This window comes from Electrophorus electricus, unplaced genomic scaffold, assembly GCF_041902795.1.
Source record: "Electrophorus electricus isolate QZ-2024a unplaced genomic scaffold, ASM4190279v1 Scaffold27, whole genome shotgun sequence".
NCBI classification, from domain to species: Eukaryota; Metazoa; Chordata; class Actinopteri; order Gymnotiformes; family Gymnotidae; genus Electrophorus; species Electrophorus electricus.
In genome coordinates this window covers 1,543,711-1,615,799 of record NW_027658550.1, presented here as the reverse complement: position 1 = coordinate 1,615,799, position 72,089 = coordinate 1,543,711, and the positions used below count along the sequence as shown (strand labels likewise).

Sequence of the window (72,089 nt, the reverse complement as noted above, 5' to 3'; positions counted from 1 at the left end):
TGCCTCATGGCTGGTGCAATGACACAATATTCAACATTTCCTTCTGATTCTACTTTTAATTCTGTGACATTAGCTAAGCAACTATAAAGCTACTCGTCCAAAAATGCCAGTGTCGTTAGACGTATCAAAACGTATCAAACATAGCTTTAGCTAGGCTAGCTAATCAGACCTTCTATGAAACAATCACAACTTAGTAAATTCATAGTTGTTAATCACAGTAAAGTGTTTTTTCTTTTTGTTGTTTGAAAAGAGTTACCTTGTTACCTTGCTAGCTAACAGTTAGCTAGTAACAATGCCATCAAAAGTAGTTCTCCACTGATACAAGATAGCTAAGAGAAGTTTGGCTCGGAATGTGACTGATTGAAAAACAAAAATACATCACAAATAGCGTTATGCAATAATACCTAACGTGCATACATCAAATACAAACAGTCCCCAATGCAAACCTCTTTTACAAGGCAGCTATTTAGCGTCTGCTACTTCTGCAAAACAAACTCAGTCTTGCATGTTAGTGTTAGCTATCCAGCTAGCTAGGCATTGCTCCAGGACAGGTTTTAGTATAGCCAAAATAATTTGATTGCCTGTTAATTTTTTTAAAAGGTTGATGTAGTGATGTGACGTTTTACTAAGCGTGCCCTGATAAAAAGCTAATAAAATAGCTAAGGGCCAGATTCTGTTATATCATTAGTTAATGTCGTGTCCGTTGATGCAGGAAAGAAGAGACAGGAACCAATGCGTTACCCTGTGGCCTTTTATTAATGCAGAGCTCTGGAGATGTCACTTCACAACACAGTGCGAGTGAGATCTAAAGCATAACTTTGCAACAGACAGACTTATATTTCTCTCGCCTTGTGACACTTCTGCTTTTGTGTTTTTCCATCTCAGCCGTCACCTCTGTTTGACCGTCTCGTACACGTGTCTTCTTGCATAATCACACATATGCACGTCTAGGGCATTTCCTGTTATGTCTGGACATACAGTAATTATTTTATTTATTCAAGGATTAGTCCTATTCCATTCTGCGCATTATTCTCTACTAGTGTAAGCTTAGCATTCATTTAATTTCTGAAACCCCACAATTCCCCCTTTTGATCTCTACAAAGAGATCACCAATCACACTCCTTTATTCTGGCATCTCCTGTCTCTACGTCCCTTTCCCCCTGTATCAGTGGCATCATCGTGGTACCCTCATGCACATCTTTCCTTTCTATCATAGCTGAGATTAGTCTAACCATTAACGCCCTAATACATGGAATACAGCAGCACCCGCATGTCACAGCAATTCCCGTGAATGTGGCTAATGAAACCATCAATGACACAATTAAGTCTTTCGACTGACCGAACCGGCTCACCATCCAGGATTCCAACTGGTTGTTTATGCCTGAATTCTCATGCATTTCCTCTGATAGGGTCTTCAAACCATCCAATGCTCTACTAACTGACCCATCCGGAGCGGTATTATTAGGAATGAATGTACAACACATATCCTCAAGCATAGCGCAGACGCCCCCCTTTTCCACCAACAACATATCTAATGCCATACAATTTTGCACCGCTATCAGTGAGGTTGGTCCCAGCTGATCTCTAAGTCCTTGCACTGCATCCCTAGTCAGGTTGGCTAGCCTGAGGACATTATAATGTACATAGTTAATCCGATCCACATTTTTATTTGGAGTAATGGGGAATAATGCGGAAAGTATCGGAATATTCTCAAATCCCCCTGCTATCTGGTCTGCTAACTTATACCTGTCCGGAACTCCACGAGGTATTTCTATTGCATCTATGTATGTGGGGGTATTCCTTGTTAAATCAAAATGGTTTGCCTTTCGCTTCTGTCTTGCTGCATCAGTTACCGGGTCCCTGTGTAGTTTTTTGCCTATCAGTAATAAAGGAGCTGCTAACCTGACCATGGCGCATGTCCCCTCCGAGTTCTCTGGCATGTTAACAACCAAAGTCATCCTTCCACAATAATCATACAATCCTGCTCGTGCCCATGAACCCACAGACTCGTTCCCAGTGACTGTGCGGTTACACCGCCGGGATGTGCCCCAAGCGTACTTGAGGTGTGCTTGAACTTCTAACGAAGCAAGTGTAGTTCCCCTCCCCCTTTTTGGGTGAAAATAGTCCTGTTCTGGTTCTGTTACTGATGGGGGGGAAAATAACGCTCAAAGTGTCACAATTCTTAGGGTTTCTTTCCTTAGTCAGGCCAATCATGCACACATAACCCTTGGGGTCTTTTTGTGGGAATAGGGGTGCCGGGGTTGTTATAAGTCTGGGTCTTGTGGCTGCACATGCTACACATCCACCAATCTCTACCCCCATTCTGCTTCACCGTCTTGTTCTTAATGTTTTAATCCTTTCCTACTGCCATGCTATTATTTAACCCAAGCGTGACCAAACTGTAAATGGAAACACACAACACAATACACCAACAAATAATCAAACAACACAATTGTCCAGAAGTCATCACTGGTGTTCTGTTCTTCTTACTTCGGGGTCTAAGGGTGGACTACCTTCACCCTTTTGCTCCCGGGGATTATTCTGCCCCTTCTGTGTGGGAGTGAACACCTGACCCGTCCGGGTCAGGTGAGTTAGGTGATGTTTCAGAAAGGTCCCTTGCTGTCTCTTGCAGACTCCTCTGCCGTGACACTGTGGCGGCGCACTGGCTCAGATGAAACCATGTTTCCCCTTTACCCTTCAGGCCTACGGCGTGGCTGGTTCTTTCTGTCACCTGGAATGGACCTGTCCACCTCGGCTCACTCCATTTTCTCTGTCTGCTCCCCGTCCGGTCCCCCTCCTGCGTGGAGAAAGCTGAAACGATACTTTGCAATTCATTAAAGTATGATGTGTGTGTGAGATGTTTTTGTTTTCTCATTTATTGTTAAGGGTCCGTGGGGTCCTGGAAATCCTCGACCTGTCTGCAATTCAAAAGGGGTAAAACCAGTTGTTGCATTTACTGAACATCTCATTTGCATTAATGCCAAAGGGAAGGCGTCAACCCAATTTAATTTTGTCTGTGCACAGATTTTGGCCACTTTGTTTTTCACATTTAGATTCATCCTTTCCACCTTACCTTGAGACTGAGGATGATACACTGCCCCAAATGAATGTTTCAGACCCAGCATTTTCTCTAACTCCTGCAAATTGCGCGCTGTAAAATGAGTGCCATTATCTGATCTCACCTTTCTCGGAAACCCATGGTGAGGAATGTACTGGTTCACCAGGAACTTTACCACTGAAGCACTGTCTTCCCGTTTTGTTGGCCACGCTTCCGTCCACCCTGTGTAGTTGTCTACGCGCATCAATACGTACGTGTACCCCTGTGCTGAGTCCACCATGTCTGTGTAGTCATTTACTATCTCTTCCCCTGGTGTTAATGACAACGGATACTTACAGGGTGCCACCTTAATTGTAGGTTTGGGATTGTACTGTTGACATACTCTACATGTCCCCTGCACTTTATGATAGCTACTCTTTCTGGTCCCTGCAAGGCCTTTGCCAGCTCCCTCATTTCTGCCTCATGTTTAATTGGTTTGTTTCCCGCTGTCCTAAACCCTGCTCTCATCCATTGTCTTAGCTCCACATGTGCTGCCCCTACCGTGTAAGCAGAGTCAGTATAAATATTCACTTCCTTGCCCTTTGCTAACTTCAAGGCCTCCACTACTGCCATTACCTCAGCTCGCTGTGCTGATTGCTAACCTTTCAGCCTTTCTGCTTTCACCGTCCAAAATTCATCTACTTCTCCCTGTGTTTCTGCCACCACTGCACACCCTGCTTTTATATCCCCGTATGGTCCTCTAAATCCACATCCATCGGTGAACATGTTCCCTGCTCCTGGAATTGGTTCTCCTTCTAGGTCTGGTCTCACCTTCTCCTGCTTTTTGACTTCCTGTTCGCACTGATGAGGCTCTTCTCCTCCCATCATGTCTGCCATGTTGATTCGTTCATGCGTGTACGTGATGTGTGGTGCTTCCAAAATTTTGCTGATCCTCTGTTGCCTTAGTGCTGTCAAGGCGAAGGCTTGTGAGTTCACGTATGCTATTACACTGTGTGTGGTTAGTACCGTGATTGGATGTCCCATTACCAGATGCGCTGTTTTCTGTATGGCTTTAGCCACTCCTGCTGCATGTTGGGTGCATGTTGGGTGTCTTTTTTCCATGTTGTCTAGCTGTGTGCTCACATGCATGAGTACTTGTCTCTCTCTCCCTTTCTTAGCTCACAATCTGATTCCAGTTTTTTCAGTCCTATCAGGTAACATGGAAAGGATCCACTTCCAATCCATGTAGACTCTCCTCTGGTGTCCCCCAGGGCTCAGTATTAGGCCCTCTTCTCTTTGTATACCTGTTCTCTTGGTGATGTAATATCTTCTCATGGCTTTTCCTACCACTGCTATGCTGATGACACCCAATTATTTCTTTCTTTCCCACCCTCCGATACGCAGGTCTCCAGACTTATCTCAGCATGCTTGACTGACATTGTGTCATGGATGACAGCCACCACTTGAGGCTCAACCCCAGTAAAGCCGAGCTTATGTACATCGAGAACTCCCTGGTATCACTATCTGAAGCTGCTCGTAGCCTGGGCATAACTTTGGACAACCAGTTGTCATTCTCTACTCATATTTCAAATCTGACCTGGTCTTGCAGATTTCTCCTTTGTAGCATACGAAGGATTCGGCCCTTTCTTTCACAGGAAGCTGCCCAATGTGTAATAATATTTCTTGTTTTTGTTCAGGAGATGTGCAGACATTATCTGCTGTATTATTTTTGTGGCTGCCATTGTCACCTATATTCTTATTCGCTCCCTGGGTAAGAAACATTTCCAACTACACTTTCATTGGGGAAAAAAATCATTATTATTGTGGGCTCAAGCGGAAGGTGTTTTACCCATGTATGGCTTGTGAGATATCCTTCTAACGGAGGTTCTAACACAGCGTGGCTGCTTGGAGACTCTCGTCATGTCGTGTTGCCCCAGAACTCCACTGGGATGTTTTGTGGAGCTGGAGTCAATGTGTAAGTCCCTCACATACTGGATTGGTATTTATATCTTCACAGGAATACCAAAACAGCACACCCAGTATGTAAGGAACACCGTCAGTATTCTTTCGAATGGACTTTAGTGAGTCGGACTAGGGTTACAATGGAGCTGTGCAGGTGCAAATCATGTGGAAACATGAAACATCAACAAGACAAGATGGGTTAGACTTTAGCTTTAAGATTTTCATGATTGGCACTGCACAGCAACAAGTGGAACCAATCAAATCACTTGTGTTTAATGATTGTCTCTAAACCAAGGGGTCCAAACTCATGTCTAGGAGTGTCACAACACTGCAGAGTTTATTGGTTACCCCTGTCAAATTCACCCTCGAAGAAAGAACACTTAGCTGGGTAGTGTTGTGACTCTTCAGCACTGAATCCTGATACACATACTCAAAAAATTGAATAAAAATTGTTTATTTAATTGGCTAATATTCATGTGTCAAGCTGCATTTGTTTCCTGCATCCTCTCGTGTTTCAGTGACAAACCAAACGTCCTCTACTTTGACCTTCTGAAGTGTGCCAGAGCAACGACAGAAATGGACGCCACTCTAGAGGGTCTCCAGTGTCCAACCACTCAAGTGAGATTTCCATACAAATGTCCTGTTGACATTGTACAGAAACCAAACACGTATGTCAGTAGCCTTTTAGAAATATGCACATGAGACTCATTTATTACAAAACAGTTTAGCATGTAATATGTGAATGCCAGTTTGTAATTCTGGGGGCTTGGGTCTCTTTTCGCTGCTTGGTTTGGGAGCCTTTTGCTGTATCATGCAATGAACAATGTGTAAATAGTGTAGATAGAAATTAAAAAAAGCAACACTGTGTTTAGCTACTCAAATAAGATCTCCTTCACTCTGTGTGTTTGTGCGTTGGTTTGCAGGTCTGTGTTAAAAAATGCCCTTCAGAGTTCTGGAAGTTGCCCCCAGAGGCGTATGCCCCAAATGCCCTGCCTAAAGACTTCTTTCAGCAGCAGTATTGTGACCCTAGACTTGACCTCGCCCAAACCACATTGGTAAAACCTCACACTGCAAATAAGCAATGTAACCAGCTTCATCTCTGAGAAATAAACCTTCACCTCACTCTTGACAGAACAGAATTTGTCGTATCAAAAGTCTTTGCAATATGCAACTCTTTGTACATGTAATTCATGCATTGGCTTAGCCACTCACGCATACATAGCATTTGTGCATACATAGCATTCTGCATGTTAATGAGATTTTCACATGCATTTCCACTACAGAGTGTCCAAGACATCCTCAATCAAGAGCTTTGTCCATATTTCTACACCCCAAGTAAACCAGGTACAGACAGCAGGATTACACAACTACCTGTCTATTTGTCCATTCTGTTTTGTAACAGTTTGACTATGCTATGTACCAAAACATAACCAAACCACCAGGAAAGTACTTATACCTGCAGTGATAAGTCAGCAGGTTTAATTGTTAGTCATATTATTTTCTGTCTCTCCCTCCACCCAGAACTAGGGAGATGTCTGCCTAGCTTTGACTGGCAGGACGTTCCTCCAGACTTCTCTCTCCCTGGATTCGCTTCCGTTTATGAAACAGTCGAGCACATAAAGGGATCTATGGAGTAATCCTTCACACACACTCACACACACATTTCACTCTCAAGCTACTACACATATGCCAATCATCAGGACTATATTGTTTTTATTTCCACTGTGATGTTTCTGTCTCCTCTAGTGGAGGGTCTGGAGCGTAACGACGGCACCGTGCAGAGACCATACCACATGCCCAGGTCTCTGTGGCAAATCCTTCACAAGAGAGACAGCTTTCTCCCTTAATGAATAAACCATCCAGCATATATTTGAGTCTTTTTTCTGTTGTTGTAACTGTAAAACTGTTCTCAACAGCATTTCGACCACTGTTTTGTTCAAGAGAGATCTGACGGGGCGGCCTCTGGACTGATCCAGTTTTGACCGAACGGCAGACACACACTGGATGTTCTGGCAGACATTTACATATCTGGCTGGACCTTAACCATGTTGCTCTGTTTATTTGATACGCCTGCTCTTTTCATATACCGCACTGCTTATTGTGTAGGAGTAGGCTTGTTCCTAAATGTGGAGTATATGAGAGGCTTAAGGGGAAGTTGATATATTTAATTGAGTTTTAGTTCATTGCCAACTGCTCTCATTATGTGTGAAAGATCACATTTCATGGGATGCTACAATATATTTTTTTTAATTCCTGAGTGTAATAATGTCACGATTGGCCACCCTCCTGGACTCCCTGTTTCCGTGGTTTCACGTCTTGCGCTGCAGGCTGCTCCCCCCTGCAGCGTTGGTCAAGACGGGTAGACGCTTACCTGGGATCTCGTCGTTATCAAAATAAACGTGACCCTGCTTCTTCCGGGAACGACGAGATGCCCGTGTACAGGCAGCCACGACCAAGGCACACAGCAGGGTTTAAATACATGAACTAGAAACGAGGGACAGGTGTACGCAATCAGTGTGAGGACAAAATGAAACCGTGGAACGGAACAAAACACAAGACATGGAAAACACGGAACATGGAAGGGACTGATCGTGACAATCAGCATAGATTATTTAACACAAAGATTCAGAACTGCTGGTGCGGTGTATTTAATCATCTAATATAGACACCAGTACCTCCACTAAATCCTGCCATAATGATATCAACATCAAATGCAAAAAAAGTAATTTTGTTTACAATAGTGAATCTAACACCAAAAAAAAAGCCAAACAAATAAAACGTGATGATGGACATGCGCCTCTTTAAAGGATTTTCTCAATAAATATATGTAGAATTTATGACTATAACAGAAAACAGCAAAGAGAAAAATGCAAGAATGCATATGGCGAAGGACGTATGGCAAGTATGGCAAATTCCTCCTAAATGTCTATTTGGTTCCATCAATGCAATATTTGAAGCTCTATGAAATAAACAAACCAAATTGTTATCAGAACACTCCACTATATTCATGAAAAACACTTTCTCATGTACTCATGTTTTCTGTATGGCTTTAGCCACTCCTGCTGCATGTTGGGTGTCTTTTTTCCATGTTGTCTAGCTGTGTGCTCACATGCATGAGTACTTGTCTCTCTCCCCCTTTCTTAGCTCACAGGCGAAACTCTCTCTCCTGGGGGCTACGTGTTGACATTCAAGCCGACAGCAGGGCCCAAACTTCGGGAATTAAACCTTAACAAGCTTGCCTGTCTAGCTAACTCAACCAGCGAGTAGGCTTAGTTAAAATAACAGCTTTAGTGAGCAAGGCTCCGATGAAAAATGCAAGTTATGATGGCCATTCACACTCCAGACACATTTTTTTTTAACTCAACAACGACTCCTAAGTTCTTTCAAACTTCTCAGTAAGGAATTCAAATCTGAAAAAGTACGTTCAAGAATAGTTTTGAGATGTCATTCACCATCAGTTGGTTCTGAAAACTTGACTTGTAGAGTAACATACCATGCTGATGAGGTTACAGTGTCAAGTGTGAATGTGTGGAAGCTTGACTTGGAAAAAAGACAATGAATCGGCCATCAAGTCTACAACAAAAGCATGCCAGCTAACATTGGTACTCACCCCAACCTGCCTTTGCACTGTGCAATTCCAGCAGTCTTAAACATTGTTTTGCATTTCAAACTGTACAAGACGATGCATCTGAAACCTTGACCAAACTCCATGGCACAGTGCTCCATCGATAGTTGTTCTCAATATCGGACTACATGATACAGATTTTCTGGAAACTATCATGCTAGATCATTAAGATATTGTGCTTTTGTCACAAAAATGTGACATCAAAAAGGCATTCTATCTGCTGCCACAACTGCACAAAATATTTTTGTGTCCCACATACTTCATGCTCATTTTGCTATACCACTGTTATTTGTAGTTGGCATGTGAGCTATGGCAGGCTGTTCCCTATTGGTTGTTTTTATATGCGTGTTGCGTATATGTGTACTGCGAGATTTTAGAGCAAAATTTCTGACACTGCATGAGGAGACATGAGATGCCCAGTCCAACATTTCAGTAAAAAAAAAAAAAAAAGTCAATCATTCATATTTTGAAGCACTATAGACTTTTTATGGTCTGAAGCTATAGTGGAATGGTTTTCCAGGCTGGAGGAGGTATGAAGTGAAAACATGGACTCGATCATCTCCACGTGTGGACTCTGTGTCCAGCAGGGCCTCTCCAGGAGCCTGGATAGTGACCGATTTGTCCCCTCTGCTGTCCCTGCTCTTAGAGCGGTGCCTGTCTCTCCGATCCCTGAAACACCACCACACACGCATGCGCACACAGATGTATATAAACATTTATATACACAGTATACTCCAAGTTGGTACATAAAGCAACATAAAATGGATAATCGTTAAATAACGATACGGTGGTACCCTCAGTGTTTGCAGTAGTGTACATTCACATTTGTATGTTCTAGACAAAACATCAATGCCCACCCACATTTAGGCAAAAGGGAAGAATGTCGGGAAATGGCATACGCACCTGTGCTTGCGAGAGCTACGGGAATGGGAGGACTTGTAGGAGTAGCCCGAGTACTGTGACTCGTTGTCCATGTCTGGGGCCAGTGGGCGGGGTTTGTGGACCCCAGCTCCGCCTCCTGGAACATTTTGTTGCTATGCCCAGTTGAGTTTTGCGCTCTGAGATAGATTTAGAGGATAGAGCCAGCGGCAGCTGCAGCAGTTCAACCTTACTCCTGAGAGAATCTATTTTGAAGGCTGAAGAGGAGGAGGAGGACTAACCTGAGGGAGGAAGAGTAATAAGTATACCTTTAAAGCAAATACCATAATCCAGAGCAACACATCTCAGAGTGAACACGCTCCCTGTTAATCAAACCAAAGACTGGTGGTGTCAGCACAAAGCTCTATCTGCTCTTAAAGGTGAGCTACAAGTGCCCACAATTTCACTACAATCTGTTCTCATTCAGAATGAACAAGTGCATATAAAATCAGAGCAACACCATAATATGTAGAGATCTATAAAGATCTGTTTTTATATATTTCAATGAATCCATTAATGTCCCAGAACAGTGATAGTATAAAATTGAGTCACATTTTGAAAATGAACATCTTGAATACACACTGAAAATTGAAACAAAGGTTGTAGTCTTCATCTATTAATTGAACTGTGCAAGAATAATGAACAAACCAGAAAATAGCATTACACACCACTTCACCTTCAAGGTATTAAATGTTTTTCACCCTAAGGAAGCAATTTACAAAAACAGGCTCATCGTTCAACAACTTTGTGAATCGGTACTTTCACAATTCTCACACTCACCACAAGGTCTCATCACTCTCACACACACACACACACACACACACACACACACACACACACCAGCCATCTCCCATCATCTCCAGGGTTACCAAGCTTGGCTCTTACCAAAGGAATGAATAAGAGGGTACAGGAGCAGTGAACAGTGTGGGGGCTAGGTTTCTATGGTTACATGACCTTTAACCACACAACCCTATTTCTGGGGAGAGCAAAAATATGTCAGTGAGCTGTTCATATGTTTACCTGGGTCTGTGTGTGTGGTCAGCTCTAAAATAACAGCAGCAACTGTCATTGAAGAAGCTGCTGTGTGTGCCTGAGTAGGTACTAAACACATTCTTAAGAATAGTGACTCTTAATCCAATTCCTTTAATGAAGAACCACAACTTTCCTCACTTTCTATTTCTAAATGTCTGTCCCCTTCTCTCTGATTGGCTGTATATGAAGGGAACGCAAGCTTTCCTGATTAGGAAGCCAAAAACACAGACCTCCTCTTTCTGCTGTGTCTGTGTGCATGCACTTCTTACTCACCCACTTGTCAGGGATTGTTTACAAAACTGGTAATACAGTCAAGGATACCATTTGTCGAGGGCAGACTCCCAACACATGCCACGCATCAATCTCAAATAGGGGCTCTTGGATTCTCTCACACACACACGCTTCTCACAGGAATTGTAAAAACAGTAGGCCTACGTTTGAACAGAATAGAATGGGACCATAACCCCATGCATTTTATAATAAAGGTTAGAATAAAAACTCATATATAAAAACATAACTCTCGAAGAAAATTAAGAGATCAGTCCCAATCAGTATCTCTGCATTTGGCAATGATTTCAATTCCACAGTCTGTTGAATTCCACCACATGTACAGCTCTTTGTATTTAATGAGATTCTGATTAGGTAATCAAAGCTTATTTAACAAGCAGTGTGAAAGACTGGTGGAGAACACCTGAAGATGCATGAACAAGCTGCAATCAAAATCTGAGATATTCCACCAAATACTGATTTCTTAACTAATCCTAAGTTAAAACATTAGTACCATGAATGTGTTTTCTTTGCATTATTCTGTGGTTTGGAAACAATGCATTTTTTTTTTTGACCCATTGTCATTTTGTAGGTAGGTGTAAACCATCAACAGTGATCTCAAATTACTTGTCGCCAAGCGACGTAACCAGCTCAGCGGATCATTGTCTGCACAGGGTAAGGCCTAAATGCCTCAGAGTAACAGTGGACAAGAATTGCAGGGGAGGTACTCAGGGCGCCCCCAACACCCACGCAAAGACAGGCCGAGGCTTAGAGGCCTTCATTGAAAAGCTCGAATGCTGGGACTGGACCAAGTTTGGTACAGTAATCAAAATATCCATGAATCTAAGGCAGTTTACGCCGCACCTACATTTAAGAAAAGTTTAAGTTGGTGTTCGATTGTAAATACATAACCAGGACTATCTACATCCCAGCTTTTGCAACAACTTAAGTCGCTGCTTGACACACAGTATCGGTTCTCTCTCGCGTTTACTGGAGTTAGGCGAGCTAAGGATTAAATCGTAGCCAAACCCATTTTCCAATGAAGACTGCAATAAGGTATGGTGGAAACAGTTTGCGTCTACTGATACAAAGATTACTGCTGTAAGCATACATTAAAACATGCACTTCAAGCCACCAAAACAATAAACAAGTGAAATGAGTGGAAACATTAAGAATTATTTTATTGAAATCAAGTATTTGGGTTTAAGAAACAATTTGACGAGACTCCACACAAAGGAAATGAAAGAATACCCAGCAGGGTTCATCAATCCGGTTCCATTTTGTTTGCATGTCAGCACCGAGTTCACCGTATTCCAATAACCCTATCCACCAATACGCCAAGAACTATTAAATTACTGCAGGCTTAGAGCACAGCGACGCGGACAGGACAATGCGACGCTTAAAATGAGTTTTACTTGGCTCCAAAAGTTAAAAGGTGAAAAACACAAAGCGAAGACAGGCGTCGTTCCCTCAATTCGCTGTGAGGGGAAAAAAGACTACAAAAATTAGGCGACTTGCCTTTCTTTGCGAGGGGCTACATCCGAATGCTAAGGACCTTGCGGCACAAAGAAAATCCAAGCGCAGGGGTTTTCCAGACTGGAATAAAATGCACTTTTCAACATCCACGTCGTGAAATTTTGCAAAACACTGCCCAGTTCTATGGAAATAAAGAAAGTAATCCTTAAAGGCAATACGTTACATCTTAAGATCAGTGCAATGTAAAATCCATGATCCGTTCCCAACTCTTCCACTATGCGTTGGTTCAATTCCTTGAGCCCCGCTGCGTGTGTGAATACTATCATTCATCACCCAGACACTTGCGAATCAGAGCTATTCGGCTGGAAAACCATCCAAATGAAGAGCGTTAAGGATCATGGAGAGAGCATAAAACGTATGCTTTACTTTCCATTACGGCATGCATAATATTGTTTCACCTAAGCATATAATTTATCCTCACTCTTATACGCTTGAGCAGTTTTAACGCCACGTTTCTTTACACTCACTATTAGACAACAGGCGTACTCGTCGCACTTTCTTGTCTGTTCCTTTGGCCGTGCACCTTCCCTAAACCAAACAATTCCACTCCGTTTTCCCCTGTTTTGCCTGCGGGAACAGCTACTCATCTGTTATTCACAGAAACACATATTTCCGTCTCCTTCATTCAAACCGTGGCTACTACACCGACTACGCCCCATGCCAACACTTCTCCTCCCCCATGTTCCTTGTGTCGCCCCGCCGTCCCAAACTCCCGATCCCTTTCCTCAATATTCTACAGGTTATCACTCACCGAATATACAGCTTTCAATCGTTGTTCACCCTATTCTACCATACTACTTCAGATCATAGTTTAGGTCATTATTTAACCGCCTGCTTCAGCTTCATTTTTTTTTTTTTTTTTGTAGATTTGATTCTTTATTGATCGTTGACCGACTGTTATCTGGGTTGCGGGCCACCTTCAATACAGCAGCGTTGTATTTAGAAAGCGATCCTAGAGAATTAGGACAGCTAACGTAAACTGCATGGCGCAAAAGATGGCCTGTAGTCCTTTGGGTTTTTCTCCGGGATCATTCTCTGATTGGGTATGGTAGGCTCTGAGTTTAATTATTTTTGCCTTAGATTCTGTTAATTCAAGGCTTCTTGTCTGAACCTTGTCTGATCCTCTTCTTTGAGGAGAAGGTTGCAGCAATCCGCCGGTCCTTTTCCTCTGTTCCCATTCTTTCAGCCAGTGTTCATTCCTGTACATCCAACTCTCTGGCTTCTTTTTCCCCTCTCTGCTCAGAAAAACTCTTCAACTCCTGACTTCCAGCAATCCGACATGTCCGCTGGATCCCATTGCCTCCACTCTGTTCTAGACGATCTCAAGAGATCTGCATTCTGCATTCAGAACCACCAGGGTGGTACCAATCCTCAAGAATGCCACACTCAACAGCACCAACATAACCAGTTACAGACCAGTATCACTTCTCTCTTTCCTCTCAAAAGCCCTTGAACGAGAAGTTTACAATTCATTATCTGGTTTCCTCACACAGAAGTAGCTGCATGATCCCCATCAGTCTGGCTACAATCCAGCACATTCAACAGCCCTCATAGCAGTGACTGCGAATCTTTATGCTGCTAAAGCTGCCAAACTGTCTTCTGTCCTGATTCTTCTGGACCTTTCAGCAGCCTTTGACACAGTAAACCACAACATTCTCCTCTCTGTTCTCTCCAGCCTTGGTGTGACTGGCTCTGCATGGAAATGTTTTCAGTCCATTTAGGTAACATGGAAAGGATCCACTTCCAATCCATGTAGACTCTCCTCTGGTGTCCCCCAGGGCTCAGTATTAGGCCCTCTTCTCTTTGTATACCTGTTCTCTTGGTGATGTAATATCTTCTCATGGCTTTTCCTACCACTGCTATGCTGATGACACCCAATTATTTCTTTCTTTCCCACCCTCCGATACGCAGGTCTCCAGACTTATCTCAGCATGCTTGACTGACATTGTGTCATGGATGACAGCCACCACTTGAGGCTCAACCCCAGTAAAGCCGAGCTTATGTACATCGAGAACTCCCTGGTATCACTATCTGAAGCTGCTCGTAGCCTGGGCATAACTTTGGACAACCAGTTGTCATTCTCTACTCATATTTCAAATCTGACCTGGTCTTGCAGATTTCTCCTTTGTAGCATACGAAGGATTCGGCCCTTTCTTTCACAGGAAGCTGCCCAGGTAATTGTGCAGTCTTTTGTAATCTCAAAGCTAAACTACTGCAACTCGCTACTTGCTGGTCTTCCTCTAAGAGCCATCAGCCCTCTACAGCTTGTCCATAATGCAGCTGCATCACTGGTCTTCAATCTTCCTAAATTCATATGTCACTCCACTGCTGCGCTCACTTCATTGGCAGTATGAAGTAACTGACCACATCAGATTTGAAATCTTGATGCTTGCATACAAAGCCAAAAATGGACCAGCCGCTCTATACATTTTGTCAATTGTCAAAGCCCGGTCCACATTCACCCCAAAATCCAATTACACCAACGACCCTCAAAACAGTCCCAACACATGGGAGTGGGAAAGCCACACAGGATAGAGGGCCATTCTTCCTTCTCCCTTTCACAGGTTAGTTTATAAAAGGGAAATGTGATGGCATAATCTAGCATTAGGCTATTAGCATCCAGATGCAGCTAGATTAAGGTAGAACCTGGTCCTTAACACTGATCTTGGACAGTTTCATTCTTTTTTGAACCATAACATTAGCCATTATACAACAAAGGCCAAACTGGAGTCAGTGTAAAGGAGCCACTTCTACCAACATCTTAACAGATCAAAGTATAAATCCTTTCATATGTGTCAAAAACCAACCCTGGCATCACTGAGCCATTTCAAGAGGTGAGGGACGAGCTTCACAGTATTTACACTACACAGAAGGTGCCCCTTCATAGGTAATGACATGATATCAGACAACAAATATGTTCCTTTTTGTTCCCTGCAATGTTGACAGGAGTCAGTCCAGAACAGGGCTGCACAAATAAGTATACAGTAATGAGCAGTGAAGATGATGTCTTGCCACAACACAATGGCAATCCCAGTACGCCCTGCCTTATCCATTGTGCGTAAAGAGAGGCCAAACCTTTATTTTCTATTCTGTAGAACGCTTAAAGAAATAAAATAAACTCCTTCCACACTCTTTATTCTTTGCTCTCGCATAGTGTTAATTTATAAAATAAAGGATACAACATAGACATATGATGATATTAATGCAAAATACTCTCTTGGAGCCCATGTGTCTTGCAGGGGTCCCAGTGAAAAAGAACCTGAATTTGTTTAAGTCACCCATCCACACATTCCATAAGGCGAAGAGAGCCACAATCTTGGGTCAAGTTGACATGGGCTGATTATGGGTCCTCGAGCAAAATGGCACCTGTTGGGTTGCCAGTTTGTCACTGATGACGTGAGTGAGTATTAACATACATGTATTGGGTAAAGTGCTTGGGGGGGGGTCCCTTTAATGGGCAGATTCATTTCCTCAGCCATACATTTTCAGTCTCATTTTAGTTCCATTTCTTCATCTTCATTGACTAATTTTTTTTTAAACTGTCACCTCAGTTCCCTTGTTCCAACTTTAGCTTTACCTAATAAAAAAAAAAACACCTCACATATCTGGACTTTCATTTGAATGCTTTTTATTCCAACTCGGTGCATGAGCTGAAGGTTCGTCTGTCCTGTCTCTCTTCTCAGTTGCAGACAATACAATATTTGCAGGTTTCTCCCAGGAGAAAGGCATGCTGGGATTCTAGTAAAGAGCTACACAGGATGTATGAAATGGCAGGAATGCCACACCCTTAGTATGTGTGTGTTCATGTTTCAAATGTGTAAGTAAAACTCTTTACAATGTCTCGTGTAATAAATCAAAATCCTGTAGAATGGATCTTGGGCTGAACTGGTTCTGTTGGCCCTTCTTCGTTACCTAAACAGGTTGGAAAGATGACCATACAATTGCCACAGTCTGCAGGGGTAGTACACCATAAGCAACATAATTACATCAACTCCAAAATCAATACTAAACATTATTCAAATAAATACATAAAATTCTTAAAGTTAAAATTGGGAATTGCTACAGGTTTGAAGGCCAGTTTTCAGTCTGGCAATAGCAAGACCCAAGATCTGCGGTGATGTTTTAATATTCAACTGTGTGCTCCATTTAAACTCAACCCCAAATTATTCTAGTGATTCCAGACTAGATCTTTTTGTTTGGTACAATCAAAAAGAATTGTGGTACAGCATTAAACAGGTTTAGCCCCAGTATTTATAAATGGCTTCTTTGACACACTTACCATCGCTCGACCCAAGATAAATAGATGGTGTCCTGATAATGGAGGAAGACCCATGGATGGTGTCATCTGAACTGACTGACAGGTGACTTTTTTCTCACCATTGTGAGCAGTCTACAGTGGTCTGCTTCAATCTCCTATGAAAATGAAAACAAGGAGTTAACCAGGATCTCACAAGTGCACAAAGCCATTCTTTTAAAACATAACATGAAAGTGCTAGCTAGCTGCAATGATAGTGTGTGTGTGTGTGTGTGTGTGTGTGTGTGTGTGTGTGTGTGTGTGTGTGTGTGTGTGTGTGTGTGTGTGTGTTTGAGAGAGCGTGAGTAATATATCCACTTTACCCTAAGCTGATGCAGGTTTTTCATCAGCCCCTTCATTGATTGAAAGATTCCATCCACATTTTTTATCATGCGCTGCCGTATGCTTGCTCGTGATTGGCAGGGCCTCGTTTCATGCCTCAGCATCTCCAGGTGTGAACGGCCTTTTGGTGACTGGCAAGGCATCTCCTGCCCTTCTTGCTGTGAGGACAATGATGTCACTTTCTGCTTCTGACTGGCAGCCTCTAAAGGATCCAAGGATCCAAGGATCAACAGTCTTAGTGTCCTGACTGGCAGAACACAAAGGGTGCAAAAAAGTTGGTAAATATCTGAGCCTGCTAAAATTCTATTTATAAAAACACCACCACCACCACCACCAGAAATATACTGTTTAACTATCATAGTGCAACAATGACTGTGTAACGGAGTGTAACAAATTCTTACCATCTTGAAGAGCAGCATCAGCCATTTTAGCTCGTCCTCCCACATAACCCTGCCCACCAGTATGCATGTAGGCTTCTGATTGGTCAGTTGGGATAGCTGTTGATCCTTGCTTGGTGGCTTCACTGCCTCCAGAGGCCGAGGAGATGGTCTTTTCTAACAGGTTCTTCCATCTGTGGAAACATCGCTAAAGCCATCAGGTCCCAATTTCTACAACAGCACAATGTTGTTAAAATCATCTGAACATAAATGGCCTGACACCATAAATGTTATCACAAAACAGACACAGCAGTGCTGACTGGTTGACCTTGATGAGAAGATGGTGGGTCAGAGAGAGACAAAAAAACAAACTCACGTGTTTTTCTCAGAGGAAGTCCCAGCCACCAGCTCGTATATCTGTCTCTCTGATGTACTGATCACATACAAGGCCTTGTTATCTGATAGAGAAGAGCAGGTTGTCAAACAATGTATTCAAACTAACCCACATGCAATTTCTAACTGGCTTCTTAATTTTTTAAAAATAAAATAAAGACATAGTTATTCCAGACCCATTCATCTATTCTGGCTATTCATAGCTGTAAGAATAACTACAAATATACCTGTAGCCACAGATCTGACAAGAGATGAATCCAAGCGAACAACGGGGCAAAAGGGGGTTTTGAGGTCCGTGTTCCTACCCCAAACCCCACCCAGTGAGCGCACTGGACATCGCAAGATCAAACGGTCACCTGAACCCCTTTGGAGTAGCACCAACATGTCTGAGAGAAGCAGAGCATGAATGTCTGGAACACACACACACACACACACACACACACACACACACACACACACACACACACACACACACACACACACACACACACACACACACACACACACACAGAGTGAGAATGGACCTGTCAAGTAATCATTTGCAAGAGGAAAAACAAAAATGTATGCAAGCTTGCACACAGATCACTGAAAGCATCCATTCACATTAAAAGTCCTTGAAACATGTGTATACACACGTATGAACATACAGGCAGATGCAGGTGTACACACACACACACACACACACACACACACACACACACACACACACACACACACAGTTATTCGGACCATGTCATGTGTGAGGTAGCAGGGAACCAAATAACTCCAAGTCAGCATAGCACCATGCTCTCAATAGCTGCATTCCCCAGAGTTAACAGTGATTTGTTCAGCTGTGATGATCTCTTACCGATAGCTTTATCTTTACTAACTTTCCAAGTCAACGGTCCTTCGTGGATCATTTTCTTAGTGGTCAGGTCCAGATTCTACATAGAAAAAGAATATAGTTAATAATTCATACTCTGGATCAGGTGCTCCAAGACCAGAGAAGCTGTTTGGAAGGCAGATGGTGGATACATAGTAAGGCCGTACCTTGAACTGAGCAGCGACAGGACTGGCCTGCCTCTCCAGAGGGGACAAGTCTAGCCTGCGCTGATAACGGCTGAGCAGTCGCCGGTGCTCCGTCTCCCTGACGACCTCATTGACAGCTCGTAGTATCCCACGGCAGCACGCCTGTGCCCTCAGCAATGGCTGCAGGTCTGGAGAACCAGCTGTTGTGGGGGCACATACTAGTGTTAATCCAGGAGAAAGGGTGTGTGTGCTTGCCTCCTTGGTAAGCTGGTATGTGTGTGTATACTGAAGTGTTTTCATGGTTCAATACATTGTATGTGAGGGTTTCTATACATGCCTTCTGTGTCTGATGATGTTATCCAGCAGCAAGGGGTATTTGGTGAGTCTCTGCATCTCAGACACTAGAAGGTCCTTTAATTGTAGTCGGCGGCAGTGAGGGCTGGCTTCACATTCCTAACACACACACACACACACACACACACGAATGAGCCAAGGACATCTAAGTCCAAATGTGGATTCTGTTGACTGCAACACCAATTTATACCTAAAACAGCATCACTAGAAGTTATGTGCTGCAATAAAAGTCAAATATAAAAGACTGGATAGTCTCCAATTCAAAATATGGGTCAACCAATTCACAACCCAGCCCACTAACAAATATGGCAGAAGCTCTAGTGTTTGTAGGTTTGTCCAAAGGCTTTATACCTCTAAAAAGTGTTACCTGTATAAGGTGCGTGAAACGTGGGTCTTTGCGTTTATTTTTAATGAGCTCCAGTGCCTGACTCTGCTGACTGCACAGGTGAGACACCTGCTCCTGGAACTCCTCTCCTGCAGCGTCTTCAAACTAACACGCACACACACAAACACATGAGCTACTGACATATCAAGTAAAGCAACAAGTATATCCCACACTACACAGAACAACCCCTTCATTTTAGACAGCACCAAAAGATGATGTGAACTAGAAAGGGAGTAACACTAGCCAGCTCACTCTAGACACCATGATGTCTCCGATGCCTTGAACTATAGAAGAGTCCCTCAGCCTCTTCATGGACTCACATAGATTCACTGAAACACAAATGCAACGCCACAAAACAGAATCTGTTTAAGCGAGCCAGTGTATATGTGGTTTGTTAGAAAGTTGTGTCAGTGGGCAACAGAACTCTACTTGTGTCATGAAGGCCACCGCAGAAACAACATGTACAGCCTCCAGTCCATACCTGCTCACAGTAATGGCATGGTGCCGATAGCTGATATTGTTCTGTCATTAAATTCCCAGTTTGGGTGGGTTTTACACTTCTTTAATCTTGATTATGATTTAGACACCAAGTAGGCTTCAGAAATGTATGTTTGAAAACACACTAAGACAAATGGAGCGGATTTGCACGCACACACATACGCTCGCACACAGAGAGACTGACCATGAAGACTGTAGACCTGGGGCAGGTTGGGGAAGATACCGGAAAGTTCTTCTACGGTCAAAAGGTTCCTCCTCTTCTGGAAGAACACCTGATCGAGAACCCCGAGAGTCCGCAGGTGAGATGCTTCCGTTGTGAACAGCTCTGAGGAAGAGGATATAGCAAAGTCACTACAATTTCTTACAAACGTTACACAATTCAGAATTCCACATTTTCATGAGTCAGGATAGAATTACCATATGTGCATAATAAATAGAATACTGTATGTTCAAAAGATTTAGTTGCTATTTAGCTTAAGTTAGATCAGTAAATAACTTTTCATTTTACATGTTAACTGTGTACTGGGAGTTGTCTTTTATAGTCAGTTGCAGACTAAACCATTCATATAGGATTATATGATGGAAAGGATTAACATGATTATATATGAATCATTACATATGAATCACATGATAATACATGATCAAATAATATTTTCCATCACACAAGCAACTGAACAAGAAGGTCGGTGTGGGCCATGGCGACCCCAGCAAGTACTACAACAAGGAGCTGAAGCTAGCCAAGTCGCTTGCGCTTGTGCTTGTGTTGTTTGCCGCCAGCTGGCTCCCACTGCACATCCTGAACTGCATCACACTCTTCAGCCCTGGTTGCGAGAAGCCCATGTTCCTTCTCTACATCGCCATCCTGCTCACCCACGGCAACTCCGCCGTCAACCCCATCGTGTATGCATTCCGCATCAAGAAGTTCCGCACGGCGTTCCAGCGGCTCTGGAAGCAATACTTCTGCTGTAAGGAGGCTCCTCCGATCGACACACAGATGAGTGAGAGACTAGACAAAGATCACTTCTGTCCTGGTACTCCGCTGGAGCACAACATTTGACTGGATCCAGGGGACTTTCTGAGCAAACTGAAATGCTTGCTTCTATAAATCATGTCTATTTTGAATGTAATTCAGTGCTTTACTGCAAATGCCACTGAGTGCATTTACCCCTGCAAAGGGAAATAAGACTCCTATGTAAAATGTCACGTAAACGTTTATCAGTGTTCGGCTCTACATCGCACAAAGCAAAACCCAGATTAATTAATTAATTAATCTGGGCAAATGAACAGCTTTATCAGATTTCTATTTTTTTTTTTTTATGTCAGTGTAAGTGGAATATGGGCTCTCTTGTTCTGCAGCCGGGCAAAGAGGACAAGGTTTTAAGATCAGGTCCATTGTAGAGAATTCCCCCGATTTCACTGATCCCATATAGCAATTTGTTTGTTTGTTTGTTTTTCATATGCTTTTTTGTCCTTTTTTACATAATCACATTATTATTATTGTGCATGTGAACACTTCAGTTCACTTATTGACAAACTGATTTTTACCAGTAATCAGGATCTTGTAGATGTATACATGCTCAGAGTGTGCTGTTGTCAGAGTCTGCTCCCATTGTAACTTATTATGAAACATTATAACTCCACTGGGACAAGAGGGGGAGGCTAGAATATGGAATTAAATCATTTATAGTGGCAAACAGATATGTGGTGTACAAGACATTTTTAAATAATTCTTTACTCAGTGATCAAAGTAGTTCTTTCTAACTAGTCCACAGGTATCATACAAATATGAAAAACAGTATTCTTTGCACCACTCTGCTATCCAAAGTGTGCAATCATGATGGTGCATCATCTCATTATAAAATATTATTTATAGTCATCATGATTTTTTATTTATCAGAACACACTTAAATGAGTAACTTTGAATGTGTACAATATACATTAATAGTAGTTAATTTCAAGCATTTATTTGATACTAACTTCAAAATGCAGTTTTAATGAGGATATGTTAGGAATGTTAAAGACAATGCACACTATACAATTATATATATATATATATATATATAAAAATAAAAGGGCTGCTCATTAATCACATAAAAATACAAATTTGGTTTCCACAATAACTACTCACCAATGATGTACTTCATTTATTCATTTGCCTACTACATACAATGAAGTATTTATAGTTATGACATTGCTTAAGAATTGCACTAATGGAACAATACATTTATATAGTCTGACATTGATTAATAGCATTATAGGCCATTATAGTGTAGCATTTCTAATAGGCAAAATTAAGGCCATGCAAACGCACACAGACATTTCCCAAACATTTTATACAGGCACCAGAAACAGGTTTTTACATCCAGATTTTGCCTTTCAGCTCTGTGTTTGTAAGGGAGGAGCAATGCATGCAAGTAAGTAGTGCTGGATGACTTCAGGAAATGATCACTTAATTCATGTTTATTCAGCTCTTGTCTCCACAGGACATCAACTAGCCCATTTGACTTTTTTTGTAACTGCTGTATAATTTATGTTGTATTCAGGGTTCAAACGTTAAATAATTATATAATCCAAAACAGTAATATTCAGTTATACATTTTCTCTAATTTAATATCCCCTTTGCTATAACATTCAAATGAATACTGGAGCCATGTATTCTGGAGGCATTGTAAGCTTTTTCAGTATAGTAGCCAACATGTAGCCATGTTGAAAACAAAGCTTTCTCTATGAAACACACCAAGACTTGGACAAAGTCACCAAGATATTTATGTCCTCTCTGACTAAAGCTTGTCAGTAATGCACTTATGAAGATGCATCAACCATAAAAAAATAAAGTGAAATCATAACTAGGAATTTTTTTTAACATACCATTTTTTTTTTATACTTGACTCAGTGTTTGCTAGTGTTCCTCACTTTATTATGTTTCATTAGCTCTCTGCCCAAATACAGTGTGAATGAAGGAATCACACCAGTATAAAGTACAGTATGTACATAATTGTTGGTAAACAACTGTGGGATTGCAATCAGTACAATTGTACATTATTTCTTATTTCATTATTTCTGAGTAAATGGAAATAATGAACTAAGTCTGTTTCTGGTTTTCACTTTATTTGTGCCTTTTATCCTTATTCCTCTGCATGCGTTTAAGCATCTCTGCTTTCTTGAGACACTGCTAAGACATAAGGTAATGCTCCAATGGTGATGGTAATGATGATGATGTTAAAATAATAATAATAATAATAATAATAATAATAATAATAATAATAATAATGCCTGATCAACAAAGCTATGAAGGTTGGGTGTAGAACAGTAAGGAGCCCGGCAGAAGAAGATCTGATAGAGCGATTGGGTTTGTAGTCAAAAAGATCAGATAGTTTAGGTGTTGGACGATGGAGAGCTTTGTATTTGAAAAGGAAGATTTGAAATGAATGTGGTACTTAACAGGAAGCCAGTGAAAATCCTGGAGGATGGGTGTAATGTGCTGGTGTACCTGGGATTGAATGAGAAGACAGGCAGCAGATTTCTGACCCATCTGAAGCTTGTGAAGGAGAGAAGGGCTAATGCCTGCAAGGACAGTGTTTCAGTAGTCTGAGAGGCTAGAGATGAAAGCATGAATGAGAGATTTATTAGCAGACGGATTTTGGATTTTAGTAATATTACAGGTGAAAGAAGTACATCTTAACAGTAGCATGAACATGGGTGCCAAGTTCAAGTTCAAGTTCGGTTTATTCGTCACATACATAGTCATACACAGTATAACACGCAGTGAAATGGTGGAGAGTGCTCTGTCCAAACTGAGGAAGAGAACCAGGGGTGCATAGAGAAAAAAAATATATATACAGATAAATATATATTTTCTATGTATGTACAAAATATATTAACAATGTATGTACAATATATGTATATTATGATTATATACACAATGTACAATGTACAAATGAAAGAATTGCACTGAGGATAACACCCAGGTTTCTAACCAGGGGAAGGGGACATAGCTATATCATCAGTGGTTAGAGTGAAAGAACCAGTTTTACTCAGGATTGATTTTGAGCCTATGATAAGCTCGGTCTTGTTGCTATTTAACATAAGAAAGTTGTGTTTCATCCAGAGTTTAATTTCTGAAAGATATGCTTCTAAGTGATTGAGTGGTAGATGTAACTGATTTGGTCCTGAGAAAGATCTGGGCTTAGCGATGGAAGTCCAGTTTGAAATGATGTTTGATATGTCTGAGAGAGAGTATGTAAACTGATAGAAATTCAACTGAGGTATAGGTGGTTCTTGTACAATGCTTGATTTTATAGTTTCAGAAAGGCCCAAATAAACTGCTTCTCACAAACTTCCACAGGGCATAATTATTAATTAACTCTTTAACTCTAAAACCAAGCATTTGACAAAAGCACCTAAAAAATTCTAACTACTCTGATTGCTAAATAAAACAGGCTTTTGGGGTTTGGCACTGGTCTATTCCTTTTTTCTCTTATTTAGGTTTTATTTTACCAATATCCTCTATTTACTGAAATCTTCTATCTGCTGCATGCTCTTAATAACTTATTAAATACTAGTTGCGGAGGAAGTCTATTGTGTTTGACAGTCATTTCAGAAACGCCCAGTGTAAAGTCAAGAAAGGCAGACGTGCGAAATTTGCATGACCCACATTTCATTTAGTTGACGAATTGGTCAAGTGTGGCTCATTCAGAATAAATGCGTTTTATTGCCCTCTAGTGGATAAGCAGAGAATAGCACCCTACAACAAAAACGTCAAGTAATTCCTAATGGAAACAACAGGCCAATAGAGCACAAAGGAGTAAACCCGAGTTACCTGGTTGCATATATAACTCTTGGTGTCAATACCAAAGTCAACTTTGCATCATGCTTCTACCTAGCTATATTTTTTTTTTCACGAAAGGCTCCAACACACGTTTCTTGATTTCCTACTACAGTGATCCCTGTATTTCTACAGTAGTCTAGATCATTGGTATATTGGACTCTAACCTACTGTACTGGGAATACTAGGACGTATTCTATGAGAAAATGACAAAGCACTTTTGTAAGTCGCTCTGGATAAGAGCGTCTGCTAAATGCCGTAAATGTAAATTTACTGGAAGAAAACATGTTTATTTTTATTAGGCGTTATTAACCGTCAAATGTCTACCATAGGTGGTGGCACGTATTTAATATATCCCTGAAGTGATTTTTCACAGCAATGTTTGGATTTGCTTAAGGTAGACTAATTGTAGGATTCTGTGTAACTTTGTTGCATGGACTATATAAAACAGGTCTACATTTATTGCATTACATTACATAACTAGCTCCGTTGTGAATGTAGTTTCATAGGTAGCATCTTCGTCAAAAATATAATCGATAGTTGTTGTTTTTTTTCCACCAAGGCTGTACGTTTCCGAATTTGATGTAAAACATACTTATAGAAAAGAAGAGAACTGGTAATTTAAGATAATTTCAAAAGCATCGAAAACAAAAGAAAAGCATCGGACGTAGTCTAAAGATCCTATCAGAAACTAATAAAAAAATAGCAGCTAAATAGACACTGACATGAGATGGAGTACTGTAGCTTTAACGAAAGCATCAGCGGACTATTTTGTTGTCTTGGCAGCCCAACCAAATCAACGAAACGGGGATCCTGGCTGTGTTTTGTAGCAAAGATATAATTTTAAATATTACATTGTAAATGCTACTGTGTTACTTACAAACACTACAGCCAGCAAATGACTTTTGCCGCTGTGTAGTTAGCTCGCTAGCTAAGGCAAATACACTCAGCACTGATGGCGTGTTTGGCTTTACACCGTCTAACGTTAGCTAACCTATCTATCCTGGTTCATTAGGTTAACGCTAGCTAACTAGCTACTTACAGTTGCACTGGATCTGACTGTCTAGGTTTTATTATTGTAGCTACTCCGTAACAAAAAGTAATCTCAGAATTGTATACGTAGACCTAATATACCTTCAAATACTTTATTACTTTGACGGTAATAGCATGGAACAGTCACACAAGAGAGTAGTTAGCGCTGGGAAGGCGAAAAACAAGCTACCCTGGGAGAGGTCTTGCCTCCCATGTTTAGTAAACAAGCAGCCTTGCAGTGCATCAAATGCAAAGGTATCTGATAATGTGAATGATTGCCTCATGAAGTTAATTTTACATGCACACACAGAATTACAAAAAAGGAAAAATAAGGTTAAAAATTAGAGAACGTACTATTTTGAATGCAGCTCCAAACTCAACAAGCTACTTTACCTTTTTTTTCTTTATGTAGCTGTGAATCTTATTTATTTGTGTTAGGCTACAAGTTGTTTTCTATTCCATATTCCAATTTCCATCAATATATTGTAGTATTTGTGTGAAACCACCAAATTGATAAATCTTGGAATAGCCTACTGTCTTCTCCCATAGCTGTATTGGAAGGATTTAAAAATGAAAGAACCTGAAATACTAAATTGCAGTTGAATAAAATAACCTAACCTAAACTTTGTATTCTTTTAGACAGGATTAATGTACTGTCAGGTGTTTTATCTTCAAACTCAAGTCTTCACCATATCCAGATTCCCCCCTGATTTAACAGACTGGTCAGAGAGTAGGACCTAACAAATAGAAAGGATTCACTAGAGAGGGTCGGTTGTCAGAGAAAAGAGAGACAGTGTGCTGTTCTGGTTACAACCTCCCACGAAGCAGAAAGGGACCAGTGGGTTAAAAGGGTATGACATATCTTGTTCACCTGAAAGTAATTCATGACATGTGCTGACCCCAAAACTCTTTGGTAAACTGCACAACATGGGGCATTATAGTAGATATAACAGGGAAGATAAAAACACTTTCAAAATCGCAGACACAGATGTAATCAAACGCCTAATGTTCCAAGCATTAGTGCAAGATGTTTAAAATATATTTTACATACAGCTGAATTGGTAAAGCTAGGTATCTATCTTAGATTAATTTTCTTGCATGGTGTAGCTAACATTATAACATTGACTCACACTAAAATGATCTTTAAAATATCTACAAAGTGTTTGTAACACTACATGTTTCTTGGCAACATATCTACAACATTTAGTTTCCATTGTTAGAAAGGTTGTCTGTTGTTTGGCGTTAAGAGATAATTTATCATATTCCCAAAGCAGATATTGTGATAAAGGTCTCACTGTTCCCTGTGCCTGCATGTGAAGTTTGTCTTAATTAAGCTGTTGAAACCTTAGGGAACTGTTTCTTCCTTGCCACTGAAAATCACCTTGCGTGTTTACTTCAAGCTCAGCGAGGCAATGGCATCCTGTTGATTTATTTCTCCTTTGTAAGCACGCAAACAGTAAAAAGGTAGGGTTTTGTGCAAAACATATGTAACTGTTTTTAATAATCTGGGGTCAGTGTGTGCTTTTCTAGAGTTGTTTCACAAGCATTTTAGTGAAAAATATATTCAAACTGAATTCTATCCAAACTATCTCTCTAATGTCTCTAATAATAGGGCCGTGTGGTTTTGCTTATGGAAACCAGGCAGTTAGACAGTGTGTTGAATGTTTAATGAAGGGAGAAGATTATGAAGTCTTGGGTAATGTTATCACTGTGGAATTAGACACCCGTCTTGTTTTTATACCTCTTGGTGAAAAAAAATGACCCCTGAGAAGTTCTGATCAAAGGAATCTAGAAATTTTATAGACAAAATTTAAGATATAACCAAAGATGAAAGTTACAGCCTTACATTTCTTACATTACTGCCCTTCTGCAGACCTGAACTGTTTTGCCTAATGTGTAAGTTTTGAGTCACTTCATTTTTATAACATGACCCCCCCCATTATTTTTCATGTTGAACTGTTTCAGTACTATTTTCATTGTAATTTAGTTGCATAAAATTGCACAATGTCCTGTACATTTTTGTTAAGAAAGCATTGTGTACTGAGCTACAACAGAACAGATGTCCATTTAAAATAAAGGAATATCATGGTTAGCTACATGCTTACTTATAAATGTTCAATAATAAGGGACTGTTTTTTGTTGTTGCTGCTTTAGTTTAGTGTGGAAGATCTCACTACCTCCTTGAGGCTGAATCAGTTAGTTAGCCAACAACTTTAAAAACGACTAATACGTTAAAGTTAAATACAAGCGGAAATATCGTACCTACTCGGTTAGAACGCATTGGCTTCTGATGAAACGTTAACACATTGAGTGAGCTGGCTAAAATAGCTAAGTAGCTAGCTAACAGTAATGTTTATTACCGCCGTAGCTAGGTTAGCTAGATAGAACCAAGTTAACGCGATTATACAGCAAGGAGACCATAAATAATTGTTAAGCTACCAGCACTTTAAGAAAACCATAAACATTCTAAGTATCTTGCTAAAAACGTTTACTTCTTAGTTCTTTGCTCAACCTAGCTATTGACCTTCACAAAGCTATCTAATAATACTTAAGTCAAATGTTAAAAATCAGAAGGTCATTCACAGTAGCTGCTCATGGCCGAGATCAAATCACCTGTCTGAATCCTGATGATGCTAGCTAGGTAGCTAGCTAGACGGGTACCATTAGCTTGATGACATGCTAACGGCTCGCTATTGTGGTTAATGTTCGCAAGCTCGCTAGCTAACTACAGTTGCTGCTAAAAATAAACTTTGCCAGGATGTGCCGACTGTCTATGTAACGTTAGCAACAAACTAGTCCAGCGCGCTCTACTACAATCAAGCAGTGTGAAAATATTACGAAACTGATGTTAATTACCTGTATTCAACCTTTTGGATGTGCCAACGAGGTCTAATGTATCGCAGTAGCGGAGATCAACACGCTAGTGACAGAAGCCTTGAGCGTTTGTCAGGAAAAACAAACACAAAAGAGGTTCTGTCTGCGTAACTTCCGGGAGAAGGGTGCACTAAATAGCACTCCAGAAAAAAACAACAAACCAATCACATTACCATTTCAAAATGTGCATGTCACAAATGTCATTTTCCCTATATAGTATGTGTTTATAATTCAATTTGCTTTATACCACGCGCCTCTTTCTCTTTAATCTCTGTTCCACTACACAATAAGGTAGTGGTGTGATTAGTTGTGGTAGGCTGTAAGAGCTTCTTTGTGGATGTTGAGACAAGATTTGTTTTTGTTATTGATCTTTTTCATGTATATACAGTCTTTGGCATATGATAACTGCTGCTGGAAACTAGAAATGTAATATATTTCAATCGCCTAGCATATTTACATAACTGTTCTGTTAACTGAGTGGTACAATTTTTATCCTATACTGATCGCACATCAGACTGGAGCATATTTATGCTAGATTCCAGTTTGGCATGGCATGAATGAGAAAGCATGATTAGTCTATCCAACATGCTGTTTCATAAATTGTAGTGTGACGAAATGTGTGCATTTGTTAGTGAGGGCAGAAGTTAAACACACAGCCATGTTGCATGAGTTACACGTCATTGTCACTAATTACTTGGGAATGGGCCACCAAAAAATCCAGCTAGAAGCAGCCCTGTTATCAAAAGCGTATTGATGAAAGACTAGAAAATAGCTAACCCAAATACAACATGCACACTACAGTATAAATGGCAGTATATACATTTCACTGGGGATAAATATCAAGATGTAGACGTATACAACATGTAGAAGTAAATGAAACATTTTACAGTATACAATTCTATTTGCAAAATGAATTAAAATTTGTGACATGTAAGGTACAGTTTTGTAAACATGACAGTTCACTAGGCTGTGTGAATTGCTTCAGCAGTAATTACATTTCTAAGTTTTTCCTAATTCCTAATCACTATTTGCTCCTAAATGACTCCTTTCTTACTGATATTTTGATCTCATTGCTTATTTTGTTGTTGTGCTGTCTGGTGTTGACCATTTAAGGACAGATACCTCCTTCAAGTCTTGATTCCTCTTGAGGATTCTTTGTTACACCCATAGTTTTACCTTGCCAATGTCACCTTTGGCTTGCTCAGTGGGGGGTCCAGACTCTGACATCAGTAAAGCTGTTTTGTTACAATGAATGTAGTAAAAGGTGCTACAGAAATAAATTTGAATTCAATTGAACTGGTTTTCATCAGGACTGCAGAGGATTGTGGTTCAGCAAAGATATGCCATTGGGAAAGAAACAGGTCAGATGCTGGTTAGTATTGGTTTTGAATGCTTTAAAGTGTTTTCCATTGGGGAGTTTCTGAAATAAGTGACATCCAGGTGAAGGGATTTGCAGAACTTTTGGAGTTTCTAGAGTGATGAAGCTCAGCAAGGAATGAGAAAGAGAAAAGAGAGAAAGAGAAAGATGACTTTCTGAGCGCACTCAATGATATGCTGCAGCTGGTTTCTGGACTGTGCATTAGTGGAGCCTAAAATGTAATTAAGCTTTTGATTAAGACATACCTGCGCTTCTGTACTTTCTTTGTAATAGTAGAATCCTGCATCTGAAATGAATTTGCAGGATTCCACTGCATTGACCAGTTTCTTAATGACTAATGAGGAGGGTGCAAGAGGATGCTTCCTGAAGTACATTATAATTTCCACATCTTGGTGGTGTTGAGATCCAGGTTGTTTAAGACACAGACACACTAAATTAGGTATATCTGGGAAAGTTCACTATTGGCTCACTCTAGGCTTAATTCTAAAACTAAAATATATATTTCTTTAACTTCACTTGGGATTCTCTGAACCTATGTAGACCCAGAACTAATGTATGCATCTGGTGTCTACAAAAAAGCTACAGTTCAGAATTACAAAATAACTCTATTTAATACCAAACATAGTTTGGAATCTGGAGGGTTCCATACACCCTGGAACATAACATTGTTTTAGTGTGGATGCAAAAGATGCAAAAGATTTGAAATTACCCACAAACCACGGACATACGAGTGAAATTTAGAAAACCTGCTGAGCTTTTTTTTTAGAGTACAGACATCCATTGGGATTTTATACCATGTAAATGTCCTTAAACAGAGATATGGACGCAGAATAACGTTATTGTGAACAGCTACACATAAGAAGAGTTGTTGTATCGTTATAGGCCATTTGAATGAACATAATTTATGGTCCAATACGGTCAAGCATATTTGGTCACAATTCCCATATTTTCACGCGCGAGGTCGAATCTTCGCGGTTACGAGAACTCGCGTCACCATGGAAGCAGTTGTTTTTTGACATAGTGTTTTTTTGATTCCAGACGATGAACTGTGATGAACGATGGTCTGAGAAGAAAATTCCGAGCAAGTCTATGTGTTTACATATACCCAACTTTCAAGATCGTACTGGAATTCAAAAGAGGAAAGTGCTTTTTATTCTTGTTGGAGAACACAGTCTTTGTAAATATCCTAATTGTCAACAATACTGGACAGTGTTGCTTGAACTGTAGCGTTACTGCGATTGCGATTGCTAACCTAGGTTAACTAGCTTAGCTAGTTAGCTAACGGATTCTTTCCAAGTTGAGCTCCTGACAAACTGACTTGGTGATATAGCACCTATCCAACACGCTGCTGAAGTGCGCTAGCTAGCCAACTGGCTATATTGCTTTTCCAAATCAGTGATTGGATCAATGAGTCTGATCAATGATGATTTATGCGCTAATATCGCCGGAGTTACACGAACAACTCCTTGATCACGAGAACTACCAGAGCCGAACAAATGGGGTAGAAGAGCTGAAGAACATTATTTCAGAGCTGGACTTGAAAACCGTTTCCTCTGACAGTATTGTGGAATTCATCAATTTTTTACGTAGACTTCTGGATGATACAAACTTCAAAGTCTTGTATGGCACTTTACAGGTTATCAGCCTCCTGGTTCAAAACCTGGACTACGCCGTGGACAGACATTATAAACAGATTGTATGTGTGGCCCTCAAAACTTTGGGGGACGCACGGACTGTTCCCCGGAATGAGTACATGAATATTTTTCGTCACCTCATGAGGATTGTAGGTCCACAGAAAGTTTTGGAACTTGTAATAGGACAGCTAAGGCACAAAAATTCCAGAGTCAGAGAAGATGTCATCAACATCATCACAGCTGCTATGCTCACACACCCCAGAAAAGACTTCAATATCCCTAATCTGTGTTCTGTAGTGGCTCCTTATCTTGCAGACAATAAAAAGAGGGTCCGACATGCTGCTCTGGAGCTCTTTGCTGTTTTTGACTGCTGTCTTGACACAGGAAAAAAACAGCTACTCATGAAGGCCATTGACAGGTTGGACTTCACTGGAGATGTGGAGGGACTTATGGCTGCAGTACAGGCACGAAGAGCCAGACATATTCTCCCCCGATTGTCTGCAGATGGTATGGTGGAATACGCACTGGTCATCCCCAAGCCTGGTCAACGGCGAATACCTCAGTTTGGCTCTGGAGCTGACCTGAACTGGGTTATTAATGGAGGGAAAGTTAACAGTGCACAGAGCCACCACACAGAACCAGATTCGGATCGACTGAGTGGCTACGGCAGCTTTGGTTCTCTTACAGATGGCCTCCAGTCACACAAGAGAGTAGTTAGCGCTAGGAAGGCGAAAAACAAGCTACCCTGGGAGAGGTCTTTCCTCCCATGTTTAGTAAACAAGCAGCCTTGCAGTGCATCAAATGCAAAGTTATCTGATAAGGTGGGTGATTACCTCATGAAGTTAATTTTACATGCACACACAGAATTACAAAAAAGGAAAAATAAGGTTAAAAATGAGAGAATGTACTATTTTGAATGCAGCTCCAAACTCAACAAGCTACTTTACCTTTTTTTTCCTTTATGTAGCTGTGAATCTTATTTATTTGTGTTAGGCTACAAGTTGTTTTCTATTCCATATTCCAATTTCCATCAACATTACTTCTTACATTACTGCCCTTCTGCAGACCTGAACTGTTTTGCCTAATGTGTAAGTTTTGAGTCACTTCATTTTTATAACATGACCCCCATTATTTTTCATGTTGAACTGTTTCAGTACTATTTTCATTGTAATTTAGTTGCATAAAATTGCACAATGTCCTGTACATTTTTGTTAAGAAAGCATTGTGTACTGAGCTACAACAGAACAGATGTCTATTTAAAAAAAGGAATATCATGGTTTGCTACATGCTTACTTATAAATGTTCAATAATAAGGGACTGTTTTTTGTTGTTGCTGCTTTAGTTTAGTGTGGAAGATCTCACTACCTCCTTGAGGCTGAATCAGAAAAACTGTGGCACAAACTCTGGTAAGTAAATGTCTCTTTGTTTTCTCTTTGTGTCCTCTATTTTAGATTTGTCCTATTTTCTTACTAGGTTTTCAACATACAACCTATAAATACATGTTGATTTGTATTCCCATGTCTCTTGTGTCTTTTACTGTTTCTGCCTTTACTCATGCTTTCATTTTCACACCTTAAATTAGCAGCTAATTATCTAGCTAATTAGTGTGTGTGTGTGTGTGCGTGCGTGCGTGTGTGTGTGTTAATTTATCTGGACATTTGTCCTTGAACATGCCACCCAGACTTGTAACATGTAGGTCAAGACATGAAATGAAAATGTTAACTCATTGTTTAGTTTTAAATGTGTATGAGTACATGGAATACATTGAAGTGGGTTTCTATCAGTATTCGGACTGCTGCTATTAATATGGGCGTTCTTCAGTACTTTTCAATATTCCTGTACTTTATGGAAAAAAAATTTGGCATCATGAAAAATATCCTAAAATCCACACCGAAGCATTAACACAATGTAGCAGTGTGTGGATTATGAAACATGGGAGTAGTATTTATTAGAAACACTAGAGGAAGTCTGAATTTGAGTGTATTTCATGCTCCAGTACTAATTTTAGCAGTGATATGTTTGTAGATGACTGAGTAGAGCACACTAGAGTGGGCACCATGACCACCCACATGCAGGGTGGGTTTACGGTGAAACACATTATTTGTTGGGCAGTTTTGTTTAGCCTAGGATGATAATGCTTCCTACCATTGATATAGAAGCTTAGTATAATACTGGCTATACATGTATATTGATTATAGTTGTCACTTTGTCATTATTTTAACCCGCCCCAACAAACAAACAAAACATTGTCATGTTGCTTTGCTGGCTTCTGATACCACATCTAGATGGCTGCAAACGCAATCATCTATATAACATGGCTTCTTTAATATGCTGGGTGAAACAAGGCCAGTGTTGAGCTCTGGTGTGCTGCAGCGGTCTGTGTGATGTAAGGAATTTGTGATTTTTACCAAGTCCTATTTTAGTTGGCATTGACAATATAAGACTGCAGGCAAGACTAGACTTGAATCTTTTATTGCAGTCTGTTGATAAAAGATCCCACCTGCACTGTTCAAATCCAAGAAGAGCCTACAGAGGTCTCCTGTAAACAATGTAACCATATGATTAAGTTTTCTTAAAATTATGTTAAAGTCTTTAGTTATAAAATCTAAATTGCTATTGCTCACTTTTTGTTTACCGCTTAGTTGTTTTTTGGTATGCATTTGTAGTCTGATGTGTGCCTATTAGTTACATATGCTGAGCTGATGCTTCAAATTGTCCTCAAGTTTCCTGTTTCTGTTTCATTCTCCAGATTCAGTAGAGCCTTTCCAGCCCGATGCTCCAGGATGGAAAAGAGAGACAGTGGGTAGACTTTGTCGAAGCGGTAGCCTTGGTGCGGACCCAGATATTTTAAAAGCAGCTAATCTCAGTGATTCTGACAGAGGTGACTTGTTGATGTTGATTTTACTTTATTTATATATACAAAATGTAGAAAATAGCACATTTGCATAATTTTTGCAATAGATTTGTTTTGTTGTAAAATATTGCTAAATAGAATAATTGGAATCAAGGCATCACTTGACCATAAACTTCACTCACTGAGTGTCAAATGAAAGGAGCTACTGAACATTATTTGCTGCCAAATGAATAGTCATGGAAGATTCTCTTGAGAATAGATGCTCTTTTCCATACAGGTTTGCCCAAAGCCAACCGCTTGCTGTCTGGTAACCCCAGTGTAGAGCGCACCTTTTCAGTTCCTTCCAATCCACCCCCCCCCGGGTCTTTTCTGCTGCCCTCCTACCCTCTGGCCACTCTTCCGGGAGTGCAGCTGACTCCCACCCTGCCTCGTAGATGCCATGCAAACTCCTCACTGTCCATGTCCAATACATGGCCCAACAAGCGAGATACGATCCCTCGTCACAGGGACCCCAGCTCATGGGGGGATAAAACAGGTGAGGGCATAGCTACATTGCTTAGAAAATGTGTCTTTGTTCAGTGGGAAACTGCCAAAGCATTTTTGGCTCTTCAGTATTTAGCAGTGTCAGAATTAAAAATGAATCATACTGAAATATCAAATTGTATTGAAATGTAAGATTTCAGGATTCAATTAAAAAAAAAAAAGAAACTGAATCATTGTTGGGTCACACATTTACATGAGCTCTACTTAATCTGGAATGGATGTCTTGCTTTCAGTTATTCTTTGTTATATCTTTGTGATATCTAATCACATTTTGAGTAAGAACTTGATAGTTGGTAACAAGGATGCCAATTACAGGATGAAAATGTAAACTGTTTACTGTGATTGTAATGCAGCTGCCTTCACTTTTGACTGGTGTGTTTCTCCATATGTGAAGTACACAGAGGTTGATGTGGCTTTGCCTTAAACTGACACTTTTTTACCACCATGACAGGAGTTTTTGGCTTCACTGGTGCTCCCTGCTACCCTGGAGTGACTCTGTCCCCAGAACAGGAGGAGTTGGTAAGAAAACCCCCCAGGGAGCCACTGATTGGGGTGTATGGCCATGCTGTTTCAGCTGGCCATATGGATTCGGAAGAAAGCACTGAGCCAGAAAAAGCAGCGGTGAGACAATGTTTATTTTGTTTTATTGAACAATCTGCTAATATTTATTGATTCCCTTTACTTTAATCTTTCCTAACTTCAGCAGTGGTTTTTGAATGTGCTGTTGATATGGAATGACTTTGTTGCCAGTTTGACAGTAAAATTTTGATAAAATAACGATTTGATAAGATTTTAATGCAAATTGACTCCTACGTTGCATAATTTCAGTCCGGTCCTCCAGGTTCTGATTGACAGTCTTGAATAGAGATGCTATGTGGTTATTCATGTATGTGTATTTGTTGGAGAGGGTAAAGCCGTTTAGGTTTGCAAGGGTTAAGATGCATCAACATCGTCTGGAGCAGCAAGAAGTTCCGCCTATACAGGGGGAGTGGCAGAACATGCAACGATTGAAGCAGAACTTTAGACACATGGCATTTGACGTGGGCTCAGACGACACGGCATCTCTGAAAGGTAACGGTTGACCTCAATGAATGCTCCTCCTCGTGCTTACTGAGACTCATGGAAGCTCTGTAGTCACCATAGCCTGTTAATCTCCTTCCCATCAGATTTGCAGCGCAACGGTAGTGTTCTAGCATCCACGAAGGCTGAACTCCTGGATGATTTGCCCTCGAGCCCCAACAGCACACACGCACCCAGAAGCCTGGTCAAAAGTTTCATTCGTCCCAGCCCTCCCACGGCTCCTTCCAGACGCATGCTGCCACGACGCCAACAAGCCCCCAGTCTGAACAGAGCATGTCCACCCCTTTCAAACTGCTCTGGTGAGTGTCACCTGTTATTCTGCGCTTCATGCATGGTCACTGCTCTTGAGTAAATAGATTTGCTCTAAACGCTGTATCACACAATTGTGTTTTAAAGGCCCTGCACAGTTGTTTGTTTAAAAATGCAAAAAAACAAAAAAAAAACCAACCATATATATTCCAAAGAATGTTAAATATTCCAGTCACCTTCCTACTATCATTTTTTTAAACCATAAAACGACATTAAAAAGAGTGTTGTCCTTTTACCATTCTGCTGTTTGGGCGTGGACCTCAGAGGATTCATTGACAGCCTCTGTGTGAAAAGCTATTAGGGATTTTGGTCAACAGCAGAATCCTTGCTGTGTTTAAATAGACTAATCAATTAGAGGACACCACAGTTCGTATTTTAAGAATACATTTATAGCAATATCATCTGTGCATTTATTACATATTGATCATGTTTACATTAAAGCTATTAAGGAACGTTAGCTAACTAGCGTATATTCGGCTGGTTAATCAGGTCTAGCTAACAGGCTTTGACTACGCACGGAGAGAGCTAAACATGGGACAGGCAGAGACTGGTGGCAATTTCAAATAGTGTTGGTGTATCATAACGTTATAAAAAATACATTTGTTGACCCAAATTGCACAAAATTAGCAAACGTTTGCATGTACTAACGTTTTGTTATATTTTCCATTACTTGCTACGGTATTGAATAAAGTGTCGAATGAAAACAATGGCTGTTAATTAATATCAAAGACTTACTAACTTATCAATATTACCTCCAGTAAGTGTGGGGAAAGGTGTTGTGTTTCAGTTATAGTCGGCAGGCAAATCTAGAGCTGTATTGAGCTCAGTTTGCAAATTATTTCACAGTAAAATGCTTGCTACAAACTCTTGTATTGGGTGTCACTTAGACCCCAGAAAGAAATTTGAGCAACCTTGATTTGGTCTTGTTTTCTGGAATAAAATGTAGAGTAACCCTTTTCCCGTTTGTATACAAAAACTGAGCATTTGTATGTACATGTCATCTCTGTTCCTTGAAAAGAGCTATGTGCAGTGATTGAAGTGTAGTAGGGTCAGTTGATTTCACAGTTCATGTATATGCAATATTACATAGCTTATGATTCCCTATAGTCAATTAGTGTTATCTGTGACATCAAAGATAACACCACATAAAGTGTAAGTCCTAAATAGAAGTTAGGCGGTATAGAAAAAATAAAACAATTAGAGGTTGTTTTATGCACTCTACAATGCCCAATAACTACTGAACTGAAGCAGAAGTATGAAGATAATCACATACTTCCAGCTAATACAACATTTTGAGTAAGGAGAAAAAATACTGTGCAAGGCCATTAAATGTAGTTGGCCATCTTGAATAATGTTATGTTTTGCAGTCAAGTTGATTTGAAACAAAGTTGAACTGGTAGCCCTAAAATAAGTAGTCAGTTTGTTTGTGGTGCGGTATTCCTCTTTAGATGAACTCACACCAGGAACCCCCAGGAAGAATCCCCATGAGCAGCTGGCTTTGCGGCCGTTCTCTAAACCGGACCTTGCTGTCACTCAGAGCTTCAGACTGCTTAGCTCTGATGACTGGTAAATCTCATACCTGTAAAATTATGACGCATTTGGCTAGGGTCAAGTAAAACAGTTTAGTAATTTATGATTTTCTGCATATATGATACATATGCTTAGAAATTAGTAAAGTGATTTTATCACTATCACTTTTTTCCTTTTGTCCCCTCTTTCATAATCTTTTTTCAGTTATGATAACCTACTTTTACAGTTTGTGTTTGTCCAATATTTTCATACAGGGAGAAGAAGATTGATGGCCTGATACTCATGCGTAGTTTAGCACGGTATCACTCTGATGTGCTTAGTAGTAGGCTTCATGATGTCTGCCTTGTTCTTAATCAAGAGGTAAGTGACTATATCTGCTCACTATTGCGTCTGACTCCTTGTAACTTCCTGTGAATCTGTCTGATTCCTAAAATTAACCTATAATACCATTAAATTTTTTGTCATACACCATCAGCCTATGTTATTGAGACATTGCTGCCAAAAACTACACAGATCTTTCAGTAAAGTTAGTATAATGCTTGAAATTATTATAAAAATAATTTTAATCTAAGGGCATTTTAGATGCCATATTTAACTGTAATAATGAGTGATGAAGCCATTTCTTGGCATAACACAAGCTGGAATGTCTTCCTTCCCCCAGGTTCAGAACCTACGCTCTGGAGTGTCACGCGTGGCGGTGGTGACCTTGGGAGAGTTGTACTCTGGCCTGCAGAAAAGTATGGACCAGGAGGTGGAAGCTACAGCCAAGGTCCTCCTCCACAAAGCAGGAGAGTCCAATGCTTTTATTAGGCAGGATGTGGACACAGCCCTGGACTGCATGGTGCAGAACTGCACCCCCACCCGAAGCATGAACGCTCTTCTCGCTGGAGGACTCGGGTCAGTTAACTTGCAGTTAGCTTTCAGCTATAGCTTTCATCTAGCTGCAGCAGTCAAGAGGCCAACAAATGAGAGCGCTTTGGCTGCTGTTTGCTATTATTTTCACTTATCCTTTGGTGTTTCGAAATGTTTTTTGGCATTGGACAGTATTTTTGTTGATTTATCCTCTTAAAGATTTTTTTTAAAGCCATCAAATAGAATAGGATAATTTGATTATGCCTTTAGTTCATAGATAAGTGTATTAAGTTACTTTAAAGATGAAAGAGTTAAACATTGCACTGTATACATTGACTAGATTACTACATATTTGTTATTATGTCATTAAATATTTCCTTCTCTTTTCTCGTTTGTGTTCTCCTCAAAAGTCATTTGAATGCTGCAGTAAGAAAGTGCACTTCTCAGCATTTGGCTACTTTGATAGAAAAGATTGGCGCTGACCGCTTATTGTCTGGGACAAAAGGTGTGACTAATCGAATTCTACCTGCAGTCTCCAAATTGGCGCAAGACTCTTCCCAAGAAACCAGGTTGGTACCAGGATCAGATGGAAAACTATCAAAGCTTTTCACATGCCCAGATAGTAATCTTTTGGTTTATTCTTTTAGTCTCCCAACTATGACACTCTGAAGTCAGCAAATGCAGCTAAATTGTAGAGTAATAGAAGTTTTTTAGACACAGAGTGTCTTGGCAACTGGAATTGTGTCCTGGTAAAATAAATATACTAATAAATATTGGACTCTGCTTAATTGTAGTAAATGTAGTAGACTGGTACAATTTGTTGGTGTGCTGTGAGTCACCCTTAAGTTCCTCCCTCATGGTTCTCTCATGGGAACGGGGCTGTTATTTGTCTCAGGTACTTTGGTCGCCGCATGCTACTGTTCCTTTCGTCTCATCACGACTTTGATAAGATGGTGGAAAAGTACATCCCTACCAAAGACCTGCCCACCATCAGGGCCACTGTCCTCACTCTGAAATCCAAGGTGACAATTCAGCACATATATTTGTATATATGATTAGGATTTTTAATTCCATTCAGCCACTATGCTGTAAGCTTACTGACTAAACAAAGCTTATTCACTAAACTTATTCACAGTATTAGTGAAACCCACCTCAGAGCTGACAAGGTAGACAAATGTTTTAAACAAATACTAAAGTACAGAGCAGTGCAAGGCACCACACATTGTACACAGCAGTATGTATATACAGCAAATATATTAAGCCAAAATCATATATTAAAGATGTCATTGTACAAAAAGATGAGGCAATACAGTTGTCTCCTAGTAAATAGTTTGTGATCTCCCATTATAATAGTTCAAATATTGTATTTACAGTAAGGTATAGATATTGCACAGTGCAGTCCCAGACCCAGTAGTTAGAAACAAAGTATGAAAGAACATTTGGTCTTCATTATCTGGAGAGTCATCACCCAGTGATGCTGATGTGGATTTAGGTCCCGGGTGAGAAGCCTCAGGATACCCCTTCAGCTCGAGGCAGGCGCTATATCCCTTGCGGTGGAATGAGGTATGCCTCCTCTATAAACCGTCAACCTCAGATTGTCAGCAGGTGAATTTTTAAACAATCAAAGCAAAAAACATGAGTTCCTATTGAAACTGCTTTAATCTTTCTACTTTTTGATGGTGATTATGTTGTTGTTATTGTTGTTGTTGTTGTTGTTTTAAATTTATTGTAACCACATTAAATTTCTTTTTATTACAATAAACCAATCCTTACATTTTCTCTCTTGTTGTGTGTGTTCAGCAAAGATGCCAGCAAAGCACAGGTCCACAGCATTGCAGACAAGACCAAGTACATCAAACAGCTTAAATACACAGACAGGACAAGGTCCAGGTGTGGGATCCTCCCAACTGTACGTGGCGGGCCAAACCACATGACTCGCGGGAGATGAGCGTTCTGTGACACTTATTGCCAAGGTGCTATTTAAACAGACTGTGAGCACACAAGGGGTCACTGACTTATGGCATGAAGCTGAACTCAGAATCAGAACAGAATGACCTCAGCAGCACTCTAGGAAGCCAATCTGATATATTCAACACTTGCTGTCTGCAGAGATGCTGAGAAGTGCTTTGCCAATTCTGTTTGATGTGTTATGAGTTATGCTTAGAGTTATGATGCCCACAAGCTGCTGTCATTTGAGGTGCATTAGTGCTGGAGGACAGGTGGAGTTTAGCAAGTAAATATGGTTGTAGCCATATTATCAACAAGGATAATGGAGTTGAGCCTGTGCAGACTTTGCTAAGATGTTGTGTATACATTTGGCTGTCAGCTGGGCCATGCACTGAACTGACCAAGTATTTTTTCTTTAACTGGAATAAAAAAATGTAAATGTTTTCAAGAATAACACGCTTCATGTGATGTTTTATGGTTTATTGTTTAAAAAATTAATGATATAGAAGTCTATTTTGGTCATGACATCAGTAAGGTAAAAAATTAAATACTGGAATTAATTAAAAAAATTAAATACATGGAACAGGATAATCACAACATGATTATACAACAAATTTAATTTATATATCCAAAATGTATTAATTTTATGAGATACAATCTAGTAGTTCCTTTCTGTGATATGAAAAATATTTTGTAAAAGGGTGCTATCTGTTGTAGTTACTGATTCTTATTTTCACTTCTTATATATATATTCCTGTTAGATCATATAGAAAATTGGTCATTGTTAGTATGGCATACTCCCTTGTGTAACCCTTTTCTTTGACACGCCACCCAGCACAATATCCTTAGATTCAGCCTTAACCTTTAGGTCCTTATATGTATTGACACCCACAGTATAAGCTGTGCAATGACTGATAAATTATTTTGCTTTATACACACTACTCCAGTGTGACATTTATTTCTGTGTTCCTTTCAATAAAAAATAATCACATCATTGTGGTACAAAATTTCTTCAACAAAATTCCCTTGCTAAACAAGAGAATTCATTCTAAAAATGTGGATGATGGCAGCTGTCCCTAAACATTGTCAATTCACATCAGAGTGTAACTGGCAAACTGTCAAGACTACTGCAGCTACACATTCTTCTGTTTGAAAATGTGTGAAGATGATCACTGTAGATCATTGAGGCACCTCTATCACTGCAGATCAAACTGCCACTGATTTTACCCCTGATTTCCACTACCTGAATGCACAGACTTTCATTCTTAAAAGGAATGAACTGAAACAAAATGCTATTTGAAAAGAATTATTGCTCATACTCTGGGGAGCTCAGATTAGATTTTAGGACATTCTCATTTACAAACAGTCTATCTATTTTTCTATTTTTATTTTTCACTATCTCAGGAAATTGCCTATGTTTATAAATGCTTACAGCTGATATCTGTCATGAACTGAAACAAAAAAGGGGTCAATCTGACATTTTAGAACTTGAAAGTTGTACAATGGATAAGATAATGTTGTCTTGACATCATGCTCAGAACAAAGAAACAGTAACCTCCCCAAGAAGCAAGAAACCTCCAGCATACACTTCCAAAAGGGCTCAGTAACTGGCAAAAGTGGCACAGTGACTTCTGTTGAGCTGTAACTCACAACCGCAAGGGCCTCTGTGAATTATGACTGCAATCTGAAGCATTAGTGCCTTTAATCTCATGAAAAAGCCTTAGCAGCACGCAGCCCATTGGCTGAAATAAGATAACCCAGCGCAACCTGGTTTTATGTGATAAAGGAGCCCTGACAAACAGAAACACAAGGTGTTACCTTTTTGGGCACATGTATGAAAAGCATGTGCAACGCACAATTATAAGTCAAGTTGAATCCCTGTGTAAAAGGACTGGGAAAAGTGAAATATATACTGGAGAGTGTGATGAATAATTAGGATCTTCTGAGTCTACCATATGGCACTTCTATTAACACTTATAATCATATCCATATTCTGCTATACAGTATCCATACGATGAGGGGTGGTGCCTGTGGTAGATTATGTTATATAGTTGTGCCTATAGTATTTGATTTGCTCCCCTGATAAGCCTTGTAATCCTGGAAATCCCTGCATTGTCATTTTAGTCACTCACTGGGAAGAGGCTGAGTTTTGTTAGAAGTTACAAGAGGTGGGTGTGGATTGTTTTACTTAGCCTTTATTGTTCTGCCAGTTCTGCCAGAGATTAAATCAAACAATATCACATGTGATATTGCTTTTATACAACAGTTCCACAAGTGCCATTTATTAGTTAACACTAATAATCTACAATATGTTATGATTTGTTTGTTTATTTACTAATTTATTTGGTTCTGTCAACACAAATAGCTCCGCAAATGGACTGGTACTGAACTGTCACCAAACAACACAAACATTTTCCCATAGGTTGCTACTTTGTGGAGGTTTATGTTACCACAGGCCGGCTACTTTTATAATGTACATTTATCTGCATGTTCCCATTTATTGTGCAAACAGAAAAATATGAGTCTGTTGACAAATCATTTGATGACGTGACTCTGATGAGATAACAGCAAATGTTACAATCTAAGATAGATAACAATTGTAATTAAGGGTTAATAAAATGCACTTGTAAAGCAGAGTACCATTATACTCTATATCAGCACTCATGAAATCTCTATCGTCTAATCAAAGAACTAACTGTTCTATAATAAACAATATCATTGGATTTTAATGTTGAGCTGAGTTTTGGTCTGTCTTGTTCTTGTTACTTTTACTTAATTTTCACAATAATACACACAACCATTTACATGGAACTCCAATTTCATTGTGCCAACCCTTCCGTTTTTGCACAATAAAAGATGTCTAAAAATGACCGCAACACACATTCCAAAGTCATAAAAAATATGTGATTGCGCTGGAAGTGACAGAGTGTACCTGGAGTCTCATTCAACCTCTTTCTTGATATTCTGCTGGAGATGCTTCCGAATTGACCTGTAAGAGGATAGAAACTGTCTGGGGGTTTATGAAACAGCCAGTGATAGAATGCATGTGTACATGTGTTTTGTATGAGAGAGAGATCGCAAGAGAGAGATGTAGAGAGATCTGGCTGCTTGCCCAGATTTTGGATATATAGCCTTAATGTTTAGCAGACACATTTAGGCCAAGATTTGCCACAACATGACAACAAATATGCCATGACAAGATTGGTTCATTTAGGCCAAGGCTAAATCTGATCCTGGCATTTCATCAGCATTTCTCCTGTGATATTTTATAGTGACACTTAATAAGGCTTGTAGAAATACAACCACCCAGAACCTTCAACTTCCCAAGAATCATTTTATATAATGTGAATGGTTAGTGGCTTTCATGGCTATGCAGAGACAATGGAAAGACCGTAGGTCCACCAAAAGCTTTAATCAGCTACTTTGGGTGGACCCACTTGCACATGAAAGCAGTAATTTAAATATTCAATCCATTAACTGCTTTATAGTTATGCAATTGTCTCCCCTCTATGATCACCACATCTGTCAGAGCATTTTCCCCTAGTCCTGTCTGAAGCAGAGCAGAGCCCTGATCGATGCTATTGTTTTTTGGGCAGGCTTTAGCAAGTGATTGCTGTCTCTTTACACGCTTCTCAGAAAAGACACGTTCTTTGTCTTGTGTTACTCAAAGGTGGTTCTGTGTGCTAAAACAACATCTTGACCTTTCAGCGATGCTGCCACACTGAAAAACAGAAGGCCAAGAAAAAAACAGCTTCTATTCTTAGACTCTCTGGCACTCTAAGTGCTTGCTGATACCTTGCTGACTGCAGTATTTCCTACACCTTTCCAACTGAGAGGCTCCTGAACTTGCAGCACCTCTGTCAATTAATCAATTGCATAACAAGAGTTCATCCACTCTATAATTGAGGGAGATACCCCCTCTAATCATTAACGCTCATCATTACAAAGACCATTAGTGTAAGCTGATGAAAAATTACTATTGGTCCTGATCAAACAAGGTTTCATAGACTTTAATGAGCACAGCAGACGCAAGGCTACACTGGGGGTCTGCAGCCTTTTGTAGTGCTTTTATTTTTAGGACTCATGTAAGGTGGTGCATGACCACCATGTGCATTGTAAGCTGTTGCCTTGGAAACAGGAGAAGCCATAGCACTGGCTGTGCAATGTTGCATCATTCATTGTTATAGCTTTCAAGAAAGCCCAGGTTGAGGAAATCATACATTCAAGCTTTAATGCATGCTTTCATACTAGTGCATAGTCCCAAAAAGCATTTGGAAATGGATGACAAACAGTGGCCACTGCATCCTCCTTAAGCCCAGAAAGCAAGAAGAAATTCTGAATATTGCAGCTAAGAAACCAATTTGTCAGTAGATCCAAATTTGGAAGACATTTCATGCCATGTCTGGTGTTCTTTGCAGTGATGACCAGTCTTACCTAAGCATTTCATTATTCACTGCTGATTTCCAGATATTTGTCACCTGGGATGCCCTACAGTGCTCCTTGCAGTCATAAGCACAGTTGCCCAATGAAATTCATTCAAACCAAGCTTCATTCAGCTAACTGACCTCTGGAAAGAAAAGGTGATCACAGCAGAGTACAGCTAGAACAGAGATAACCATTCTCAGGTCAGTTCAACTTCACAATCTCTTACCCTCTTTTGTACCAGGCCACATTTAAAGTGAATAAAAGTAAGAGGTAACTTGGCATCATTTGGTAGCAAGATTTGTTAACCACTAGACTGATTAAACTGTGCTTTATGTGCAATTATTTCTGAGGATACAAAGCACTCAAATAATCAGAATTTTTTGATGTTCATATTGTCTTCTATATTAAAGCAATTAAAATGTTGGTGGACTGATTCCATTTTCCAGCACAGTAATTTAGCCTTTATGTACTTATTCATGTGGAGCCAGACTATGATAAATCTCTCTCTCACACACTCACTCACTCACACACTCACTCACACACACACACACACACACACACACACACACACACACACCCCACATAGCAAGTCATATGATACAGGACAAAAAAAGGTGCAGTAATTTTCTAATATGCAGTGTGAAGCACACTCTACGTTACCATGAACATCACAATTCCTCCTACAATTTTTTGCAATTTAAAAAAATATGCTGGGTGAAGTGATGTGTAACTCTGGACACGATTCAAAGTAAACAATGCTTCGTCATGCTTCTCCACACCAGCCACTCCCCCACAGCAAGGGATGTTGGTGGCAGGGGACAAAAAAACCAGAGTGGTTTAACTAAATCCTTCTAATTGAACAGAATATACCACAGCAAAATTCGATGAAAGATGCAGTTCTTTTATTACAGCTCTTTTACACATGTCCATATTGAGAAACATGTCATTTTAAGTCTGCTGGCCTTAATATTTTATACATGGATGCAGCAGCTGGGAAGAGAATGTTTTTGTCAGTTGCTCTTCAGTTGTCCAGAGAGTACAGACAGCACATACCCTGGAACAAATGCAATTTCCCTCTTCATTAAAATGATTGTTTTTTTTTATTATTATTATGCCAGAAATGGTTTCCAGCAACATGCTTTCCTTTCTCAAAACTGTGTTTGGACCACTCAAGGACCTATATTCACCCATTCCTCAGGCTATTTAAGTCTTTTTTTTTTTCATAATCTTAATGCATATTCCATATGCAGGTTGTCAAGGTTCAGATGGCTTCCTGGACAGCAAAATGAAGGTTAAATGCACATTTATAATCAGTATGGAATAATGCATTCCATTTTGTGATTAGCGATAGACGTGGTTATTTTTACTCCATCCAGATTAATGAGGTCCATATTCTTATTGGTCCAGTTTCCCTAGAATGTTTGCATTTCTCCAGATTATTTGTCTTTGTATTGCTAATCCTAGCAAGCATTGTTATTATTACAAACTCAGCCTGTATTTAATCATTTTTTATTCATTTAGTCTTTTAATCATCTTTTCTTATACAGACACATACATAATAAGAGATATGCAAAATGTATGATGTATAGTCCATGTATCATATCCAAGAGCCTTTTATCCCTTTTAATGCCTTTTAAAAATCTTTTTTCCAGTGGCATATCAGAGTGTGATTCCTGCTATGCCAAAAGTATTATTACATATTTTTTCCTTTGGCTAGTTTCTGTTCCCATCTCTCCAGACTGCAAGCGTCCTGTGCTGTCCCATTTCTCTTTCACATTCTCTCTCTCTCTCCTGCCCTCTCTCTCCCTCCAATAATAGCATACTTCCTGTGGCTCCTGTAGTTCCATTACTAACTGTAACGCTCTCTGAGATCCTAATCATGCTGTATCAAGTGTAGGTAGACACGAAAGCAAAGGGACCCAGTAAATTTTCATATGGTAGTTTACACCAAGATTTGTTGGGAGATCTGTTTTCTGTTGTGATATGTGGAACTGATATTAGCTTTTGATGAATTGCTATAAAGAAATATTATGAACCCATAGAGGGGTGTCATCATTTTTATTTGAAATATGAATGGATGCTGAGGAACACAAAGGTGGGAATACATGTGTAGGTTAAGTCAGGTTACAGTGTGATAAATCACTCCCACCGTCATTTAAACATGCTTTTCTAACCATAGTTTACTATACCATGTAATGGACACCTGAGTCTTAAGGTGGACCCCTAAAGCTACCAGTAAAATGACACTCATGAGTTAGGTGATGTTTCAGCAAGGTCCCTCGCTGTCTCTTGCAGACTCCTCTGCGGTGACTCTGCGGCGGCGCACTGGCTCAGATGAAACCACGTTTCCCCTTTACCCTTCAGGCGTACGGCGTGGCTGGTTCTTTCTGTCACCTGGAATGGACCTGTCCACCTCGGCTCACTCCATTTTCTCTTGATGACTCTCAGCAGCACCCAGTCCCTAACGGGTATCGTCTGGGTTTGTCTGCTCCCTGTCCGGTCCCCCTCCTGCGTGGAGAAAGCTGAAACGATACTTTGCAATTCATTAAAGTATGATGTGTGTGTGAGATGTCTTTGTTTTCTCATTTATTGTTAAGGGTCCCTGGGGTCCTGGAAGTCCTCGACCTGTCTGCAATTCAAAAGGGGTAAAACCAGTTGTTGCATTTACTGAACATCTCATTTGCATTAATGCCAAAGGGAAGGCGTCAACCAAATTTAATTTTGTCTGTGCACAGATTTTGGCCACGTACGTGTACCCCTGTGCTGAGTCCACCATGTCTGTGTAGTCAATTACTATCTCTTCCCCTGGTGTTAATGACAACGGATACTTACCGGGTGCCACCTTAATTGCAGGTTTGGGATTGTACTGTTGACATACTCTACATGTCCCCTGCACTTTTGAGGAGAGACCACAGGTTCTCAATGGGACTAAGATCTGGGGAGTTTCCTGGCCATGGACCAAAAATGTCAATGTTTTGTTCACCGAGCCACTTGGTTATCATCATTTTGGCCTTGTGACATGGTGCTCTGGAAAAAGCAACCCACTAGCAAGTCTGGGTTTGACATCCTAAGACGGCGGCTTCGTAGCTAGCAAGCTATAGCGCCAACTAGCTACTGAAACTCTGCATTTCCATACAATTATGTCGCTATTAACAAGATAGCGAAGATTAATTAGCTACTTTGTTTCATTCTTTGGAAAGGTGCCATTTATAGTGATATAGATGGCTACTTATGTGGTGTTGCTTAAACGTACAGGTTTGATGGTATAGATTGACTTTTGCTAGCCAATATAGAGCTAACTAGCGAGCTAATAGAAATAGCTAGCTAGCAGAAAACGTTCGCCATTAGCGATCACAAAACCAGGTACAACTAGGAAACTCATTGCGCTCCATTGGTTGCCCGAACAGTTACATTTCTAACAGTGATTTAATATCGGTACTTACTTAATACTTTTGTTGTTTTTATTAATTTAACTGGTGGAGTTTCTGTCAGCCACGACCCTCATGTTTCTCCAGTGGTGGTGTTCATCTCTGCCCATCTGAATTATTGCATTTAACTACTTGTTGTTTCACGTTGACATTTTTTTTTTTTATCGGGGACACTGCGTGTATATAAGCAGATATGATTTCTTTTCCGCCATCTGTTTCCATCTTCTTGTTGTCCATGATTTTTCTTCAAAAGAGTGGACATATTCCAGTTAGCTAGACTCTCTCTCCAGATACCGTTTTAGACAGATAAACGTCGGCTGGCCCTAAATGATGGCTTTGGCTCAACGTCCACGATAAAGCGTCAAACTATTGGCTGTGGAAAAACAACCAGTTTAAGACAAGACATGCGGTGCGTAAAGATACGAAAGAGCTTAAACGTACCGCTTGTCTAAACAGACTTTTGGGGGATATGAATAAGCATAAAACGGACAAGTAAGACACATGAAAATGACCATTGCCAGAGTGAAGGACAACTGATATTCAAGTCAATTATATTTAAAGGTATTTCAACGCAGACGTCGCCCCTGTGTGGCGAACTGTGTTAACCCTGAGTGACCGTGTTAATAGAGTTATGGTTACTGCACAATATTTTATCTTTTTAACCTATCGTCCTTCTTTTTTAAACAAAGTAAAAGCGCATATGAAAAATCTACATATGCTTTCTACTTTATATATATAAATTATATTGGCTGTGGAACCAAAGTATTAATCAATCTTTTTTCTGGAAAGCCCAGTAATATGAAGGCAACCTAGCTTTAGGAGGCTCAGTGAATGTTTACTTTGCATTTCTTGACTGACAGGAGAGCATAATCTCTCCTGTCTTGGACAATAAAGCATTCGTGTGAGTATTACTGAAAAACACTAACCATAAGAGAAAAAAGCATATTTTTTTCAATTGTTGTGTCCTGTGTTCGTTTGGTGTGTGTGTGTGTGTGTGTATCCATAAGACAAGCTTCCACTGTTGACAGCATTTGACCTCACCCTCAACCACTCTCCTCCGACCCACAAAGCGGCCAATGTTCTGGACCTGATCTTCACCTGTACCACCACAACATCGGACATCAGTCACCCCCCTCCACCTCTCGGACCATCACTTTCTATCCTTCTCTCTCTCCCTTCCTTCTCTTTCCATCCTGTCCTCTCCAACATGTTCCTCCTTCCTCCATCACAATCTGCACTCCATAACTCCCTCTTCCCTTACTTCTACTGTTTTGTCCACCCTTCCTCACCCTGACTCTCTGTCTTCTCTCTCTTTGGATACAGTTACAAATTCTTTCATTTCTACACTCTCCTCGTTAATGAATCTTCTGTGCCCTCTCTCCTCTAGACTTGCTAAGTCCTCCCCACCTGCCCGCTGGCTAACAGAAAAACTTCGCTGCCACAGGAGAGAACGAAGGACTGCAGAGAGGCGGTGGAGGAAATCTCACGTAGATTCAGACCTCAGCTCATACAAGTCTCTCCTTTCCAAGTTCTCACTGGAAGTAACATCTGCAAAGTCATCCTACTACAGAGAGAATTTCAAATCATCAGCATCTGATCCACGCAAGCTCTTCACTATTTTTTCTTCTCTCCTTAATCCTCCCCCTCCCCCTCCTTCCTCTTACTCTTACTCTGGAGGATTTTATCACCTTCTTTGAGGAGAAGGTTGCAGCAATCCGCCAGTCCTTTTCCTCTGTGCCCACTCTTCCAACCAACATATATTCCCCAACATCCAACTCTCTGACCTATTTTTCTCCTCTTTCCTCAGATTAAATTCTTCAACTCCTCACTTCCTGCAATCTGACTACATGTCTGCTGGATCCTCTGTTCCAGACAATCGCAAGAGATCTGCTTCCTTTCATCTCTTTCATCATCAACAACTCCTTATCTTCTGGATGCGTGCCTACTGCATTCAAAACCGCCAGGGTGGTACCAATCCTCAAGAAGGCCACACTTGACAGCTTCAGTGTTACCAACTACAGACTGGTATCACTTCTCTCTTTTCTCTCAAAAGCCCTTTAAAGCAGTTTATAATCAATTCTTTTTTTCACCCAGAACCAGCTGCATGATCCCAACCAGTCTGGCTACAAACCGGCACAGGTGACATGGAGAGGATCCACATCCAAACCATGTAGACTCTCCACTGGTGTTCCACAAGGCTCAGTATTAGGCCCCCTTCTCTTCTCTTTGTATACTCATTATCTTGGTGATGTAACATCTTCTCATGGTTTCTCCTACCACTGCTATGCTGATAACACTCAATTATTTCTTTCTTTTCCACCCTCTGACATGCAGGTCTCCAGATGTATCTCAGCATGTTTGACTGACATTGCGTCATGGATGATAGCCCACCACTTGAAGCTCAACCCCAGTAAAACCGAGCTTCTGTTCATCCCAGGTACTCCCAACCCTTACCATGACCTCACTGTTTTCTTTGAGAACTCCCTAGTATCACCATTCGAAGCTGCCTGTAGCCTGGGCGTAACTTTGGACAACCAGTTGTCGTTTTGAACTCGTTTCTAATCTAACCCGGTCTTGGAGATTCCTCCTTTGTAACATATGATGGATTCGACCCTTTCTCTCACAGGAAGCTACCCAGGTGCTTGTGCAGTCTCTTGTGATCTCAAAGCCAGACTACTGCAACTTGCTACTTGCTGGTCTTCCTCTAAGAGCCATCAAAGCTCTACAAGTTGTCCAGAATGCAGCAGCACGACTGGTCTTCAATCTTCCGAAGTTCACACATTACGCCACTGCTGCGCTTTCTTCACTGGCTTCCTGTAGCTGCACGCATCAGATTTAAAACCTTGATGCTTGCCTACAAAGCCAAAAATCGACCAGCCCCTTCATACATGAGGTCAATGGTCAAAGCCCAATCTATACCTTGAGTAATTCGAACCTCAAGTACGGCTCGGCTTGAAATACCTTGCTTCAGGTCTCATGGATGACAAGCATCGAGACTATTTTCTGTCTTGGCTCCAAGATGGTGGCATGAACTCCCACTTCCTGTCCGGACAGCAGAGTCCCTTGCAGTCTTCAAATGCAGACTGAAGACCCATCTATTTGCAGAATATTTAAAGGACAACTGACACTGCTCCCATATTGACTGACTAAATTAATACTTTTTGTAGGGTATTGTTTATGTTGTTTAACAAACTCTAGCACTTATTGTTTATAGCACTTATCATTGTTTAAGATAGACCTTATGTATTTTGTACTTCTAGTTATTAGCATTCATCCCTGTATTCTACAGTATTCTAGTTCATTGGTATGTCTGATTCTAAACTACTGTACTGTACTTGGATATATTCTATGAGTAAATGACAAAGCACTTTTGTAAGTTGCTCTGGATAAGAGCGTCTGCTAAATGCCGTAAATGTAAATGTGTGTGTGTGTGTGTGTGTGTGTGTGTGTGTGTGTGTGTGTGTGTGTGTGTGTTCCATTCTAGATCCACTTCTAGATTCCATTACAGAGTTTCATGTTTGCAGAAAATCAGGAGACAAGACTCTGCCCACCCTGAGGAGAAATAAAAGAGGGAAGAAGCTAGAGGAAGAGAGAGATGTTCTCTTGAATTGTTTGTTAGCAGTGTTGATGGTTGGCTTAGTGTATGACTTTGCTTCCCATGTTGACTTTGCACTAGCAGTTTGTTTTTGCCGTTGTGTATTTGTATATGTTCCACTTTGTTCCCTTTGTTGTGTTTCACTGGTAAGTAGGAAGTGACTGCCATTTTGTTTGGGGGGTGGGTTTGCTCTGTGTTTTCCACGTAGTGTAGTTGTATGTGTATTTTTCTTTTGTCTGTTTAGGTTTAGTGAGTTATTTTGGCCTGTGTCACTCCTGACGTTATAATCCAGTGTTACACTGTCTCTTATATATATATATATATATATATATATATATATATATATATATATATATATATATATATATATATATATATAAATATCATACTGTCTATTGTACAATACACTGTATATCATTGAACTGTTTTGGTTTGTCGCTGTCTGACTTCATTTCCACTATTCCACTTGATTTGTGGTTTTTATCACATTTCCTCTTACGACCTGGAGCCTTAAATGTTGTCACAATTTTCATTAATAATTTTACAATAAGCATTTAAATATGCTTTAATTGGGGTGCATGTACATAAAGCTTCTCAATGCTTATCTAGGATTTGTTTGTCAGTGTTGTAGATGAGACAAAAATATCACCTTAGGTTAGCACTCATGCTTTGAGAAGCTTTAAGAATATAGGCCTAGATTTAGTAAAATTAAAGTTTAGTTAAGCCTCTTTTCCTGTAAACATTCTTTTAGTTACCTCAACACCACCTATTTTTCACACACATACTGTTAGCTTTAGTCTTTGAGCAAGTAGTATACTCTAGTATCTGAAACAACAGAAAGGACAAAACAATATGAGCTGAAAACAGAAGAAAATGGAAATATAATGCTCTGTAAGTGTATGTAGCATTTAATATGAGAGTGCGCTGACCAAACATGCTGCAATGAACAGGTGATGCCTTTAGGATGTGCAGATTGTGGGGACATTCTGTTTCATGAATTCTAATGGTTTTTTTTAAATACCTAAATTGTTATTACTTTTCTATCATTACTTTTGCACTGTTAGAATAGATCTGTATATATCTATGATAAACTGTGGACCTCCGTAATAGGCATGCTACAGCCCTAGCTACAAAATCTAGATAATTTTCTGGTGTCAGATGATCTAATCTGGTCAATGATGGTCAAGATAGTTGAAAAGCTGGACATCCAGGCAATAGATGTACTTTATGCTATTAAATCATCTGATTAAACTGGTAGACTAGCAAAAGCTACGTTTTGTTTCAGGTTTGATGGTTTAGCCACAATTTCCAACTGGACAGCAGGTCCAGCAGCATAAACAACTTGACCAAGCTATTCAACCAGTATGATTGAGCAGTTGGGTCATACTGGTCAAATCTCAATCTGATTATACTGGGCAACCAGTTTGGTCATTGGTTATGCTGGCCAACTATCTTGTTCTTATCTTATCTGAAGTGTAATGCTTATAGATACATACAAACCACTCTTAATTGTAGGTATTTATCCAGAAACCAGAGTTGTATTATGCAGCATCTCTTTAGATTGAATACTATTCTGTAAAATAGTAGGCAGGTATTTAGACAGAACCTGAATTGTGTTAAATGGGATTTATATCAGCGTTTGTAAGGCTGCGATATGTACAACCTAGCATAAATAAATACGCTAGAATGTATAGCACGAATAGCCAGCCATGATAAAACCATGGTAACCTAAAAACGTACTTTTCACTTGGTTGTTGTTGCTTCCCGCTGGTCTCATTGAAGTCCAATCGCCTCTGTGTCCTCTGGAAACAGCACTTCTGTTGTGTTGGGAATGGATTTGAAGCATTTTTGAAGTTGCATGTGTTTTCTGAATTTGCACCGGGTTGTGTTGTCATTTTGATGAATGTGCTTTATGTATTTGCATTGCGTTTGTGAAATGTATCGCAAGTGTTGTCATTTTGATGAATGTGCTTTATGTATTTGCAGCACGATGGGTCTTCCCTGCAACCGTAGTGGGTGTGGAGTGTGAATCAAGCTCCAACTTTGCTAAAATGAAAATGTAAATAAAACATTTTCTCTCTTGCACTTTATGTATGTTCTTTAGAAAGGCTCTTCGTTCGGCTCTACATTCCTTCACTTACACACAACCCCACACCTGTTCCACCTTCTAGCTTGCCAAATGAGAGTAGGGAGGATTGGGAACTTTCTGCTCACCTACCCGACAGGCAAACCTAAAAGCCACCCTGAAATCATGTGATGAGCGACCCCAGCCCTTAAATTCTGACTCGAGATACCCTAACACAAAATCGATTCCGGTTGAGTCTAAAATGAGAAACTCCAAAACCAGTGGCAATGCTTAACAAGTGCCTTTGACCTTGCTATTCAACCATGCCATCTGATGGACAGCAGTGGGGAAGTCATTTTACATTCTCAAAACCTAACCCCAACAACATATACAATGTGTCATCGCAGTGCTATTGAAAATCTTGGGATTATGAGTGAGTGAGCTCTCATAGAGCTCCTAAAATGATCCAGTTCAAGGGTGAACTGTGACCTGATCCTGAACTCAACTCAACAAACAGGTAACGGGGTCAGCATGGTCTACTTTGATGCCAGTTCGCTGTGTGTTATCATACTACCTGACCACAGAATGACATTTAGGCAAATCCAGTCTAGTTCAATGATTATTTAGGACACACTTCCCTTTCAGGAGTCCCAGTTTAGTGTTCCAAAATCCATGGCATTTCCCTTTTGGCTCTATTTAGTTGTTAATCAATTTTTTTTTCTCTTTCTAGTTTTGTGGTAGCTTGGTGGTTAAGGTAGTTGACTTGTAATCAGAAGATTGTGGTTTCAAGCACCACTGCTGCCAGGTTGCCACTGATGGGCCCCTGAGCAAGACCCTTAACCTTCAGTTGCTCAAGTTGTACTCAGTCATAATTGTAAGTTGCTTTGGATAGAAGCATCTGCAAATGTTATTTGTGGTTTTTCTACAACAATTACTATACCTATAGCTTCATTTTAGTTGGTTCCATATACTCAAGCCCTGTTTATTTACTATATATGTTTATTAACATTTAATTTACCATATAATGCAGGATTCACTTTCATTTTTATAATCCCTGCATACGTGATTAGGACTCTGACTAACCATAACCTGAGTGAGACTGAATTAATATAAAGCTTTTTTTAAAGTAATTACACTTCAATTATAATTAACATATTTCCCTACATTTAGCATGGTGCCCTGGTTAAAGGTATTTTGACAAATTTAAAACATACATTGCTACTATTTCAATCCACTAACAAAAAACTTGATCATCTTAGGGAGGACAAGATGCAACAATTTCTATCAAATGTTTCCAGATGATGAGAGTGTTTACAGTGAAATGCATCACACCTTGTGCAGTAGAAATATTAGACTTTATTTGAAGATTATGGCAAAACAGAGGCAGACTTCCCATGTTGTTCATATGTGTCACACTACTGTCAGATGAAACATTTGTAATAATGTATATACGAATTATACTGAGGGATGACTATGAACTTGACTTGGCATGAAAAACTAAAAGCACTGTTAATATTTACTGTAAATTATTAAGGTTCATTCACATATAAGAAATCATACATTTATTATAAAACTGAATGTTACTCAGCAATATGAATGATGAGGGTTTAATTTTAGGTGCCAAGTGTTGGGGCAGATAAGTGAGTTACATGTGAATGTGTTGGTCACGTGTGATGAACTTTGAAATCCAGGTTGCACCAGTGCCTGTGAATTTTTAAATAGTATTTTGCCAATATTATTCCAACCTTGAATGTAAATACTACCCTTACATGTTAAAAGTGAATGGATTATGCCAAGTAGTTTACTGCGCTGAGCTTATGGGGAGAGGGGTCAACGTGAAGCCCACAGCTGGCATGAGGTCCAACTGTTCCTCAGACACGCCAGGTGGAGGAGTGAAACGAAAGTGCTGCAGAAGAGTGGCGAAGAAGAGGAACAGCTCCATCCTGGCCAGACTCTCTCCCAGACACACCCTACGCCCTTAACAGACACACAGACAGACATTTAAAGTACAACATGAAATCTGGAGCACCAGATCAATGACAGAAAATGATTTCAGTGCACCTCCACAGAAGGGCATGAAGGCATCTCTCTTAATGAAGTGTCCCTACTCATCGAGGAAGTGTCCTGGATTAAAAGTGTAAGGGCTCTCCCACTCATTCTCATCCTTCAACACGGATGTCAAAAGAGCAAATACACAGGTTCCCTGGAAAGAATCACAGTTTTAGCTTAAGCAGGAAGCTAGTGACAGCTTTCTCTGGTATGACAACAGTGCAAAATTTAAATTTACGCAGCCATTTTGTCATGTCTTTGTTATATTTATAAACCAGCCAGTTTCAGCTCTCAGTCTCCTACGTACATTTAATAATTTTATCCTATGCATGCTTTTGTTGTATTGCTTTTAGACTCTTCTCAGTTAATCTAACAGCCTGACCTTCTTGATGAAGAAGCCTTGGAAGTTAATATCACAGGTAGTGGTGTGAGGGAGACTCATGGGTACTATGTCTGCCAGTCTCTGTGTCTCATGGATGACTGCATCTGTGTAAGGCAGGTTCTTGTGGTCATCCAGCACTGGCTGGCGGCCTCCAACCACCCTGTCAATCTCCTGTTGTACCTGATCTGGAGCACAACAGAAGATATTGTCTCGTGTTTTTAAGAAGACAAAAGCAATCAACTCTTTCAATATTACAATATAAACAAATACAAGAAGCAACCATGGTAAACCCTCAAACACCATCAAGCACCTCTTTGTCTTCCTCATTGGAGAAATGTCTTGGACACTGGATATTCACATTGCAGTTGGAATTCTTACCTTGTATGTGGGGGTACTTGGCCATTAAGCAGAATGCCCCAGTGGAGCGTTGTGCTGGTTGTCTCAGTACCAGCAGCAAACAGGTTGGAAACAGTTTGAAGGAGATTCTGTGCATGGAACAATGAGTTCTTTTTTCCAGCCTCCTAACCAATAATCAGAAGGGATCAATTAGTCAGCCAACATAAGAGACCACTTTCTTCCATCAGAGTACAACTGAGTAATACCAGGGATCATATAGAGAGATGTTTGAAAACCATCAAACCACTGGCTTTTTCCATACCAAGCCTAATCAGCTGGCCTAACAGTGAACCAATTCAACAAGCATGAAAAGGTTTTCTTAAGAAGTCCCATTTTATTTATATTTTTAAGGAACCAGTTTTGCTGTGCTAAAACCTATAAAGAAGCTTAAAATCATAAGGTTCCATTTATGCTTGCCAACTTAAGCCATTGTTTCATCCATGTTCATTTGTATGGTGGCCAGGAAGACCCAACATGCTGCAACTACATTAAACACATTCATCAAAACACATGTGCTACATTTCAGAAATGCAATGCAAATTCATGAATGTTATACAAATTCCAAAAACATTTTATTCAAAATGACAACATATGCTACATTTCAGAAATGCAGTGCAAATTCAAAAAACACATGCAACTTCAGAAATGCTACAAATCCAGTCACAACACAATGAAAGTGTTGTTTCAGGGGGACACAAAAAGGGGTTATTCAACCAAACAGCCAGTGAAAAGTAATTTATATTTGTGATTTCCAAAGTTTTGTCACTGGTGGTACAGAATGAACAATTGGCCTATTTGTGCTTTGCATTCTTGCACATGTTTGGTTGTAAAGAATGCAGCCTTAAAGAACACTGATAAAACAAAATCCCAACTAACAGAAATATAAACCTGATCCTGCCAGTTAATAACTAGCTAGATGCATTCAGAGTGTGTTACTATTTTAAACTCCAGTTCAGCCTAAAGAGATTCTGTCGAATACAACTAGGTTTCTGTCCATATACCTACTTTTAGAGCGTTATTGATTTCAAACCATATTTTGTATGTATGTAAAAACAACACACTTGAGATTAACTAGTAAGAATAAGACAATTGACAAGATGGTCACTGTAGCAGACCAGTTAAACTATCAAACCTGAACAAAAACATAGTGTATCCTGTAAATTAGTAACACACTCTGAAGGTAGCTAGCTAGCTAGCTAACTAACTACGTATTAAGCCAGAAACATAGTCGCGTTAAATGGGATTTTTTTTTTCATCAGCGTTCTTTAAAGCTGCATTACAACCTAGCAGAATTAAATATGCAAAACTGCTGAGCATGAATAGATCAGTTGTTCATTCTGTATCAACATAATCCATAACAAACGATATAACCATGGTAATCACAAATATAAATATTTTTCATTAGCTACTCGGTCACCACTGGTCTCATAGGAGTCCATTCCCTCTCCGTGTCCTCAGAAACATGTCCGTCGTGTTGTAGCTGTTATTTGCAGGGTTTCTGAAGTTGCATGCGTTTTTTGAATTTGCATCACGTTTCATTTGCAGCACAGTGGGTCTTCACATTCATCGTACATTTGTGTTATTTTTAATTTTATTTTCTGCAATCTGAACAGTGTTACATTTAACTTTCCACTGAATTAAGAGAGTCAATCAAGGACACTCTGCCAATTGTAAACGCAATGTGTATAAATACTGCTATTATCAATGTTTAAACACCAGTTAAAGAGGTGTATACCAAGCTTGAAACAGGTGTTTGACAGTTCATGACTGAACTTGCTTTGGAGCAAGGGAAAGACATTCCTGTCTCCCATGAATATTGCCCCTATCTGTATTGTGAATTGTGTGATTTTTGTGTGCTTGTTTTTGTCCCACACAGAGCATCACGCACACATGGACAATGTTCCAGGCTGCTGGAACTGTCCAAATGCCCCATAATAAGAAGTGATAACGGCCTTTTGAAAGCCAACTTTGATGTTGTCATTCTTGTGACATAGCGAACAGGGAATTCCTTTACACAGTGTGACAATCAGGCTTCCCACACTCATAGAGCTCCTTGTGCAAGTATAGTCAATTAAGCAAAACATGTTAATTTTGTTAGTCTTTCCACTACTGCTTCCACTTACTGTAGTACTAGCAATTAAACTTCACATCTAGTAGTTCTCTAGGTAATGCTGTCAGTTATTAGGGATCCCTGTATGACCTTTATTCTCATTTATCCTGTCTGTTTTTAAAAATGATATTACCTATATGAATCAATACATTAATTCCTTTAGAATTGGTGATTAGTTGCTAAACATCCTATCGATTGTTGATCAAACTCAAAATCTCCCACTGAGATGCAAACGAGAGTTTTCTGTTTCACCATTTGGCAGCCAGATAGTGCTACTGAAGCACTTTGAATTGCCACAGTATATGAAAAGTGCTATATAAATTAACTTAAGTTGCCTATTGATTAAAGGTCAGATTGAGTCGTCTTCTAGTTAGTCCTGTAGATTACTTTTGTTTTCTAAACAAATATTCTCATTTGTTTTATCTGGTTTCTCTCTTTATTCCCTCTATTCTTCAATGTATTATACACTATGCGATTGCTGATTAGTTCAACGTTCCATTAGCTGTCAAGTTTGTGGCTTCACTGGTGGCATTTCTAACCTGTGGTGGATGATCACGAGTTAGACAACTTGCGACTTCCAGTTGAGACTGATTAAAATATTTCCATATGCGATGGTGCCCCATTAATTTACTATAACTATAACAAATTTGATGAGTGCAGAATTATAAATTAGGAGTTCATACCACTACAGAGGTCATATGGATACTCCAAAATATGAGTGGTTGTATATGCACTATGTACAAGATAAAACTTGACACATTAAGCATTTCTGTATACAGCACAAGAAGGACATACCACGTTTTGTTTGCATGCTAGAAAACAGTCAATAAAGCCTCTGCACTCCTGAGGGTTCAGGGTCTCCTGGAGGCTGTGCACAAGCTGCATTATATCCTTCAGAGTTTTTTCACAGTTTGCCATGATAATTTTCCAGTCCTTTAGCCAGAGCCGAAGCCAGGGGAACATATTGTAAAGCTACAAACACACAGATTAACATTTTGTTATGTGCCTCCTACATTTATCCATACATCATCCTATCTTTGTGTCTCTTGCTTATTCAAAAACATAGCAGGGTACCTGTATAGAAGCTGAACCAGTGATCCTGATATTCTCATTGCTTCGGTTTACCATGTTTTGGAACCGAGGATCACTGTATTCAAACCTGCTTCCATATACAATGGCTGAGGTGATATTTGAGGCATTTATACAATAACCAATAACAGGATGTTAAATGTTCCCATATATTACATTTTGGATAAATGGATAATTACATTATGGATAATTTGGATAATTACATTTTTGGCTCAACTACAAAAAATAGTTACTTCTGGTAAGAGTAAAATAGAAAATATATACTTATGTCTCTTACCCTTAAAGTTCTCCACCACTTCCCTCAAATTCCACATCTCTTCTATGATTCTCTCTTCACTCCCTCTCTTGCCCTGCCCAAAGTCCTGCAGGGTGCTAAGGGCAAAGCGCCTCATCTCTTTCCAGTTCTCACCATTAGAAAACAGAATTCCTTGATCATAAACAGAAATCATTAAACCTTTGTTGTTAAACAGCTAAATGTCAGCGAAATGCCATAAATGTAAATGTAAACACAAAATGCAGAATGGTTTTTCATCTTAACTGTGAGACAACTGCATGTTTTTACAATATTTATATAAAACAGGTATTCATGATGAAACACACATTGGGAAACTGCTTATGATCTATTCCAGTGCAAAACCAAATTATAACCATGATTAATAAGGAAAATAACATAAAATAATAATTGTCTTCAGAAAATGGCCTTTTATGAAGAACATTGCTGGCCTGGCTTCCCTCTGGCTGTTTCACAACGGTTTCCCCTTTTCTCCTAATTCTTCTCTTACACTTTAGTCATGCTCTTTCACCATGAATCTTGTTTTATTAATGTTTCCCTTGTTGGTGTCACTCTGGGTGACTTCTCCTTCAGGATATAAACACCTCCCCTGCCCTTCTTTTGGAAAATCTGATCACACCTCCATCCTTATCCTGCCTGCATACAGACAAAACTCAAACAGGAAAAAAGGTTTTCTGATCAGTCTATCAATGGAGTGCAGAGGCCACCTTCACACTTCAGGACTGCTTTGAAACCACAGACTGGTGGATATTTTGTGACACAGCTGGCACTAACATCAATGAATTCTCAGACATATGTGGAATAGACTTTGCATGATCACTGACTACAAAGGAAGTTGGTACTGTGATAGGGGGGTTGACCTCCTCACTTGCAGAGAAGCTAAATGCTCATTATGCTCGGTTTGAGGAAAACATCCCCCTTGCTGCAAAACTCCCAGTAGATCAGGAGAGCTTTGTGTCTGAGGAGGTCAGATCCTTTAAGGCAGTTAACCCACGCAAGGTACCTGGTCCACAATTGGATACTGGACTACCTGATATGCAGACCCAAGGTGGGGAAAGTAGAAAACAGCTTCTCTTCAACACTGACTCTGAGCACAGGGGCTCCACAGGGTTGTGTGCTCAGCCCCCTCCTGTACTCCCCATTTACACATGACTGTGTAGCCAAACACACATCTAACATCATCTTCAAGTTTGCTGATAGCACAACCATCCTAGGCCTCATCACAAGGGGAGACAAGTCAACCTACAGAGACAAGGTTAGTGCTCTATCAAAGTGTTGCTACGACAACATCCTCCAGCTCAATGTCAGTAAAATGAAGGAGATGATTGTGGACTACAGGAAGCTGCATTTGGGTGGTCACTCTCGCCTATACATCAACGTATCCCAAGGGGAAAGAGTCGGTTGAGTTTTTCGGTATACACCTCACAGATGACCTCACCTGGTTCAACCACACCAACACACTGGTGAGATCAGCCCAACAGCACCTCTTCTTTCTGTGAAGGTTCAGGAGGTTTGGCCTGCCGCCTGACATTTTCACCACCTTTTATAGATCTAAAACAGAGAGCAAACCCACAGGTTGCATCACTGTCTGGTACTGCAGCTGCACTGCAAGTGACTGAAGGTCCTCCAGAGAGTAGTGAGGACTGCAGAATCCATCATAGGCCACAAACCTCCAGCCTTACAGGATAGCCATCAGTCCTGCTGCTTGAGGAAAATGAAAATGGTGCAGCTAGACAGTAGCCACCCAGCACACAGCCTGCTCACTGTGTGTCACAGGCATCGCAGTTCCCACGGCGACATATTTACGTGCTTGGTTTGGTTTCTGTCCCTGGTATACTTGGCTCGGTTTTGTCAAGCTCTTGTTTTGGTTTCGTTCTGTTCCACCCCCGAGCCTGTATCCCCAGCTGTAATTATGTTCACCCGTGTCTGGTAATGTTTATCTGGATCTTCATCAGTCTTGGTTATTTAAGCCCTGTTTTGCTTTCCAGTTTGTCGGTTATTTTGGTTTGCCAGTTGTGTTTAGATTTGGTGTTGCTGTTGCTGTCATTGTCTCTGTTACTTCCTAGTTAGTTTCCTGAAGTCTACCTCATTCTGTGCTGATGAACAGTTTCTACCCTCCTATAAGGCTCTTAAACAGGATGTGAAACAGTTAGTCCTTAGTATTAGTTCTTGGCAGCACACCACTACTTGAACATTTCCACATAGTCACTATTAACATACAGGGTGTAGTTTATCTACAGATTACCCTGGGCTAATATATTCAATAGCAGGAGGCTCCTTATTAGGACTCTTCTGAAGTCTAGTCACCATCTATTCTGAAAAAAATCAAAACAAAAAAGTAAATAAATAATGAATGAAAAACAAATAATTTACCTAATTAAAATTTAAATAGTACCATGATCAACTCACACACACATTCCATCATCTAAATTGGCTGAATAAGGTTTTCTGAATCCTTGGCTGAAGTCATAGAATATGGGACTGATGTCTCTTGTCTCCAAATTCTTCTGCATGATTCACCAGTGCTTGTTTGACAGTTTGATATCCTGTCAGGACAACTACTTTCTTTGGACCAAAATACACAGTGAATATGGATCCATATTGTTTTGACATCTGCAAACACAAATTGGATGGATAAAAAGTTTTCTGTTAATACAATGTACTCTATACAATGGGTTGATGGATTTTTTTGAATTTTAAGTAAAGACACTGCCATATTTATTTATTTAGTTAGGGTTTCAGAAGTAATAATCACATTGTTGAACTTGTGACTTTATGAGTCAAGACTGATTTAACATAGTCCTTAAATAATAATTAATTCATTAATTTTCCCTGCTAATCAGAGTGGTGCGGTAACGTGCGGTGGCCCGAGTGCCGTAGGGGGAGCGGCAGGACGCACAGACTCCTCCGACTGGGACGAACATTTATTCACATTTAACATGAAACACTAACGGCACTCACAAGAATCACTCACGACTGATACAAACAAGAAACGATTAACATTAAACACATACGGTGAACACTAATACAGTGAACATTGACTATGTTACAGCACACGTTACAGAATAACCAACCGCTACAGCACGCACTCTCCCTCGACAAAAAAAGTAATTCCTAGCGGGGGGTGCATGAACATCCTCTGCACCTCTGCCTGGATCCCAGGATATTGGGGAGAGGACCGTTGTCTGCGTCTTCTCCGGAGGTAGAGGGGAACAGCCCCAGGAATTTCTTGGGGGGGGCCTCAGGCGGTTGAGCCCGGGCCAGGGAGGACCGAGGGGCACCACAACCACCAGAAAGAGGGCGGTTGCGTGGAGCCAGCGGGATCTCCCAAGACCCTTCTCCTCAGCTGACTCGCCAGCGAAACTGGAAAGGTCTGCCCAAAGCCTCAGAGGCAACCCGCCTCTGGGACGCTCTTAGAGCGGCGGGAAAGAGGAGGACCGTTTAGGGATGTCTGGAACCGGGGCGGACGTGCACCCCCGCGTGTCCGCTGAGGCCTCGGACACGTCAAGGAGCCTGCGGGGACGGCGGGCGCCACGTCACAGCGCCTTGTGTTTGTGTGTTGGTGCTATTGTGTGTTTCTGTTTGCGCCTTTTGTGTTTACAGGCGCAACGTGTGGTGGAGTGTACCGGACTGCCCCGAGAGAGGCAGGGAAGCTGCCTTTCTCTCTCTCCCCGCGAGGTCTCTCTTGCTGGCGGCACCTGGCCCGCCTGGGCGCCGGGCACTGCCATGCTGTGTTTGTGTGTACGTGTACACGGTACCTGGAGGTTCACGTTCATTGGACGGATGCGTCGGGATCCGCGCCCCTTGGGAGGGGGTTCTGTCACGGAACGCTCGCCTCCCGCGATTCACGTGGTTCGACCCGCCATGTGCAGTGGGAGGACTGTCTTGTCTGTAACCACACCTGCACCTCGTATATACACCTGCACCTTAATGTATATAAAAGCGTGTTAAAGTGTGCAGGATGTTGGTTATTGTTGGCGTAATGTCTGAATGTAATGTGTTTGTTAGATGTATTCTTGTGTATCGTGTTTGTTTAACTTTAACCATTTCATGTTCCTTGTTTGTGATAAGCGTGCCATTGTGTCGTTTGTTAATAAATGTTCGTCCCAGTCGGTAGAGTCTGTGCATCCTGCCCCTCGCCCTACGGCACTCGGGCCGCCGCACCTTACAGGTGCCCCAAGTAATCTTATCATTTTTGATTGCCAATTTATTGAGGTGATCATAACACTATATTTGTGACAATAGCTGTTGTAAAAAATGCTATATACCAACTAGCTAGCTATCTTCTCCGTAAACTAGCTACTGTTAGCTCACACCTACGTTCCATGCAAACATTATTGTAAAAAGTAGAAAAATGAACATTATGAAAACTATTCCAGTGTTTAATTAATATCACTTCCACTTTGTAAATATTTCTACCATGTGAGTCATGTATCTGTGACTATCATGAACAATTGCATCATTTCCTAGATGAGGCAGATGTAAAAGGAGACATTTACAGCGAGGCATTACTTAGCCATTGTTGTAAAACAATTATTTTGTAGCCTTCTTGTCATTTTACTACCTTAACCCTTTCCTTTTATAAGCTGTTTTTTAATCAGTAACAATTTATGAAACATTAGCTAACCTACTAATATGCAAAAAATAGGCTTGTCTTCATAGCCAGAGTACACATATTATACTGTTACTGTTCCATATTACACAGGGTACTGTTCTGAATGTTTCTTGTAGATAATGGTCTAATGAATCATTGCTTGGTCTTACTAAATGCTACGCTGTCTGCCAGTTCACACAAGCCACCTGTTGCAGTGTTGCTGTCAATGTATGTCAATTAGAATTCTGTCAGTGGAGGTGCTGATGCCATCAGGGGCTGCTGTGTTCTCGCACACATAGCTGGCACTAAATAACAGGTCTAAACCAAGTTAAGAATGCACTCTTCTCGGTAAAATTTAATTTTTAGCTCTGAAAATGACCAAGGTGTGGACCTCAGTGACCTCATAGCTAGCTATGAGCATGCTCCTAAAGTTAAAGGGGAACTTCATGGATTTGACTAATTTTCTTTATCATTCAATGATTTAGACATAAACAAAGTTATTAAGAGTTTTTTGGTGTGAAATGTGCATTTCTAGACACATTTAGTAATTAGCTGTCAGAGTAGTTCACAGTGGTAGTACTAGAACCACACGTTGTGACGTCTACACTGCAAAAATAGTCACTTAATCTGTTCTCCAAAATGAGCAGTATCTGTCTTCTAAGTTTGTATATGATGATGGTAAAAGAGTGATAAACTTTAAAAACTACATCTTTGGGTCCTATTTTTCCTTACAACATCCTCCATGTGTCTCTCCATCCTACACCTCCTGGTTCTTCTGCTTGTGTGTGTGTGTTCAGTCACTCTCCTTGCATTCAACCAACCAGCAGGTCAGCAGGTGTAGTGTTACGATAGAAATGACAAGTCACCATTTACTACATAATTAATGTGAAGTAGCCCTATTTTGTTAGAATAACTTGAAAGTAGTCTAAAAATGTCATTTTATTTATTTTATTTTTTTAATGCCCTGGCCAGTATTCTTTGGCTGCACTTTAGGGGGACATTGATTTTATTTTTCAATTTTCATTAGTGATGTCACATACGTCATTGTTTGTATGCAGACCTCTACAGGATTTTATATTTGAAGGTTCAGTTTTACAACTAGCTGACTGGGGATTTAGGAACGACAATATCACAATATTTTTTACTAATATCAGCCTTTATCCAGTAGACTCAGTATAATGTGCAAACAGCAGTAAGATGTTGTAAAGGGATTGTGGGGCAAAACATGGGTGCAAATTCACAGAGCTGATGGACCTGGAATGTGGAACAGGTTGCACTGAATGGTGGGAGATGCTAGAGTGACGCTGAAAGGACAAAAGCTGAATGTGACATCATCAGGAACAAGGCGCGATTAACAGTACTCATTAAGTGACGATTTATTAATGAAACACACAAAGAAAACAAAGCAGCTTCAAATAGAAGCAAAAGAAAATAAATGAAAATAAAATAAAATTAAAAACAAGCAGGAACGCTACTAAATGGTGGGCAGGCTCAGCAAAGCCTGTAACAGCAGGGTTAGGGACCATCAGTAGGGTCAGAGCTGATGAGATAGCACCTCTTTTATATCTGAGGTCAATTTTTCAACTAGGAGTGAGATATTGTATTTATTTGATGCTATGAGTTTATGTATTTGTGTTAACATTTTCTGAGGTTTAATTTAGTGTAGTTATATATATGGCTAGGGGGAGTATGGTTACAAAAGTGTCTGATATTGACTGTTTTCTTTAAAACATCTTTGTACAAATTGAAAGTGACAGTTATCTGGTATGTTGTATTTTTCTGACGTCAAAGAAAATACCAGAGAATAACTGTGCCCGGCTGATTATACCTCTCTGCCTCCATGTGCAAAATACAAAGGGTTTGTTATTGATTAAAAACATGGGATTGTTCCATAAAGTTTGATCATAGGGAGAATAGATGCAATTAAGAATTTTGTTTGAAATCTACCAAGTATTCAAGGTAGTACTTATTGTATTGTATTCATAACATTTCAATTTTTTAATAATTTTGTTTATGAATGGAATGCTATTGATGCCTACTTCTTGAATTAAGCTCCTCAATGTCTAATCATGATTGGTTTAAATTACTTGTCCAGTGTCTGATGTAAAGCAATTGGTGGGAAAAGAAGTAGTAATAAAAATTTGTATTAATAAATAAATTTAATTTTGAGGTTGACATTCAGGTACATGCTGATGGCAAACACCTAGAAATCACAGAGGGGGAGAGTTAGAGAGTTAGTGTGCACCTTCTGCAGTTGTTTGACACATTTAGGTCCTTTTCAGGATACGAGATTAACTGGTCCAACTTTTCCAACTGGTCAGCTCTTACATCTTTGAACAACATGGCCAGTTCAATTCAACTACCCTCCTTATTTCCTGTTAATGATTCATTTAAATACCCGGGGTTTGATTCTTTCTTCTTTATCAGTGATGGCAATGGACAATTTTCACACCTTGCTGCAAAAAATTGAGATGATTTATATAGGTGGAGCTCACTGAGAACATCTCTGGGATAAAAATGAATATACTTCTACAACTCAGCTATCATTTTTACATACTCCTGATTTACCTCCCACTCCCTGTATAAATGACATAGGCTACCGTGATTTGGGCTGGCATTTCAACAAGCAAAATGGCTCAGTTTTTTGGCTTGATGCATCATTGTTTATTCAAAAAACCTTTTTCCATAACTCTTTTTCACATTTTGACTTTAGCAATATTCTGACTTTTCCATCTCATCCTAGCGTAAAAATCTTTTTGTGATATTTGGGTGTTTGGGCTTTTTCCAATTCTGCAAAAACTTTGTGGACAGAAACCCCACTACTGATGGTGTCTAACCCTGTTGAGGGTCCCTAACCCTACTGATGGTCCCTAAACCTGCTGATGGTGCCTAACCGAGTTTACGGAGGCAGTAGGAGGGTTTATTGGAAAACTGGTGGACGAAATGATTCCAAGAGCCACCATAAAGACATTTCCCAACCAGGGTGAGAAAAAAACCATCTGCAAGCCTCTGAACTCTCACACTACTGCCTACAACGTGGGGCTCATCAGGAACATGAACAAGTACAAGTCTGTGGCATACGGAAAGCACAGGGCGGTGAGAGAGCTGAATCAGCGCTATGGGAGGAAACTAGAGTCACAGTTCCAGCAGAGTGGCTCTAGATCCCTGTGGCATGGACTATGGATAGATACATAAATATATATACCTACAGAGAGACAGATAGACACAAACCTACCGATAAATACCTGCAGATGGATGGACAGATACATACATAAATATACATACCTATAGATAGATAGATAGACACATACCTACCGATACGTACCTATAGATGGATAGACAGATACATAAACAACTATACATACCTAAAGAGCGATAGATAGATACATACCTATCAATACATACCTGCAGATAGATAAAAACATAGATACATACCTGCAGATGGATAGACATATACATACATAACAATACATAACTATAGAGAGAGATAGATAGGTACATACCTACCAATACATACGTGCAGATAGATAAATACATAGATACATACTTTCTGATACATACCTGTAGATGGATAGACAAATACATACATAACTATACATACCTATAGACAAATAGATAGATACATACCTACCGATACGTACCTATAGATATCTATCTATAGGTACGTATCGGTAGGTATGTATCTATCTATTTGTCTATACAGATACATAAATAACTATACATACCTAAAGAGAGATAGATAGATACATACTTACCGATACATACATGAAGATAGATAAATACATAGATACATACTTACCAATACAGACCTGCAGATGGATAGACAGATTCATACATAGCTATACATACCTATAGAGAGAGAGATAGATAAATACCTACAGATACATACATGCAGACAGATAATACATAGATACATACTTACCGATACATACCTGTAGATGGATAGACAGATACATGCATTACAATACATACCTTTAGATAAATACATAGATACATACTTACCGATACATACCTGTAGGTGGATAGACAGATACATACAAAACTATACATACCTACAGACAGATAGATAGATATATACCTACCGATACGTACCTGCGGATACATACATAACAATACATACCTATAGAGAGATAGACAGATACATACCTACCGATACATACCTGCAGATAGATAAATACATAGATACATACTTACTGATACATGCCTGCAGATGGACAGACAGATTCATACATAACTATACATACCTATAGAGAGAGAAATAGATAAATACCTACAGATACGTACGTACGTATAGATGGACAGACAGATTCATACATAACTATACATACCTATAGAGAGAGAGATAGATAAATACCTACAGATACGTACGTACGTATAGATGGACAGACAGATACATAAACAACTATACATACCTAAAGAGACAGACAGATATATACCTATCGATACATACCTGCAGATAGATATATAGATATACACTTACCGATACATACGTGCAGATGGACAGACAGATATATACATAACTATACATACCTATAGACAGATAGATAGATACATATCTACCGATACATACATAACAATACATACCTATAGAGAGATAGACAGATACATACCTACCGATACATACATGCAGATAGAGAAATAGATACATACGTAGCGATACATGCGTGCAGATGGACAGACAGAATCATACATAACTATACATACCTGTAGAGAGAGAGAGAGATAGATAAATACCTACAATTACATACCCATAGATGGAAAGACAGATACATAAACAACTATACATACCTAAAGAGAGATAGAGATACATACTTACCGATACATACCTGCAGATAGATAAATACATAGATACATACTTACTGATACATGCCTGCAGATGGACAGACAGATTCATACATAACTATACATACCTATAGAGAGAGAGAGAGATAAATACCTACAGATATGTACCTATAGATGTATAGACAGATACATAAACAACTATACATACCTAAAGAGAGAGCGACATATACATACCTATCGATACATACCTGCAGATAGAAAAATACATAGACACCTACTTACCAATACATACCTGCAGATGGATAGACAGATACCTACATAACAATACATACCTATAGAGAGATAGATAGATACATACCTAGCGATACATACCTGCAGACAGATAAACACATAGATATACACTTACCGATACATACCTGCAGATGGAAAGACAGATACATACATAACTATACATACCTATAGACAGATAGATAGATACATACCTACTGATACATACGTGCAGATAGATAAATACATAGATAGATACTTACCGATACATACCTGTAGGTGGATACACAGGTACATACATAACTTTACATATCAATAGAGAGATAGATAGATACATACCTACCGATACATACGTGCAGATAGATAAATACATAGATACATACTTACCGATACATACCTGTAGGTGGCCAGACAGATACATACATAACAATACATAACTATAGACAGATAGATAGATACATACCTACCGATACGTACCTGCGGATACATACATAACTATACATACCTACAGAGAGATATATAGATACATACCTACCGATACCTACATGCAGATAGATAAATACATAGATACATACCTAGCGATACATAACTGCAGACAGATAAATATATACACTTACCGATACATACCTGCAGATGGACAGACAGATATAGACAGAACTATACATACCTATAGACAGATAGATAGATACATACCTACCGATACGTACCTATAGATGGATAGACAAATACATAAACAACTATACATACCTAAAGAGAGACAGACAGATACATACCTATCGATACATACCTGCAGATAGATAAATACATAGATATACACTTACCGATACATACCTGCAGATGGACAGAGATATATACATAACTATACATACCTGTATAGAGAGAGAGATAGATAAATACCTACAGTTACATACCCATAGATGGATAGACAGATCCATAAACAACTATACATACCTAAAGAGAGATAGATAGATACATACTTACCGATACATACGTGCAGATAGATAAATGCATAGATACATACTTACCGATACATACCTGTAGGTGGATAGACAGATATATACATAACTATACATACCGACAGACAGATAGATACATACCTACCGATACATACATGCAGATATATAAATACATAGATACATACCTGCAGATGGACAGACAGATATATACATAACTATACATACCTATAGATAGATAGATAGATAGATAGATAGATAGATAGATAGAGATAGATAGATACATACCTACCGATACGTACCTATAGATGTATAGACAGATACATAAACAACTATACATACCTAAAGAGAGATAGATAGATACATACCTACTGATACATACCTGCAGATAGAAAAATACATAGACACCTACTTACCAATACATACCTGCAGAAGGATAGACAGATACATACATAACAATACATACCTATAGAGAGATAGATAGATACACACCTACCGATACATACGTGCAGATAGATAAATACATAGATACATACTTACCGATACATACCTATAGATGGATAGACAGATATGTATGGTTATGTATGTATCAATAGAGAGGTAGATAGATACATACCTACCGATACGTACCTATAGATGGATAGACAGATACATAAACAACTATACATACCTAAAGAGAGATAGATAGATACATACCTACTGATACATACCTGCAGATAGAAAAATACATAGACACCTACTTACCAATACATACCTGCAGAAGGATAGACAGATAC

The 72,089-nt window shown here is 39.9% G+C and overlaps 1 protein-coding gene and 1 pseudogene across 1 annotated transcript; one reads left to right on the top strand and one right to left on the bottom strand.

Annotated features, from left to right (window-relative positions):
- The first annotated feature begins 31,498 nt into the window (after positions 1–31,498).
- On the top strand, positions 31,499–40,887 carry LOC145655515 (TOG array regulator of axonemal microtubules protein 1-like). Its single transcript, XM_081709045.1, has 15 exons — positions 31,499–32,592; positions 33,114–33,177; positions 34,521–34,652; positions 34,903–35,237; positions 35,449–35,461; positions 35,620–35,787; positions 36,069–36,239; positions 36,335–36,547; positions 38,006–38,123; positions 38,342–38,447; positions 38,749–38,984; positions 39,350–39,508; positions 39,835–39,961; positions 40,432–40,544; positions 40,740–40,887. Exons 1-15 carry the CDS (start codon positions 31,558–31,560, stop codon positions 40,885–40,887), a joined length of 3,138 nt encoding a protein of 1,045 aa, XP_081565171.1. The 5' UTR covers positions 31,499–31,557.
- A 15,299-nt stretch (positions 40,888–56,186) lies between these two features.
- Positions 56,187–64,493, bottom strand: LOC145655514 (cytochrome P450 2K1-like; annotated as a pseudogene).
- Positions 64,494–72,089: the final 7,596 nt, after the last annotated feature.

Coding starts and splice junctions, on each gene's coding strand:
- LOC145655515 (XM_081709045.1), top strand. CDS start 31,558: ATGATGATTTATGCGCTAATATCGCCGGAGTTACACGAACAACTCCTT. Junction 35,788..36,068: donor CACTGAGCCAGAAAAAGCAG/CGGTGAGACAAT, acceptor ATGTGTATTTGT/TGGAGAGGGTAAAGCCGTTT. Junction 36,240..36,334: donor CGACACGGCATCTCTGAAAG/GTAACGGTTGAC, acceptor CCTTCCCATCAG/ATTTGCAGCGCAACGGTAGT.